This window comes from Periophthalmus magnuspinnatus, chromosome 16 (genome assembly GCF_009829125.3).
Source record: "Periophthalmus magnuspinnatus isolate fPerMag1 chromosome 16, fPerMag1.2.pri, whole genome shotgun sequence".
NCBI classification, from domain to species: domain Eukaryota; kingdom Metazoa; phylum Chordata; class Actinopteri; order Gobiiformes; family Gobiidae; genus Periophthalmus; species Periophthalmus magnuspinnatus.
Window position 1 is genome coordinate 9869495 of NC_047141.1, and position 60948 is coordinate 9930442.

The 60948-nt window shown below is 39.0% G+C and overlaps 1 protein-coding gene across 1 annotated transcript; it reads left to right on the forward strand.

Moving 5' to 3' along the window:
• Window positions 1-32820: 32820 nt before the first annotated feature.
• On the forward strand, window positions 32821-59623 carry LOC117384128 (soluble guanylate cyclase 88E-like). Its single transcript, XM_033981414.1, has 17 exons — window positions 32821-32955; window positions 33976-34124; window positions 36040-36172; window positions 36338-36512; window positions 38496-38587; window positions 38764-39021; window positions 39923-40067; window positions 41102-41227; window positions 43438-43558; window positions 46552-46681; window positions 48475-48621; window positions 49318-49464; window positions 51798-51954; window positions 55199-55308; window positions 55634-55723; window positions 57002-57117; window positions 59254-59623. Exons 1-17 carry the CDS (start codon window positions 32821-32823, stop codon window positions 59621-59623), a joined length of 2601 nt encoding a protein of 866 aa, XP_033837305.1.
• Window positions 59624-60948: the final 1325 nt, after the last annotated feature.

Sequence of the window (60948 nt, forward strand, 5' to 3'; positions counted from 1 at the left end):
CTAATTAGAAAGCATGTTATTGTCCGATAATCATGAAGTGCGCGTTAGCATGCCATTTCTTCGCTTTACCATCACAGCAATACTCCGCCCTGGTATTTAAAAGCCTTCAAAACACATCGCGGAGAATAATTAGGATGCTCAGAATGCATAAGGAATAACTTTGACGAATCAGGACCAAGCATTTAAAATGAACTAGGTCTGTTTTTGATGTTTTTAAGGTACAGCGATTTTTAGAAGTTTACTTACCCAAGAAACTCTCACTGACGCTGGGAATTTATTTTACAGGTGAGTCGAACCTCAGAGGTGACATATTGTACAATCAAAAAAACAGAGCACCCAGATAAAACCTACACATCTTAACATCTAACTTTGTGCGGTAGTATTGTCGGTTTTATGTTTAAGATTCAGTATTGTTTGCTGCGACGCTCTTGATGTGTGTACTATAGAACTGTCAAATTGTAACTATGTTATGGCAATGTATAATGTATAACTAAATGGCATACTTGTGTTATAGTAAATAAATCATGCCTTTTTTTCAACAACAAAACCACATGTCTTACAATAATTGGTTCTGAGTCAACTCCAACTCTTTTCTTTTGTTTAATATCACGTTTCATAATTGGTTTAGCCTCTACTACTGCCATAAGAGCTAAGCTAAAAAACTTCAGAATACTACACTTGCAAAACGAGTCCACAAACTCATGAGAATCTATGTTGTCTTCCTTCTACCATTACAGTTGAGCCCGACTCACCAGTGGGACAGCTTGGAGTATTTGTCTGAACCTTCTGCCTTTTACCAATCTCATTTAACAAGAGCTGTCCCAGGTTAATAATGTGTAATCTGGCTTCTGTCAAGTTATTGTGCTGTGATCCCAGATCTTGTGGCAATCTGGTGCACAGTGCATAGTAAATCTTCTTTTGTTTGGGATCAGAAGCGATGGGTTGAGACGCTGCCTCTCATTTGGCACCACCAAGACTAACTCCGGCCTTCTGTGATGAGAGGAGGCCTGTGTAATCTCTCAATTATCCCGGTATGATCTATAGTAAAAGAAAAATTGTAATCTCTCAACTGGACGAAAAGTTATATCTATCTGAAGAGAGGAGCTAACTACACTGAAACAAACACGCCTATTGTTAAGATATAAGATATTTTTTTGTCCAGTTGTCTGTGTAATCCCTCAGTCACCCAGGTCTGATTCATCGTCTTTTGCTTTTTGTCCAGTTGTCCAATTTGCATTCTTCTTTTCCTGTGCCAGAGAAGCTTCATCTGCTCTGATTTAAAGATGTAAAAATGTACCTCTGTTAAATAAAACGCAGTGTGATACTGCCAAGTGAAATGACCACCCTCTTTTATCTGAATGTGGATGTCAAATCATAGTGGAAGAAAAAGCTTGTGCCCTGACAATGACAAATGACGCGTTGGCTGTCCATGATGATCTAATAAAGGACGTGTAACATTTTCGTAATATGCAGAGTGTTTTGAATATTTCTTTCTGACCTGGTCTTTCAGATCCAGTCTCCCTCCTGAGTTGTTTATATGCCTTCCTTGTAGAGCACCTGCTTCCACACAATCAGAGCCCAAGAAGCACACATTTGCTCTCTTTTTCGTTATATTGGAGAAAAGCGGTTCTTATAAATGTTACAACTTCTTGGAACACGCTTGGAAACGGAGATATGCTTTTAGGAAAGAAAAACAAGATACATGAGTTCAGTTTGCCCTGATAAAGGCCAAAAGACGTTGGCATTTTAACCCTACTCGCCATGACCTTCTTGAGTGCCTCAGTTTTATGACTTTTCTGAAAGACTTTTCTGAAACTTATCCCTGCACTGAAGAGTACCGGAAGAACATGTAAGTATATATGCAAGTAGCACTCCTACCCGCTAAAATTCTACAAGATACAGTGGTCCCTCATTTATCGCAGGGGTTACGTTCTAAAAAATAACCCGTGATAGGTGAAATCCGTGAAGTAGTCAGCTTTATTTTTTACAATTATTTTATATGTTTAACGCTGTAAAACCCCTCACCACACACTTTAAACAAGAAAGAAACGTGAGAAAATGTTAATGTCTGTCTGAGAAAAGTGTATAAACTCTCTCAAAGTTCAAACCTTCGTAGATGCAGAACGTTTCATCGACATTGTGGGTTTTGTCGGGGAGAAAACTTGTAAACATACAGCACTTCAGAGTCACACTGCGGTCAAACATTTATGGAAATTTGTCTGAACACATTCTGTACTGTACAGGAGACACGGCACGGAGGAGACTGATGGACAATGGTCTACAATCCCTTAGCCAATCAGGACACAGAACACAAGTGAAACAGCGAGACCGCGAAAGGTGGACCGCGTTATAGTGAGGGACAACTGTACATGTTTGTGATGAAAAAAACAAAAACAAAAAAACATTGGATTAATACACTACATCTTTCATTCTAAGTAATATAACTCATGCACCTTCACTGGACTCATGAACAGCATCACAGCAGCACATTTGACAACCCTGTAACTGAGTATGTTAGTTTTTATGACATTATACAAGTTTCCAGTCCTGTATCCGCGGTAGTGTTTCATTGTATTGTTAAAATTATCGGCTACATGAAAAAAAGACCTACTCACTAATACAAATGATCAGGGTCAACATTTGTGTATTTTCCATTGGGGTATCTCTTTTTGAAAATATCATCCAACTATACAGAAACACCACCCCTTGGCCCCAATATTAACTGCAGAAAAGACTACGCACACGGACCTCGTTTACACATGAATTGCTGTTTTTTTGCACCGTGAATAGAGTCCAGGATGTGGTAGAACAATATTGTAGAAAAAGCCAAAAATACGACAGGCGCTGATCTAATTATCCGTAGAGGAACAGTGTGCTCCCGTGGTGACTACGGTAAACAGAGACGATCACTTGAGACATAAAACAACAAGGCCCCGCTGACAGAACATAGCGTCGCCATGGTGAGAAGAGGAGGAGAGGGTTTTCTGCTCATAAAAGACATCAACATTTTATCACAGAGTTTCAGGGACGACGTCAGCTTTCTCTAATTAAGTGCCAGGAACATCAACAAGCGACGTGGCAGCTCGAAAAATGGTTCAATAATTCGCGGTGTAGCTTGGGCTTTTCGGATCGCTGTCATCTGCAGAGAAAGAAGAGGCAACTGAATGTTCCACAAGCTTTTATTTATTTGATCAAAGGCGGCATAGCTGAACGTTCGCACTCGGGAGACAAGAGAATGAAAGATGAAGTTGGACCAAAAGGTAAAATAGTAGGAATAAACAGCTGAGGTTTTCATTCTCATGTGTGATAACCATTGACTGTACATATAAATGGACATAGCTAACCTGCTAGCTGCCACGTTCCAAACAGGAAGTGGTCATGGGCGCACTTCTGACTCCATCGACTTTGGCTCCAGTTCACTTTACATTAGAAAACTGTCATCCCTGTCTGCGTAAAAGCTGCTGTCAGGATTGGAATTTTGGTCTTAAAATGTTTGTATTAACCTGCTTTACATGGGCCTGGTGTTTTTATTTCACTATTTTGTCCATAAATCTAGATATGAACATTAATAAGAGACATATCAGGTGCCTTCTTTCCCCAAGGTCGCTCCCACTGGCATTAGCAACAGGTTTGATTGACAGCATTGCCCCCTGCCAAACCAGTGTTACCTTTAACAGATTCACTCGGGATTGGCTCTTTGGTTGCTATGATAGCCATGGTCGGAATTCCAAATATGGAACTCGGCTCCAAATTGGCCCCTATAACTGCTAGTTTTGATGAGCTTCATTTAACTGGAGCCAAATGCTATGGGTGACGTCACATTCACTTAATCCACTTCTCCATACAGTCTATGTTGATAACAGGGAGTTTAATTATGATTATGAGGTTGAACCTCAAAATCAGAAAGTGTTCCAGCTTGTTTCCCATTACTGGACTTGTTAAAGGCACTTAAACAAGTTTAACAAGTCTTAAAATTGTGAAAAACAGAACTACTTTATTTTAATTAGAATCAGAGGTTTTATTGCCATTGTCACTGAACAAAATTCACAAACTAGGAACTTGCTTTGGCAGTGAAGTGCAACATAAAACAATGAATAATAATTTGTAAGGCAACTCTCAGAGACCAGAGACTTTTGTGTTAACGGTAAAGCATGCTAATGTGCACTTCCTGCAACTAATGCTTTCCAAGTAGATGCAAACAGCATACAGCAGACTTTTTTAACCTCAAGAGCTTCTTATACAATATGTGCGTGTACTATGTAACATTTCTAGTGGGGAGGCTACCACCTGCTTGTCTCCATGGAGATGACATTGCCATCATTTATGATGGCATAAATGATAATAATCCTGCTTTTAATTACTGGTTAAAAATATCTTTAAAAACATGCATTCTGTAGGCAGGCCAGAGTTGCCTCTCTACATGTTTAACTTGGTCTAGTAGTGTGATATGCTTCACATAGATGAGTTTAAATCCATACTATGGAATATTCCAGGCAAAGCAACAACATCCTAGTGACAACAACTGACCATACTGCTAATTTTTCATTTTCAAAGGGACTCACTGCCCACTGGTCGCCAGCAGAGGGCATCAAACATCTAAATCAGTCAAAAGGAGGTATAACGTAACTTCCATGCAAATTCATATAATTATAGTCCACAGTAACTGGGCTCCCTCTTTCCCTATACCATCCTAATATTGGTGAACATAAATTCCATAAACCCCAGATTTCTCAAAAGCCAAAAAGAGAGAGCCACCATAAGGAGAACATGTTTTTCTTTGGCTACGTGTCTGTACAATTGCAAACACTGTCTGAATGTTGAGTGCTCCAGCTGGCCTGAGGAAGTACTGCACCCAGCCAGCAATCCTCTCCAACATGTGCACACAGAGCCAGTCAGACACAGCCGATGAACGCTCCAATGTTTGCGTACTACTAGAGTATGCTTGGGTTTTCTCTTTGTGCAACTTATGCTATAGATTTTTTTTTAATTTATATTTTGATGCTTTCAAGTTTTCAGGAATTGTTCCTTGTGAAATGTATTATGATGGATGAACCAAATGGAAAATAATGATGGGCAAGCTTGGTTACTATAAACTAAGTATTTGTGGTATCACTGTGTTTTGAATAGGACGGCAGCGATACTGAAATTAGAAGTCAACAAAACACTGGTATGTGTCAGTGGTTATTGCACTAGTCCATCTATGTAAAAGTCAGCAGTTTGATTCCCACTCACACCATTTTTCTGTCTTTGGGCAAGGCACTTCACCCACCTTATATCAAGTGTTGAAGTACACTGGTGTATGAATGAGAACATGTTTGTGAGAGCAAATGTGGGACCGTGGATGGATGGAGCCCGTAGCTACAATCGTGCATGTTTACAGCCTGCATGTCATGTAAGTTAATTAATCTAAATCATCTAAAACACGCAGCATAGGTAAAATCATCCAGCCAAGGTAGTTCTGACCAAACCAGCTCAAGATCTGGAGATGGGTCCCCGGTGCATGTTGCTTCTGACCGGTTGTCCCAGCTGACTTGACGAATGGGGCAAATGCAAAGGGCAAATTTTTCTTTTGGGGATAATAAAGTAACCTTAACCTGCTATATAATTATAATCTATCACAACTGTGGAACAAAACTACTTACTACTAATAGAAGAAGCAACTGTGCTGAGGCCCAATAGATGCCAACATCACCCTAAACATCGTCACAACAAACAAAGCCACTGTAAGGTATTTTCTACCAGTGCAGCACTACTCCAAACTGGTATCTTGATTTACTCATGCTAAGGTAAATACATGTGCCCAACTGTGGATATGGAATGCTTGGGCGATCACCAGGATGCTATGGAGACCAACGTGGGAAATTACAAGGACTGTGGACAAGAAGATAACACCTATGTTCTGGTCTTTTAATTAAAACCACTTCTTATCTGTAGCCACATCTCAGGAATGTGTGACCTCCACTTTGAGAGGGTCATAAAACAGTCACCTTGTTCGACGTTGCCCAGTTTCTTAATGAATGCTGATAAGAAGTCCCGTCTCACAAACACATACATTGGGAGACCCTATAAAAGCTGTCAACAGGCACATTTCAGGACTCTCCACCTATCATTTCTGGAGAGTCCGTTGCTTCATTGTTCACTTTACCTGTGTAGAACTTATTAAACCCTTCTGACTTTGTTTGTCTCTTTGTCCTCTTTGATGCTTACACCAGAAATGAACAATTCTTACACCACTGCTTATAACATAACATTTTTTTATTTGTGCCATTTGCGCCATGGCTGTATAATGCTGCAGTATCCTATGTGTATCGCTGATTTAAAACATGCAATTTTTAAATAAAGAATGGAGTAAGTACAGAAGCGGGCGTCAAAGTTAGAAAACAAAAGACTTTTAAAATAAAAGAAAAAATTGACTTTTCAAGTACCACCAAGTTTATAATATCCAAGATCTAAACTGGGGCTTATGTGCTTTAAAAGAACTACAGTCTTGCAAGTAGATGGTGAAACTGTAATAAAGAAATATACAGTTTTGCCTAAGACATAAAAATCCCTGAAGAGACGCTTACTTACCGACAGAACCAGCTGACGATGCATTCTCTCCAAGTATTTCACATTACCATATACATACATCCACTGGCTAATACCACTGTTCTAAATCTGGCACTGTGAATCTTCATCAGCGTGGATTAGTGCACTCCAGAGCTGTACAAACGGGCTGGGACGGTAGCATAACATCAATTAGTCATGTAAATGTCATCCGCGTTATTTAGACTGGGGTTTGAGTAAGCAGGTTTAAGTGAGAAGGAGATTAAAATGGAGGAACGGGGAATATCTTAAGAGTGGAAGATGAAATATTAAAAAGACAATCAGTGGCAGTAAGCGGGGGTATAAAAACACTTAGGGAGGAATGGGAGGGGAGAGATAGAAGGCCAAAACAGGAGGTGGTCAGCAATCTGCAAAGGTCAGGCAATCCCAGCAGCAGGGTGATTCACAGAGGGCTCCACAAAGTCAGGATTATGGATATTAATGTGAAATGGTCAGTTGTCTTTCATGGTCCAAGTTGTAGTTTCAGTACAGAAAATGTTCAATATGAAAATACAACTGATGCGTCAATCGTTTTTGTCTTTCTTTTTTTTATACTCCTCTAAGGAATTAAGGTTGTCGGGAAAAACTGATACCCAGATGCTAATTGCTACTATGGCTGTATATATTGAAAAAAACAAAACATAGGTCAAAGTTGGACCTCTTCTAGGGTTTGTGCAATACAGTTAAAAAGGGTCCAAAATGTCTGTCAATACGGCTTAATAAACATGTTGCTGTTAAAGGGCCTTTTCTCCATGTATTTGAGCAAAAGTTGTCTTGCCCCAGTACATATATATAGTGTAAGTAGTTCTTAAGGTCAGCTGTGTACTATCTGCATTAAATTAGAAAATTATTTATTGTTCGGTAATCAGGAAGTGTGGATTAGCATGCTAGTTGTTGGTAGCTTTACCATTTATAAACTTATTGCAGCGAATGATTAGGAACCTCGGATTGCATAAGGTAAGTGAGGTATAACTTTGTACTTCAATACTTTACAAAGATGTGAGTCTGGTCTCCGTTTTCAGATGGGCGTGATTGACAGGTGGATTAGCCAATCAGGGACGTGCATGGTATGTCCACTGGAAAAAAATATCACAAGGGACCGAAAAACATTGCAGATTTCTGGAGAATCAATAAGCGAAGCACTAAACTCTGAGGTGAGATAAATTAGGTTTAGTTATAAATTACAGGTGACCAATGTGCTCCTGCATTTCTCACGCATCACTAAAAAACAAATCTGATTGCACAATCAAATTTCGCCGGGCTTGAGACACAACGGAGGGCGCGGGGATGAGACTGGTATCCGTCTGTATAAAAAATACAGGGAGATATCATTCTGTATTTGCCACGTAAACCTTGGACCACTGCAAACTGTTTAAAATGAACTAGCTCTGTTTTTCACATTTTTCAAGTATAGGCCTATAATGTGCACTAGTCAGTTTTCTTTCATGCTTCAAGTTGTTGTTTTGATACAGGCAATGCTGATTTGTCTCTTTTTTTGTTCCTTTATCCTTTTATTTTGTTTCTACTCATTTTCATCAACACATCCCTCAGAATGGTTCAAGAAAAGTCTACACCCAAATAATAGTAAAGCGATTCTGAAACTATAGTCATTTGAACACGTCTCAATATTGAAAATAATAAAAAGGACAAAGTTGGACTTCTCAGAGAGTCTGCAAAACGCATCATTAGGCCTCGAAATGTCACTCTGGCTTAATTTGTATGCTTCATCGTTATCAGTGCTTTCATTTGAGGAAAAAGAACGACTTCCTTTTAGTCAAAAATGTATGATTGCGTTTTGTTTTAGTCAGCAAAAACATGACATTGGCAGAACTATGATGAAATATTTCAGTCGATGAAATGAACAATGGAAGGTGCTGTGCCCAAAGTCGAGTTCCACGCCTCTGTGCTTCAGGTAAAGTTTTATAACCAGCCATCCTTCATCGGCCCTCTCCATTTAACATCATCGCTCATCGTCCCGAAGTTCAATTAAGTTGTCATAAAATGTAATAATGTACCTTTTAATTAACGACTTATAGACAATGTCAGACAAATGAGCCGTTAAGATGACCGAGACTCGTATCAAATGCCTTACGGAAGCCCAAGCACCGACAGAATGAACTGCATTAATTATGTTGTTGACAAGGGTCGAGTTTGCGGGTTTGTAGACACGTCGGTTTGCTGTGTTTGGGAAAAGAGTTGATTTTACGCCAGGGATGATTTTAAAAACATTTCTTTTGCTGGAAGTTTTGGCTTGGAGAATGTCATTGGAACAAATTAAGCCCATTATACCACCTTGATTTCAATCTGTAACACCGATGTGCCTCAAGGTTTTGCCAGGTGCGCCTTCAGAAAAGTCAAATTTGAGTTAACAGATCCGCACATGGATTTCATTGAATAATTTACCATTTTGGAGTGCCTTGAAGAGGGGGTATTATGCAGAATTGCTTCTTTTTCTTAGCTTTATAATGTTGTTCCCTCATCAAAAACATGCCTGAACAGGTTTATATGTCATCCACGCATGTTGCAGTAATCAAGCAATCTCTCCCGGGCCCTATTCAAAACCCTGTTGTCTTCATTGTGTCATCATGGAAATTGCTGAACAGTCTACCATTGACATACATGAAGAATACCCCCAGAGTGATGTCACTGCAAAGTATCAATACCATATGTTTTTTTCTAAATTGGCACTGTTTTAGTGGGCGATGTTACATGAAATCTTTTCAACCAAAAAATGTGCCATGACTCACAAAAGGCTGAAGAACTACCAAAAGTGCTCGCGAAAGAGACAAAGCTGAACAAATAAATTTACAGAAAGTTTAATGAACGTATAAACTTTAGCGATCGACCATAGCTAATTAGAAAAACTGAACGGTCATAAAGTTTGAAATAATGTGTCTGGTTAGTCCAGTGTAATTGCTATGTCCATAACAAAATAAATGGCCTGAATGAAGAGGAGGATTTGAGCTGAGGAGTCTGATGATTCTGCTGTTACAGAGTACAGAGTGCAAAATATCTGAAATGACACGATGACTGAGGGAAGAGGAAGTGCATTAAAGGTGCTGTAGCTGACCTGATTTTTACTATCTTTGAACAAGACGAAAAACATTCCTCACTTCCCTAACACATTTCGAGCAGCCTAATTACTCATCGCAATGAGTTTAGAAGTGCATTCTACAATTTTCAAATGGTAGAATTTTTCCATTACGGTAATGCTTACAACAACTAGCATGCTAACTGCACACTTTCTGATTCTCGGAGGGTAAACTGCTTTATAATTAGATGCAGACAGCACACAGCAGTCTCATTTTGACCCTTACAGCTGCTTATATAGTAAACCTGTACTGGGGCAAAATGCTCAACTACAGAACAGCCCCTTTAATATTAAGGTATGATGAGAATATGGAAACATGTAACTGGCTGCCCGTATTAGACATGAGCAACGGGTAAACTATATACCTTAAAAATAAATTTACGAAAATGCCATGACCATAGACTGTGTACATAAATGGACATAGCTAACCTGCTAGCGTCTGCGTTCCAAATAGGAAGTGATCATGGGTGCGGCTTTATTGACTGGCTCCAATTAATTTTACATTGAAAAACTGTCACTCCTCTCTCTGTAACTACTGCAGTGAGCCTCGTCATTTTGATCTTAAAATATCCGTATTTAGCCTGCTCTACATGATCCTGATATTTTTATTTTACTTTTTTCCCGTAAATCAAGATATGAGTCTTAATATCAGACAAATCATGCACCTTTTTCCCAAGGTCACTTCCGCTAGTATTAGAAACAAGTATGATTGACAGCATTGCTAAGTGCTCCATACTAAACCAGCGGTGCAGGCAGGAAGGGGCGTTACCTCCATCAGCCTCACTCTGAAATTCCAAATATGGAACTCGGCCCCTATAACTGCTAGCCTCGATGAGCTTCATTTGACTGGAGCCGAACGCTATGGTCATTACAGAAACACTAACTCCCTATATAAAAATGTGACATTTACACTCAAAATTCTAGGCAAGCAATCATAAACTCTTGCACTATACACTGCAGTAATATCCTTAGGGAATGACTCTAGTCTCATGATCACATACCAGTCTGTATTACTTTTATCAACTGTGATTCCATCTCACACAAACCAAAATGGCCCCTCCTGCTCCATATGCCTCGCCATCTGCCGCTCCTCCGACCGCATTGTTCTCTTACAGTTACTCTTCACTTTCTCTGCCGCCAAGACCGCACGGCCTGCTGGGACATCATTTTAAAGATGGGACAAAAATGAAATGAACAAAAGTCCTATTTGAGATACATTTTCCCTTGACCCAGCATGGATCCTCCAGGCTGTAACAGAAGATGGGATTGTATTTCGAGAAATAAAAGATGCCTGGTGCGGTGGAGGTGTATAGCGTTTTGGAAAATAATGCGCCATTGGAGGACATCTCTCTCTAGAGGGGTCATAAAATCTGATGGTGCTATTTATTTAAAGGGGTGTATGTAGAATTTGCAACATAAGGGTGTTTTTACTTTGCCACTAGTTTGGTCGGCGTAAAAGAGAATTCGATTTGAGAGCGGGGCACTTGGGCTATTGTAAACACAACAGCCACATTCTGGATGAGTGGGACGACGTCAGGCCAACCTCTGAGTGCTTCGAATAAGATATATTTGTATGAATGGATCAGCGGTGGAAGAAGTACTTAATTTTGTTACTTAAGTAAAACTACAGATCCCTGAGCAAAAGAAATACTTAAATAAAGGTTAAAGTATCACTTAAAAAAACTACTTAAGCAAAAGGATTAAAATCTGTTTAAAAAATGTACTTAGAGTAAAAAGTAAAAGTATTTTGCGCAGATTTTGAGACCTAATACAGCTTCAAATGCAGTAATTTTGAAGATTTGTGCTGAATTTTGAACAGAAACAATTGAATTTTTTTCTTAGCTGCTTTTCTTTGTGTATTTTTGTTTGCTCAAACTGCGAAAATGTTAAAAATAAACCTCCCAGAAATTTCAGCAGGTCTCAGACAATAAAAAATACTTCTACTTTTCATTCCTTTTCAAAAATATAGTGGAGTATAAAGTACAGATATCTGCTCTCAAATGTACTGAAGTAAAAAGTGTCCACTTGGAAATCTACTTAAGCAAAGTACAGATACCTATAATTTATACTTTGTTACATTCCACCACTAGAATAGATGCAACAGAGCTGGTTGTTTGGTCAAATCCTGCGTCTTTTATACTTAATCTTACAAATCAGGTGGGATTCTTCACTTGCATATACATTATTTTAAATTATATAACGTGAAACATCAAGGTGACAAAAATAGAACAAGTCAGTTTCCTCAATATGGTACTTTTAAAGACACTGTACCTGATTTTTACTGCCTAAAAAAATGTGAAAAACCAAACTAGTTTATTTTTAATGACTTGCAGTGACCTAAAGTTATTTCTCACTGTTCCCAACACATTCCTATCATTCTAATTATTCACTGTGATGAATTTATAAGTGCTTTTCACAACTTTCTGAGACCAGAGTGGAGTTTTGCCATCACTATAAAGCTAAAAAGCACTATTATGCCAACAGTGCACTTGGTAAATGGTCATATTTTTATGTAACGCTTTCCCAAATCCAGGCACTCAAAGAACTTTACATCAAAGAATCACTCACCAATGTACGCAGATACTGGAGGCAAGTTGGGTTAAGTGTCTTGCCCAAGGACACAATGACAGTATTCATCTGTTGGAGCGGGTTTCGAACGGCCAACCTTCAGATTAGTGGACAAACGCTGTACCAACTGAGCTACTGTCACCTCAAGTCCTGATTCTTGGACCTTAGGAGCTGCTTTTACAGTATATCTATACCACAAAGAAAGAAAAAAATGAGTACTTTTACTTTCTCATTCTTGCCATCAATTAGATTTACAAAGCGACTTCTTTAAAAAATCAACAAATAAGGCCATCTTTTGAACACCCGTTTGAAATGAGCTGATCTCAAAGTTTCATAACAAATCCCATCTCTAGTGACTGCTAACCTCTGCTCCGCTAGCCTCCCTTTGATATGCCGTAATTCATGTTAATAGAATGCAGAGTGTGGGGCTGAGCTCATTTGCAGACTTCCTCAGGGACTTTCGGGACTCTCGATACCTTGACTGCCCCCCCGGAGGCCTCAGACATGACAGATAGGGGACAGAGTATGGGGAGAGGACGGAAGACACTCCAGGGAGAAGGGCGCAGGGTGAGTGTTCAGAGTCGGAGCTAGGGGACTCATTGGCTCACTGTTAGCATCTGGAGGAGAGTTAAGAGACTGTATTAGCAAGTTCCACCTTTCTCTTTGCGGGTTATCAGGTTTAGAAACATGTTTGTAATGTTCTTGCTACTTTTTGGGGGAGTTTTTTTTTGTAGGGCAAATAATGTGTGCATGGACAGCTGTGGCTCCAATCTCCAATGTGTGCGTGTTGGTTTTGTTTCCTTCAGTAACACACTTCTCCCACCTCGTGTTAGTCAAAATTTTGGTGAAGATGTGCAGCAGCTGAAGCTTCACGGATGAGGACGTGCTCACTTAAAGCAGTCGCAGGCAGATGTTTGAGGAGGAAATATGTAGGATTATCGAAACAAACTCCAGGTATAGTTTGAGTGTGGAAACTACAGTGTGACAAAACAATCCAGAGGAGTGTTACTCAAACTGTAGTACATGTACCACTGATGTTACGCGAGAATCTTCAGGTCGTACTTGGACAGCTCTTCAGTTTGTGGGTTCTCCTTTGTATAATTTCTTGTTTAGAACTACTAGTCAAAATTATGCAGTCTGCTTTTAGACCTGGTTCAGTCCTAGATTATAAGACCTGGAATAGTACTGTAATATACTTGAATAGCAGTACTGGTGGTATTCAGAAAGCCAAATCTTTTTTTTCGTGGTGCTTAGTGTGAAAAGTTAGAGAAACACCGATCAAGAGTACGCGCCCTACAACCACTTACGCATATTCTGACAGAAAAAGCAGCCTGATTTTCCAATTGCTGTCTTTATATGAATAATTAACTTAAAAATTGTAAGGAAATATGTGTAGTACTTTAAACCTATGGAGATACATTATATAACTCATCAACGCTATCTATATCGCCGTGTTTACAGACCAGGCTAATTTGCAACACGCATGTCCTTGGGCAGTTAACCACATTATGAATATTTAAAATGACACTATGCTGCTGTGGTATTATGGTGGTATTTGTGGCCTAAAATCCACGTGTTTATCTGTCACTCATGGTAATGCCAGTGCAGCTGTGTGGAGGAGACAGGATTATTGTGGCGCTATTATAGAAAGAATCATACAATGGTCTATTCAAACGCCATGCAGGACTGACAGGGCTGGCCAGTCAAAGGCAGGGGAAGGACACAGCTCCAGCGGCTCAGTAAATAAGAGGGTTTGTGTAAATACCCACAATCCTCTGGAACAAGAGCACCCGGACAGACAGTGCGCTGCCCCCTGGTGGTCTATTCTGGCTCCTGCTGATTTTGTTAAATAGAATTATGGTGAGAACGACATGTCCTTGAAAGGCGATTGGCTCAAGAGATCTGCGTTAACACTGGTTTCAGAATGTTTATTGTAAAGCATTGTTATGTTTTTGTTATTTTTTTATGTTATGTTGCATTAGCATGGGAGATCTAGCAGTGTAGCTTTAGGATTGATGTCTATATATACATATATATATACTGCAAAAAGGTAATATAGAAATGATTGTAGGATATTAGCTGGCCCATTGTTATGAAGACTGGTGGATCAAAAGAATGCACACAAATGAACTAAAACATTTGCAGGGTTTATTAACAAAAAGACAAAAGCTGGATGCTGGGAGGCTGACGTAGTCTGCGGGTGTGGTCCAAAAACTGACAATCTGCTGAGTCTTTGGCCATGTCCCAATTTGCAAAATGCACTATTCAAAGTACCCTTCGATGTACCATTTGAAGTACCGTTCGAAGTGCTATTCAAAGTGCCGTTCGAAGTGCCATCTGAAGTACCTGCAAAAGGTACTCCTCCGTGTAGCTGCCTTCGTGCCGAAATGGGACACGTACGTCAACCGCTGTCTGTGTGCTTGCGGAAAATTTGGCCCCATTAAATAAGTGCCCATTCTCCCCCTCTCAGGTGGATAAATTCCGCCGTCTGCTCGTCGCTCCCTAAAGACAAAAGAGTATTCTTAAATAAGGATGAATATTAAAAATTACCATAGCTACACTAATATACAAGTGTAAGGGATAATTTCGCTCTCCATTTGGTCAGTTACACAGTGATTACTGTAAACCCAAATGAACAGGACTTCACTGAGGGTGAGTCGCCTCATACGGATCTTTACTCAGATTTTAACAGTTTCGTGTCACACTGTTGTAGGTGACGTAAACCAGTACTTACATTTGAACGTGTATTGCGTACCGTACTCCGTTTTCATCTCTTTTTTGCGTAGGCGCAGTGCATGATGGGATATAGTGGCGTGCACCGTTTGAACGCTGCATTTAAGGGTACTTTGGTGAATTGGGACACGGCCTTGTACTGCAGAGGTTGTCTCTTGATCGGCAATGGGCTGCAGGTGAGTCGTGGATGAAAACATCGGTGAGGGTGGTGTCAGACTCTCCGCCAAGCTACAGACAGACAGAGAAGGGAGGAGGGAGAACATAGGAATCCTGACATCCATAAATTAATTATTAGAGGTTTGTTTCTAAGCAAAAAGAGGAATCAACAAAACTCCTTTTCCAAAGAATTCTTACACAGAGATAAACAAATATACCAGTTGGTTGACAGTAGATATTTGCAGATATTTGCACCAGCATATCGACTACTGGCCTGAAATCTCTAGCAGAGGCTGATATTTTGTTTGGCTCAACCAGCTGCCTAAATATGCATAAAGAAGATATGCATAAAACTTTATTTGCACACTTAAGTCCAAAGAGGGTACTGCAAAAATGTGACTGCAGCGCTCTCCTATCCAGATTGTAGTAAAACAAAGCCGTGGATGAGTCTGTACTAAATTTGAATGATATCGTTTGAAATAGCTTCGGGAAAACGGGATTATTTGAATATATTTCATAACTATTTAATTATACTTTTGACACGCAATGATTTTAGATTTTATTGGACAAGCACTGCTTACCTTGATTGCCCTGACTGCACTTCACTGTGTCAAAGTAGGTTGGTCATCACTATCTATCAGAACAGCACAACACTGTAAAACTGGATACATTGATGTCACTAATAATCTGGTGATAAACATTAATAATCACACCTGCACCTGCTTTTAATTATTTAAATGGACCTATGCAGTTATTTGTTTTGTTTTTGTTTGTATTGCTCTCTTTAACAGGGCACTCATGAAAAAGAAAGAGTCTGGTATTCTCATTCGGCTCTCTCTGTATAAATAAAGATAAATGAAATGAAATTAAACATTGTACAGCGCTAATATTTGATAGAGCTATCTTATGTTATGCTATTTTAGGTCCAAACATTGGAAACCAGGTATTTCCCAAATGAATGTAAGCGTGTTAATGAGATTTGTTGCAGTGGGACAATAATAGGAGGCTGTTGGGAGACAAACCAATAATGTGCATATTCTGTTATAAAACAAAGCAGCCATGACTCATTTCTCCTCTGCTCATTTACAACAGACAGAAGCAATATAACAGTGCTATTTATAGGGTCAAATTCAATATTCACTTCACCGCGGTTTCATCAGGGCATCATTGTTCATTCTAAATCAGTTAATATGACTTTGATTCACTTAAACGACTCATGTTTAGTTTATTAAAGTTTAAAGTTTGCTACAGTGTCAAAGCAGGCTGCACACAAAGTTAAAGCTGCACTATTTAACTTTTCTTGTGGATGGTTGACGTATTGGGGGTGTTACTGATTTGGAAGGTTCCTCAGTATGGCATTAAACGTCCTACATTATGTGAAATGGACTCTTTTGAGCTTTAAGTCGTGTTGGAATGTTCTTACCTCATCAAAAACATACCCGGAGTTGTGTTTTGTTTCATTCACACATGTTTGAGTAACACTGTCTTCATCTTAAAAGCTCAAAATGCTCTGTTCCACCTTGTGATGTCAGAAAGCAGTTTTCAAGTTAGCGGCTACATTTTAGCTTTTGCTCAGTGGAGATTGGCAATTCCAGGGGTGAAAGTGTCCAAATGATTCTAGTGAAGGTGTGGAGCATTTCCTGCATTTCCACATGGCATCACACGGTGGAAGAACTCAGCTTAAACATACAGGGTTTGTGGGTTAAATGTGTGAATGAGACAAAACACAACTCTAGGCATATTTTTGATGAGGAAACAACATCATAACATAGATCAGATAATAGAGTAATATGGGCCCTTTAAACATACCTTATCTCCATGAAAACAAACTTTCCACAGATCTGACCAAGTTTCAGGTCAGATCTGTGGAGAGGCAAGCTCACACACAGTAACAACACATGTTTTTTATAGTATTTTTGGAAATACAAAGGTAATTAATTAAATGCAAAATGGATAGGGTTCATACCATCAAGTGATGTTTTGCGGCAAGGCAAAAAAAAAATCTATCTATCAACAGTGTTCATTTCAAGAGTGAGATTTGAACCGCCAACCTTCAAATCAGACGATCAACATTCAACGAACTAAGCTACTGTCGCTCATGCCCTATCCTCGAATTTACACCTGTAGCTACAAGGATACAAAACTTATACAAAGCTGCATATGGGTCAGTTTACACTTCACTTTTCTATGGCTTATATATTACATTTTGGTTGGATGAAGTGGGTTTATTGCTGAAAAATTAAAAGGCTAATTTGAACAAAGCATAGCATATTTATGGATACATGTATAACAGTGCTGGTTTAGATTGTCTGACCATTTAAAAATGATTCCTGCGTGTATGCTGTGCTGTTTTTGTTTCTGCTTTGGTGCAAATTGGAGGTTACGACTCTTATGGTATGCTATCTGGATCCAAACAAAGCCAGTGAGTAAACCACAACTCATGGAGACAGGCTAAATATAGATACATAACACCCCTTACAAGCAAATAATAAAAAGACATTGTAGTCCATTCTTTACCACAGAGGATAGTATTACCAACAACATCGACCACTGCATGAATTCTGCTGTTTGTGTCTGCACATTGTGTCAGTACTTGACAAATGTGGCTGAAATTGAAAGTGAAGTTCATCCATTATGTGAGAGTAAACACTACTTCGGCCCTGATCTAAGGCTCTCTTAAACTGTAGTGTGGATGATTTATAACAGCAGAGTCTTCCGTCATACTCCAACCACACACATACCCCAGCCCGCTCCAAATTACAGCTTTCTGATGCAATCACCCCCCTCGCTGTGGGGCCGGAGCTGCTTTTTATTCCACCGCCATTTGTTTTCTCAGTGGAGCGTCCAAGCAAAGACTCAATGACCTTGATTTGAAAGTACTCTTGGATACGGAAGATCACGCACATCCTTGTAAGGGCCAGTAAATCCACTCTGTATCGGGTCGGTACACTACAGGTTGGTTAAGGGTGGCTTGGTTTGGTTCAAAATTCTTAAAATGTTTTTGTAGAGAGGGAGCGGTGTAATAATGTGTAAATGGTTCAAAAATGGTAATGGTTCGCAAATAGAACTTGCTGATCTAGGTATCAAACACATGCAGCACTTTGAATGCCTCATAGCAAACTGAGTCATTTTTTTTACACAACTTGAGTTTCTTACACTCTTCAGACCCTGCTGCATCTGTAGGTGTCATTGGCTCTGCCCCAGTCATCGTATTGACAAAGGCAGTTTTTTTTTTTTTTTTTTTTTTTTATGAAAACCTTGAAAAATGACTTAAGCAATTGTGACATAAGGCTAACAACTTCTGTATCAAAATCTAAATGATATTAGTTAACATGTGCTCCTACGTGTCATGGATATACAGTGTAGTAACAGTATGATTTTAGCCTTTAGTGGCTAGGTATATCCGGTCCGCAAAGGAGGCAAGGGAATAATAAATAAATTATAAATTATAAAGTTCTTCCAGGGCACTCCTGAACTATGTTCTAAATCTGTGGCTCGTTCAAGACAGTTGGGCTTGTTCATATTGCTCACATGCTTGTTCATGTCGTACCACGTGACCACTCCAGCAATGAGCTTAGCTAGAGCAGACATAGAGCAGAGCCAAAGCTAACAATTAAAAAGTGTTTTTTAAGATAACAGACGGATTTTGAACTTAGAAAAAGTTTATGATCCGAAAATAGTAAAAAATCACCACTAAATTTGACCTTTGTGAACACTGTAAGTGCCCTGTCAGCCGAACACGAGCAGTTTGTGATTATATTGGGCAGAAGGGATTTTTTTCGCCACTAATCCAACATGTGATAACTCTAAACTAGCAATACCCTATCCAGTTATTTGAATAGGCCCATGGCTGCTCCTGAGAGGTTGCGCCCTCTGAGGCTCTGATTGAAGGATCAAATGCATGTCACTGTAGTCACATCGTTCAATCCAATGTCTTAAACTACAAGGTCAACTGGTTCCTTTGAGGAACATCCACCAGAGTCATATACTTAAAATGATTATGCATTATCTGTAATGTAGCACCAGAGGGAATAACCATGGGGAAAAAAACAATCTTAGCTAATAATGAACATGGAGAACATGCTAATGTAAGCATGCAGTCATAATGGACACGATTTGACAGCAGAAATGCTTTGAATGAGTCTGGAGATGATTTATGGACTTAACGGTGCAAGGTTTCTACATGTGACGTAACAATATTGGAAAAATTCAAACCATGTATTTTCTGAGGCTCAGAGGCAAGGGACTTCTTACAGACAATTACTAAAACTAACATGAATGAAGTGAAATACAATTCCAGGTATGATTTGGATGAGGAAATAATGTTGTGACATGGTTAAAAGCTAAAAAAAAAAAAGTCAATTTGGCATAAAATGTGTTTTTTAAGAAATTGTCACTGTTTCCAAATGTATGCTCCTCTAACTGCAGCACTCACACCATTCCCTCATGCACTTTTTGAGAAAAATGCTGCTCTTGGTATTTTCTTTATCTTTACTGACCCACGTCTGTTCCAAACAACAGAAGCTCCGGGCAACAACAAGCCATACAGACCCTTCAGAGAGCTACAAAGAAAACAATGGCTGAGTAAGAATAAGGACCTAAGAATGTGATGTTCAGAGGAGTGCAAGTGTCTGTCACAAACAAACGAAAGAAACCCAGGACCTACTTTATGTTGCTGTGGCATTGCCTGGTCATTGTAAAATTGCATATGAGAGAAACATTCACCAGGGAGCTGCTTCACTCTCCCCTGAAGAATGTGAAAGTAGTCTTCACACGGACTTGGTGAGTACGAGCTCCGCCTGCACATCTCTGCTCCAGGTCTGCTTTTGCACCAAGTCTGATGTCTTATCTATCCACCAACTTTTCAACTGATGTTCGCTTGCTTTTTACTTTGCAACATAAGTTCAACACACATCTTAGCCACAATAAGTTTGAAATACACTGGGTTATAAAAGTTTTTATGCTTTAAAGCGCAGGTATTTTACTCTTGGGGTATTAACTGCTAATACATAACATATTTAGATCACCATGTTACCTTTTATTGTTTTTTGTTTTGTTCGTTTATTTGTTGTTGATGCTCTGAGTCTCCTCTTCCTTTGCTCTCTATGCTAAGTCACTCCTTCAGAGCGCTATCGCAATTAAAATAAATTACTGGACACTCCAGCAGGTCTGCAAGTTGTTGTGTACAGTTTTGTGTAATGCTTTTGTATATTTATGGAAAATTGTCATGTTGTCTGGGGACTGGACAGAATCTTACAGCTAACCATAAGCAGGGTTTGAACAGGGCCTGGGAGAGATCGCTAAATTACTGAAACATGCATGAATGATATCTAAAATCTCTTCAAGCTTTTTTTTGATGAGGGAACATTATGACATGGTAACTAAAACGACTGAATTTACATAATACCCCCTGTTTAAGGTGACAAATTGACTTTAAAGAGCTTTTTAACATGTTTTAATGGCTTTCAATTTTTCTCTCGCCATTAAACTGTAAAGAACTAGGGTCATCCATCCAGAAAGTTAGTTTGTTCTGTCACTAAATAGCAACATAAACAACATTCTCACTTTTTTTGTCATTAGCCTGTTCCAGTCCATCTCTTTGCTCTTTTCTGCTGCTGTAATAATGAAACGTCTGTCTGGTGTAAATAACACTATGGAAGTGTGAAGTCTGTCCGGAGCAGCAGCTGTCGTCTCTGCTGTTCACAAACACATTCTGCCAAAAAGTCTTTGTCAGAAAGTCATTTAGCAGCTTTGTGTTTGTTACATTGACCATAAAAAGATTGGTTATTATCAATAAAAGAACTCATTTGAGGTGAAAGTAAATGCTTGAAGATTGTAACTAAGGCCAGTGAAAGTAGAAAAATAAGCAATTTGTTTAGCTTTCTACCATGTTATAACATTGTTCCCTCATCAAAAACACGCCTGAAGAGGTTTTAGATGTCATTTATGCATGTTTCAGTAATTTAGCAATCTGTCCTCCTTACAATTAGCTATAAGATTCTGCCCAATGGTCATCCCACAAACCTACGGCATCCATGCTCCCACACAACAATTCTCCATAAATATACAAAAGCATGATACAAAACTGTACAACTTCACCAAGCAGATGCGATGTGTAGTAGTTTCATGAGTGGGATCCACATTGATTGTGATTAATGTGTTGTTTTTGATGAGTATAGCATTTCCAAAACAATAAAAGGTAACACGGTGATCACAATTTTATGTTAGCATTTGGTTCCCCATAAGTAAAATAAAAGCATGATTTAATTTAGCCAGTAACATAGCTTAAAGGACACATAATATGGAAAATGTACTTTTTAGCTTTTAACTTTTGCCTCCAAGCCTCAGAAAATACGTTTGTATTTTCCGTGTTTTGTTGCGTCACAGGTAGAAACCCTGGTCAGTTCAAGTCCATAAATCATCAGCCGACTCATCATTCGTTACAACTACATGCTTAAATTTGCATATTGGCCATGTTCGTTATTAGCTAAATATGTAAAAAAACAACAACATTGGAACGTTCAGAAGAAGGAAGGACCCCTGCTTGAAGGACACTCAAGTATTTTTAGGCAGTTTTAAAAGCGACAGCCTCAGCATGTAGCATGTTAACAGAGGGCCCACATTACTTCCTGGTTTGCAGATGATAAAAACAGTTTCAGATACAATACATAGTGGTCTATCTCTAACTAAAAATTGTGGTCAAAACAAAAACAATTGGGCACAGCCCCTTTAAAACATGGTTAATAGCAAAAAAAACGTCAGTTAAGCACAATTCTGGATCTGTTAAGTACTTCTCGTACACCATCACGTTTTGGCGCTATGGGTCTATCTTTACGCGGTCTTAAGACTTTGGTAAATCTTTTGCTTAGTCATAGCTTCCACATTGGTTCCATTCGTCCTTGTCAGCGCGTGGTTATATGACCTTTCAGAGCGCCTACACCTCTCTCCTCTCTCTCTGCTGAGGGTGGAAGAATCCGTACACAAAACCACGTTAGCGCTGTCACAAGCCCTGCTCAAATTGGATTAGTGTCACCCATGATAAGGTGCAGGGGCCAAATCGGAAAGAGGAGAAAATTGGAAGAAAGGAAACGGCTATTTCACCAACACTTCTCTGCCACCTCCCTCACCACCTCCTTCATCGCTGCCTCTCCTCCACAATAATTTCATTTCAAACCCTAGCAGCTGAATGCATAAACGGGCTGCCATAGCGTTATAGAGCCGGCGCGAGTTAATGGAATATTTATATGCGTGGTGCGGATACCTCAACGTTCCCATTCTCCAGCAAACAGTGTGAACCTTCTCTACCTTTCTCCCATCGCTGCTGCGGGATTGCCTTTGTTAGGATGTGACACTATTTTTACACCTCCGAGAGCGACGCGTTTTCGGCAAGGGCTGAGAGTTGAAAGGGAATCGTGGAGTAACAGAGAGAAAGTTGCTATCCGTCACGGTGCCACATTCAAATCAATGCAAAGCAGCCTACAGCCCCAGCACGTTTGAAAATAAGTGTCAGATTGGATTCAGAGGGAGGACAGCTGGCTGAGTTAGCATATCATAAGCTAAACCTAGATTTTTGACGCAACAATGTCCGCGACACCGTGACTTTATTTATGCCTTTAGAATTTCATTTACGGAATTCCCTGGGACATTGCATGGTAATATTCAGCACAAAAGGCATGCAATAACTCTATTTGAAAATATTTGAATACCACAATAGGCTGGGGCAAAATAAGAGGTTTAACGGCGCTGTAGCCTTAGATATTTGAAAAACACAGTAGTTCATTTGAAAGTGTTAGTAGTGGTCCAAATTCCTTACTCATATAGCTAATGCGTTCCGAGCGCCACAGTAATTCACCTCAATCAGTTTTAAAGTGTTTTTCACAACTTTCAGAGACAACACCTTAAAAAAAAACACTAACATGCCATTGTTGCACTTCCTGTTTTGCAGAGAATAAAAAAAATGCTCCATAATAACATGCAGACAGCAGACAACAGACAACAAACAAGTGTTCTTATTTTTCCCCTGTTGCTGTTTTAATCTGTACTGGGGCAAAACAGATGTATCTGCATGAAAAAATGTGTACAGCTCCTTTAAGCAGGTTTTTAACAAACTCTTTTGATCACACGATGTAACTTCTATAACAAAATCTTTAAAACACGCTTTGTACTGCTTGCCTCTCCAAAAAAAACCTCACCTCTTCTTGATAGATAAATGCAGAGAACCATAGTGAGAACATTCTAGGCAGATCAATAACATCCCTATGAAAATAAGTACGTGGTGTTCCCTCCTTTAGAAAAGTCACATTTTGTAGCTTTGCAAGCACAGAATGAAACTTACATGTACATTTCCTGTATTTTCTCCTTGGCTGATCTACCTACTTACTACATGACTGTAACTGTCCCTTGATACACTGGCCTCTCAAAGAATCACCTTTGGAGTCCTTGATACTAATTCACTTTCTCATTATTGATCACTGATGTTTCTATCTGCGTGGGTCAAATACCACAAATCATCTTTAAACTATGGAATCTGAAACATTTTCTGTGTCCTTAACTGTACATTATGTAACTTTCTACACAACATTGTCCATGGAGACAGATAAGTTTATGCTGTCGCTTTATGTCTCTCCGAAAGTGCAATTTCGGTGGAGTAGCCTACTGTTTTAGTTATCTGTTTGTATGAGAAATGGCACTGTTCATTTATTATTTGTGTGAATGCACAATAATTATAATCTAAAACGTGCAAACTTCACCAGCTCATGTTCCAGGTAAAACATGTATCTTAATGCTACACTAGAGCTCGAACAATGTTTCCGCTTGTATCCAGGGAAAATAAAAAGTTTCCCAAATCTGGAAATGCGGGATTTGGTGCAGCAAGATTTAATTTGATCTGACTTGTATCTGACTTGCCTTGTGGTAGAACCTAGGACTTATTTTTAGCCAGAATACATCGCTTACGTGCACATTATGATTCCCCTTTGATAAGCTAATTTACATCTCCTTCATGTACTGCATTTAAATAATCAAAGCCCTGCATACCAAAAAGTAGGACAAAAAGTTACAAAAGTATTGAGCAAGTGGAGAAGATCCGGATGCTGACAGGTGAGAGTGAGCTGGGATCCAGAGGTGGGTTTGGGTGGGCTATAAATACAGCCGCCGGGGCCCTTGGGTGCTGCATAAGCCACAATAATGCGCCCTGACGTCATTAGCATTCAGCTAGCATCTCGCTTCCAGCCCAGCTCCCGTTGTGTCTACAGTAAAACCAATAACATCGCAGGTATCCAGGGATCCTGCTGTTAGGATAGAGCTTCCTGTGCATTAGAATGGGGGAGAGGGGGGATGGGGGAGGCCAGACTGACTTCTATTAAGTATTCAAGCGCTGGGTCACAGCGGTTATAGAGGCATATATTTTCATTCGCCGCAGCCCCAGAATCATCCCCATAGCTTTTGTGTAGTCACAGTCCTGCTACGCTGATCGGATTTGCAATTTCATCCGGTGACTCTGCAGCTAGTAAACAATAAAATGCACTTTATGCTCCCAGGCCGGCTCCAGGAAGGTCTGTCTGGCTCAGGTCATGTCCAGATGTACAGTATATAGTACAGATTTTTGTATATACTGTATTTCACTTCAGATTAATGTTATCATGAAACTAAAATTTCAAACTCAATTTAAGGAATAAACTCGATACTCATGCCAATTATGATACCACAATGATAAATTAATGAATTTATCATGATTTTCAATGTTAAATCATATTACTTTTATATTACAATGTGTGTTATTCATGTGATCCCTCAGTTGTGCAGGTAGGCTCCATAGTGGTCCATGGGCGTATACTAGTCTGTTAGTCCAATGAGGTTCATCTGGTCTTCCATTAATTCAATTTAATAGATTCCCCTCAAGAAACAACACACAAAGCAGATTTCTGACCACTGCAAAAGAACAAACTACATTTTGGACTGGGACAGAGCAAATGTCAGTGGGACAAAGGACAACAAACATCGTTGCTGGATTAAGGAGGCAATTGAAATACAGAAACACGCCCAGGGACTTTAAACTGGAACGAAGGGGCCTTTTTACTCTCACACACCTGGGATACTGTCCTGAAGAAGTCGGACTACAAAACCTGTTTAAATCAGCTGACGGGAAACGTCACAGCAACATCATGTGACCACTCTGAGGAAGAGCGCTAGTGAGCAGTCCAAACTGTGTGGTCCTCAGTGTTGGGAATAACGGAGTTAAACTATAACGGCGTTACTAACTGCGTTACTGTTTCAGTAACGGAGTAATCTAATTACTTTTCCCAGCATCCTAACGCCGTTACCGTTATTGACAATAAAATGTGGCGCGTTACTTTTAATTGAGTTCACTCTGCTCCTCTCAGCCAAGGAGCTGCAGCGCTGTTGTGTTTCTGTGGTGAAAAAGGAGGCTGGGCTGAGATAAAATGCGTAATGCATGATGGGAAATGATGTCCTGTCCACACGTGCATTGACAGCTGATTGGGTCCGAGTTGTGTTTTGATCAGAAACGTGACTGTGTTCTCTCCAAAGAGGAACAGGCTCAGATCAGAGGTGATTAATATTTGAATAATGGACAGAGAATCACAGTGTGTGGCCAGAGAAGCTTAAAGGTTTTGTATTATTTTATTACAGGTTTACATTTGAATGCCTTAGTTTTACAAAACATGGTAATGAATCTTTTCAGTATTATACTGAAAGCACTTTATTGTTATTGTTTATTTTAATGAAGAAAATACTTGAAGTACAGTCGTCTGAAATTGTGTGACATGTTGATTTATTTGCACTTCAAAGCACTTCAAATGAAATGTTATATATATATATATATATATATATATATATATATATATATATATATATATATATAATTTTTTTGATACATTCTATAATTTACTTGGAGACAAATGCAATATAATTGCAATCTGTTAAAGTGAAATAAATGTTAAAGGTTCACATCTGTTGTGTTTTTATTGTTTTAACATAATAAGTAATGCGGAGTTACTTTGCCTAGTAACTAGTTACTTCTCCCAAAAAGTAACTGAGTTACTAACTCAGTTACTTTTCGGGAGAAGTAACTTGTAACTATAACTAATTACATTTTTGAAGTAAGATGCCCAACACTGGTGGTCTTATACTTATTCTGATACAACTCTTTATTTTATCATTCTGAAGTTATTCCAGAGAGATTCATTTCTGTCCTGTAAAAATAAGCACTTTACTAGTACTTTAGTATCAGTATTTGCTTAAATGAGTATCTAGTTTCAATACTAGTTTTAATATGTATTTATATCTGAGTTCTGATACTTTTAACAACCTTACTTCAGATATAACCGTAGGCAGGCCTATAATGTGCAATACTAATTCTGACAAGCGTGATCAATTAAATAGTAAAATTTTCTCATGTATATAGCACTTTTTTACCAGCAAGGAACTCAAAGTGCTTTATATACATTCATGCACTGTACGAAGACACTGTGGGTAAGGCAGATTAACTAGTGTCTTGCCCAAGGACACACGACAGTATTCGTCTTTTGGGAGATAGGGTTGAACCGCCAACTTGTGTGTCTATGGATCTAATCACCCGATTAGCACTAGGGTAACTGTTTGACTTAAGAACTTTTCACTTTGTCCTTTACTGAGATCTTTGGGCCTATAATTGGGACCATCATCTTGAAAGTGAGTAGAGTAAAGATATCCATTACCAAACAGATTCATGTGAAGTTAAAACATTATTTATTAGTACAAGAGGTGGGTAGTATATTTACTTAAGGAACTTTTTAAAGAAACAGTTAAGTACTTCTTGGAGTAGTTTTCAGACTGAATCTTTTCACTCCAACTTGAGTAAAAGTTTTGGTTATTCTTCCTAATGTGAGTAAAGGTTTATGGTGACAATATTAAATGATTTGAACATTTGTGTTTCTTGCACCAACCTTAAAAGCAGAATGTGGAAGAATAAATGAAGCCCTGCATTACAGACTACAAACTTTACCCCGGCCTTGTGCAACTTTACTGAAAAAGCTACATCCCTATTGTGAAGCGTGTACCTTAAATTCGGTACACCTTGTAAAACTCAAACACTTTTTGACTGGCACATTCTAAATAAAGCATATACATATCAGTATACAAAACTTGTGAATATGTGAAGACTTCCATCTCGGCGTGCAAAACAAGGCTTTGCGCTGACGTGTCCTGCTTCTCAATGCTTACTGCTTGAACCAAAACCATATATACGCAATGATATCTCGACAGTTGAATAAACCTGGGTATGAACGGTTCTTCCCGGTGACCCATCTCCCCAGAAGATTCTATCAAGTCTTCCGTCGGGCTGGCTGCGACTGATAACTTACTCCGCCAAGATAACAAGCAGCAAAAACAGGGCCATATACGACACAAAGTGAAAGAGATAGCACCTGTGTATAGCCATAGCAAAACATCTATCCATTTAAATGTGTGTGCGGTGTCAAACAAAGGCGACCGTGTCTTTCTTGATTGCTTTTAGGACTTGGAAAATTGGTGGTTTTCAGATCGTAAAAGGTGATGATCTCATACTTCCAGATGGGGGTTAAGACAGATTTTCCTATTGATTACATTGTACTTTGTCATGAAATATCTAGAGTAAATCCACAAATGTTGAACCTGATCATTTGTATAAGTGACTAGATCCAAGAAGTCACTGAATTTGATGATGCCATAATCTCAGATGGTGGGCAAAGGTTGATGTAACTCTATAGTTGATTCTGTTGTTTTTTGACAGAAATATCCAACATAGAAATACTTAAACTTGCCACCTTATTTGTTAGGGCTTGAATCCACAAACCTGCAATATTAATCTCATGCCTTAAACCTACTATCTGTAAGTTTATTTAGTTTATTTTTATTTATTTTTTTATACTAGAAGGCAGACGCAAACCTGTTCCCACTCCCCTAACCTGGCCTTTGTTCGAGCTCACCTGTGCTCTCTGGTCTTCTACTGTCAGGACAAAGTTGGCACACTATCAGACCGCAGTAACACAGATAGCATCAAGTGCTGAAGTGCGAGAATGCTACAGGGGTGGGGCGGCCGGTCTAATTACAGACGGTAGCTTTAACCCTTTAAGGACTGAGCACACTATAGACCAGTATAACTCACCTAGACTTTTATTCTGTTTTTAGCCATAAAAATCATGTTAAAGGAAGTATCAGAATGTACTGTTTTACATATCCATCTGTATTTTTCCTTTGACGCATTGAATAACTGACTGGGAAAATCCTCGTGGCACCTGAGCTCTGATTTGTCATCTTTGAGGGACAACGGAAGCACATTGCCGTAATGACAGTAACATATTTGAATAGCCCCATGCCTCTGCTTTGAATCGCCGTTTGAATTTAAATGAGAGCACAATTGGTTGCGGAGTTACGGTAATGGAAAGTACGCAACATCGCTCTATCGGCGAAGACAGCATCCGATGCAATAGGGTTTCCAAGTCCTTTCAACAATCATGTCTTTGGTGTTGAATACTGGCACCACTTTCTGAGGTAATCGCAAAAAATTAAATGTATGTGTAGGCCTACTGATGGAGAAGATGTTGAACTTTGTCACAGTTTTTATTTCATGAGCCTATGTCCAATAATTATAGCCATATTAACCATGAATCAAGTAAAAACAAATCTGCAACCTGACCTGTCTCTGGGTCAATTCTGAACTATAAACGCTCTGTAATGTTGCAATGGCATATGACTCAGCATGGACATCTTCTGAGATTTAAAAAGCAGGGCTACAAAATTGGCCAGCAGGAAAGATGACTAATGCAGTCTTAAAATAATGTGCGCTAGGAGGTGTGCGTGTTGTAGGGTTAGCGGTGGCATCTTCCCACATTGTTATCTGGCCGTAGTTGAGACCTCCAGTGGGAGCGAGGGGCTAAGGGTGCAAGGCAGGCCCCATTATACAGTTGCACACAGGGGTCGGTAAATGGGAGCTCGCTGGAGAGATATTGGGAAATGGAAGGGACAGGAGGGGGAATGAACACAGAACAGGTCATTATGGCTCAGAGGGCTGCCGGAGCTAGGCTGTCACTGCACCTTCAAGTGTGGATTTGGATTAAGGTTAGCAGAGGACAAAGAAATCTATCTCTGAATTTTTGGGAGTGGAGAAGTATTTTATGAAATATTCAAAATAAACAATAGTTCATAAAACCCCAGTAGTAAGAATTTGGACAGTGGCTTGTCAGTCAGATCTAATAAGACTCACTGTAACTTGTGTTGTCAAAATACTGAAATTTCAAACTCGATTTCTATACTAAGGAATAGACTCGATACCGATTCCAATACCATGATGGTAGTTAAAAACACTCTTTCTTTAGACAATAGAAAGTGATTTTCAACATTAAATTGTATTACTTTCTTTTACATTGCCTTACATCTGTGTAATCTCTCAGTTGTCAAGGTTGGTTTCATAGTGGTCCATGTGCATACGCCAGTCTGTGTGGTCTTATACTTTTGATATAGCTTCATGATACAGATACAGATGTCGTAATGCTGGTCCAGGTGGGACCAAAAGGTGCAGAACTCGGAGCAAGTTTACAGTGTTTATTTACAATATGTGAATTAACAGATAAGTATCGATTAGACTGGCGAGGGGCGAGGAGCAGGGTGCGAGCCAGAGTCCGGGAATGCGTCGTGGAGAGCAGGGACAGGGACAGGGAGTAACCAGTACCGGAGCAGGAGACAGGAACAGGGACGAAGCCAGGGGCAACGGAGGCAGGGAGCGGAAACCAGAGCGGGAAGCGGGGTGCAAGCCGGGGTCCAGGACGAGACAAGGTGGTGGAGACTAAACAGACAATACCGGAGCAGGAACACGGGGTCAGGAACAGAGCCAGAGGCAGAGGAGCTGGGACGGTCCAGGGACCAGGAATCTGAGGGCAGCAAAAATCCAGTCAGCATCAAAAAGGTAACAAGCAAGTACAAAAACAGAGCAGGAATAGTCACGTTTGACATGCGGACGATCTGGCACCAAGTTTCTGGTCCTGGCTCCTCTTATCCACGGCAGGTAGCGATGATTGCGCTGATGGAATGCAGGTGCGCGAGGGAGGAGCCAGGAACTCCGCCCAGCTCCAGGTTCAGGCAGGTGAGGGAGGGGGAGAAGCACACAGGGAAACAACACAGGAGACAGAAATACGTGCATCATGACAACAGATCATTTTAAAGCTATTCAGCTATTCATTTCTGTCCTGTGAATGTAACGTTTTTGTGTCAATACTTGCTCAAATAAGTGTCTAGTTTCAATACTAGTTTGAGTATCAATTAGTGTCTGATTTTCGATACTTTAGACAGCCGTACTGTAACTCTTACAGTATAGGTGAACTATTTTTCTCTTTAACACGCTTGTTTCCATTGATATGTTATGCTCCTTTATCTCGATAATCTTCTGGAAGATGAGATTTAACTGAACTTAACATTTATTCAATTACATACTCATTTGAAGATACACTACAAACATGCATTCTCACAGCGGAATATTCACATTTTTTGACTAAAAAGCAAAAGCATCATATAGAAAAACGCAGATGTTATCATTCTCAAATTAATTCCTTGACAAACGATGCCTAAAGCCCAGTGCACACCAACGCGAGAAGCCGGTGGAAGGTATGTCTCTGTCGGGAGTGTGTTAGTTTGATCTTGACAGCATCAGCCCTACTTCTGTCTCACGGGAGAAGTTACGGATTGTGTAATCTTTGTCAAAGGAGTGCTCTGATTGGTCATGAGTTTCAGTATCAGTATCAATTTGAGAAACACAACTCCCTTTTTTTCACATTTCCTGGCTGATTATGTGTATTTTAAGCACAACTCATTCAAGTCGACTTTGCGTTTGCTTTTGTAATTGTTGAACAGTGGGGAATAGAGTAGCTCTTGTGCAATAAAATCCATGTTTTATGCCTCGTGGGGGTTTCCTTGGATGCTGAGGTTATGCATCATGGGCAGAACTTACTTACTTATGGTTGCGGATGATCACATTTCAAAACATGGTGATCTAAATATGTAATGTTTTACCAGTGAATTATTAATACTCCATGCAAGTGTAATATGGACTTGGGACTAACATATCTCACCTTTTGCTGCACACAGTTTGATGTTTTATGTTTTATTCTCGGTCAGTTTTTCTGTTTAATCAAATCAGTTTACTAATAAAGCCATGCGAGGTAACTACTGTTGCTATATCAAGCAGTTTGATTTGCATAATTGTTCAACTCTCACAATATGATCATTTAGATGGATTTTTTTCTGCGCGCAGCTCCAGCTAACCTCAGAGGTCACATTTTAAATAACCGAACACGGCCCGTTGATATTTTTTTCCAATCGAGGAGTAATTTAGAGAGGATGATGTTTTGCACTCAGCTACCCTGCCTTTGTACAGGAGCCACACTAAAGGCCAAAGTGCCATAGAGAAACACAAGGGATCATCTTTCATGTCTCTTCTCACAAAGGCCACTGTCACACACACAGCGAAATATGTATTTTATCTGCAAACTCATACCTCCCTCACAGAACAGATGGGAAACCGGCGAGATGTGTTGTAACAGTACCCCCTAGTGGCAACATGAGGGTAAAGTCAGTCTATTAACAAATGTTTAGATTATGTGTATTACATTAAAGGTGCTGTACTTCGATTTTACTGGCTTAAAAATGTGAAAAACAGAAGAAGTTTATTTTAAACAGTTTGCAATGGCCCCAAGTCAGTCCTCAGTTACCTTATGCATTCTGAGCATCCTAACTATTCACCATAATGAGTTTATAATCACTTTTCACAAGTTTCATAGACCAGAGCAGAGTTTGACTGTCACAGTAAAGCTAACAACAACTAGCATGATAATGTGCACTTTCTGTTTAACAGAAAAATACAATTTTGAACAAATACATGGGAAAAAAATCAGGTACAAGGCCTTCAAAACAATATTGTGTAATTGTTGTCACGGTTATAGAGGTCACAGTTATTATTTGTCTAGACGTACCATTGATTTGAGGTATAATATCTTTTCCTCCTTCCTCCTGTGTGTGTGTGTGTGTGTGTGTGCGCGCGCGGGGGTGTGTGTGTGTGTGTGTGTGTGTGTGTGTGTGTGTGGTATCAACAGCAATTAATTTAGTTTATGCCTAGATTCAATCTGCCTACTTTTACATTCTCTGTACTGTGTAATTATTCATTTGAGGTAGTAATCAGAGTAACTATAGCATTTCAGACTGCTAAAAAAGGATTACTGTTAATCAATATTTACAGAAAGGTATTAAAAGGAAAAAACATGTGTGTCAAATTTAAACTGCAAACTTGTAGTACAAACATGGCCCTGTAAGTGTTGGGCCATGTAACAGTAATCCTTTTTTAGCCGTCTGAAAGGAAAAACACTCATGTGGAGGACATGCTCTCCAGATAGATGGATTTGTCCTTATCACCAAATCAACAAGGAAGTTTTATTTTATTAATTTTTTAATTTAATTTAATTTTTTTTAACTTTAGTTGGAACCTACTCTGTGGGATGAGAGTTACTTTTAGTTACGCCATAACATTATCAGGATTACTACATCATAAAACACAAAATCCCCGCAGACTTCATACATTGTCTTTTGGGAGCTTGTGTTTGCTACCTGTCACAAACATGCTGCACTGGGGTTATTTCTGTCACCTGTTGATGTGACAGTGGAGAATGGGGGGCGATGAAGAGTGGAGGGCACAGAGGGCAGCCCTGTCACGTGCACCTGTTAGCTCTCACCACGGACCAGGTCTGAGAGACTTTCATCACTGCACCGAGCTACGGACAACTCACAACCAAGGACTGCAGGTAAGGGCACTGCTCTGGCTGCATAGGGGCAAGTTGAGTCAGTTTTTGAGTAATTGTTTGGGTAAATTTTGTAGTGTTTGATTTTGTTGTGAATTGGGTTGTTAATTGAATTTTAATTTAGACTGAGGTAAATTTAAGTTATTTCTTACTGTCACTGATATGCTTTGATGCTTTTCATGGGGAGGTCAAGAGTCAATCCTCTGTCAGCAAAAGCATGTGGTTTGAAGGTCAACATTTGACTGAAAATTCAAAATTATGATTACTATTTCGGTTATGTTTTTAGCTCAAAAAGACAATTCTCTAATGAATGCCATTCATGTTTAGGAAATTTACTTTTTTTATTTTTGATATGAACAAATCAAGTTATGTATGGTGGGTGCGGCACGTTCTCATGGAGTGGAGAATTGTACATTTTGATTTTTGGTCATCACAAAGAGGTCTACTTGTTCCATAGATGTGGCTGGTGTCTGAGAAGCTGACTTGAGGTTTCATGAGGTTGTGCGCGCACAGGTAAGTGGCTTATTATGCATAGTCATATACATAAAACTTACAATCTTTTAAAATTCTTTAAAATTCAATTTTAAAATTAATTTCTATAACATTACGGTAGCTGTTTGCTAAGTTTTTTGGAAAGTTTACTCATGGCTAATCAGCTATGTGGTAACTCATGACCACAATAATTTTATTTGAAATCTGTTTCTGAAACTTTTAAACCACTAAGTTATAATAGCATTTTGTTGAATCTTGCATTTTAGATGTTCTTTTTGAACTTGAACAACCGAGTTATGAATATAAGTTACCACTTATGTCTTTGAACTCATAGACTAAAAGTCTATGAGTAAAATTAATGGAAAATTGACTTTCTGGACTTCAAAGTGGACAGGGCTGTTGAGCTCCATTACTAGATGATTGGTGTATTTAGTTAGCTTAGTAATTTTGGTGTTACATTATATTTGTAATCAAGTAAAAACTTTTTTTATTTATCTTGACCAGCTGAATTGAAGTTAAATTGGGCATCAGTGTGGGGGGACCCCTCTGAAGATGTACGGCCTGTATCTGGAAGCAGTGAATGACTACATTAATGAGTCCTACGGAGAGGACGTGTGGAGGCTGATTGAGAACCGAGCCGAGATCCCTCACCTCAAGTTTGTACGGCACCAGATGTACAAGTAAGACGTCCAATATCCACTGTCAGAAAGCACTTAAGATGCAGAACAGGTCAATCCATTAAAGGGAAAACCGCTCGGGTTTTTATCAATTCTGCATTGATTATAGCATGTTAAGAGGATGCATAATGAGCAGATTTGCATTTATCACAGTCAGGGACAGTCTTTTAAAAATATGTATAATTACTGATTTGTGCAACTACAGTATTTACTGAAAGTTGATCACCAGGAATTGTACATTATCTATTTCAAATATTCATTACTATTAGGCATAAGAATTTTGTAACTCATGGCACAATATAGAGAGAAAGTTATGGTAAGTAGTTGAAACCAGACGTTTACCTACACTATATAAAAAGTCATGATTTTTTATTTTTATTTTTTTTTATCACTGTCTGACATCTAATGTGTTTTAAGTCTATTAGGATTACCAACATTATTTCTATTTGCTAAATGTCAGAATAACAAGAGAAGGATTTTTTAAGACATTTTTTTCTTTACTTTCTTCATTTCATTAGTACCATTGCTTTTAAACTGTATGACTTGGGTCAAACATTTTGGATATCCTTCCACAAGCTTCTCACAGTAGTTGGCAGGAATTTTGGCCCATTCCTCTTGACAGAACTGGTGTAACTGAGCCAAGTTTGTAGGCCGCCTTGCCACATGCTTGTTCAGGTCTGCCCATCAATTTTCAATAGGATTGTGATCAAAGCTTTGCGATGGCCATGCCAAAACTTTGACTTTGTTATTCTTAAGCCACTTTGTGAGTGTGTTTGATAGTACGCTTCGAGTCATTGTCCAATTAGAAGACCACAGGATATATCTCCAAAAATTAAGATCTTTGTCTCTGTGTGCAATTTGCAAACCTAATCTGGCTTTTTTATGTTTCTTTTGGAGTAATGGTTTCTTCCTGCAGAGTGCCCTTTCACCCCATGTCGGTACAGTACTTGTTTCACTGTGGATAATGACACACTCTTACCAGCTTCAGCCAGCATGTTCACAAGGTCTTTTGGCTTGTTCATCTTTGGGACACATCACCTGTCTCTTTCCTGAGTGTTATGATGGTGTTATGCGTTATTCCCATGGGATTTATATTTGTATATAATGATTCCCATGGTGTTTATACTATATAATTGTTTGAACAGATGAATGCGGCATCTTCAGGCATCTGGAAATTGCAGCTAAGGATGATCCAGATTTGTGCAAGTCCACTATTCATTTCCTGATATCTTGGCTGATTTCTTTTGACTTTCCCATGATGTTACACAAAGAAGTAGTGTGTTTAAGGTGTGCCTTCAAATACATGCACAAGTGTGTCTCTAATTAACTCAAATATCAATAAACCTAACCAGAAGAACCAGAAACTTCCCAAGATATCATCATCTAAGTTTTCCCAAATTGTTTAAGTGCCTAGTAATCTTACAGTACGTACTTTGAAGAAAGAAATGAAAATGTTGTGTTTTTATTGCTCAAAAATATCTTTAAAAACGTGTATTCTTATTTGAGCTGGGTGCCTCTCCACAGATCTGACCTTTATCTTGCACTGGTAGTGTCTTTTGTTTGTCTCCATGGATATAGATACATTTAATGCCATATTGTGGAACATTCCAGGCAATATTATCTCCATGGATACAAGAAGGTAGCGGACGCTTCACTGGAAAAGTTGATTTAGTAATCAAGATGATGACAATTTATTTTTGGATACAAAAAAACATGTATGAAAAGAGCCAATGCATTTTTTTTTTTTTCTTAGATGGATTCCTGGCACACCACTTGCAAGCATATTTTTAACACATTTATATGTGTTAAAAATATGTAACATGTACTATATTGCTACTATATGTGCCAAGAGATGCAGGTGTTTTTGTTGTTTTTTTTCTGCCCAAGATTTTAATAAGTTGTATGTGATTTTTATCAGTGATAACCTGATATTGCGGTTGGCGAAGGCCGCAGGAGAGGTGCTGGGGAAGACACACGATGAGCTCATGTACGCCTTTGGAGTGTACATGGTCAAGAGGATCGGCAACTACGGATATGAACGCATCCTCAAGGTAAACACACTCATGAAACTATGGGGCAGGCTGTAGATTTGAATAAAGGATATATTCAAGAATCAGAAGGTTTTATATGTACTCTATACTGTAAATCTCTTGCAATACATGCATTTTCTTGTATTACTTTGTACTTTGTTGTCTCTTCCTTCGTGTAATGTCCAGGTGTTGGGGAGGAATGTGCGAGACTTTATCAATGAGCTGGATAACCTGCATGAGTACTTCCGCTTCTCCTTCCCCAAAGTTCAGCCGCCCAGCTTCTGTGTGGAGGAGGAGTGTGAGACCAGCCTCACGCTGCACTACCGAAGTACCCGCAAGGGCTTCACACAGTTCGTCAAAGGTACCTTCAACTGGTGGTTATCTCCTGGCTATTGAATGGGGAAAAGTCCTCAAAATGTTGCCTATAAACATGAAGATTAAACTTTTAAATAGGATAATTCTCCAACTAGCTACTCCTGGCCATGTATTGGCTTAAAATATAAGGAGGGTACTTCATCCCCAGGAGCACTGGAGGATGGGTCCCACAAATTCCCACACGGGGACAATAAAGTATATGATGCATTATAGTTAAAAGCAATAATTAACACCTTAATTCTGTTGCAGCTATTATAAAACATGGAAAGTGGAAAAACATGTTCAATGATAACAACAGCTACCATGTTCTTCCTGGTTCTCAGAAAATAAAATGCACACACAGCAGACTTACTTTGACCTCAGGAGCTGCTTTTGCTCAAATACTGGGAAAGGAATCGGCTTTTAAGTCAAATTATAAACCTAAATATGTAAAACAGTAATTATAGCACACAGTTGTTTGGGATTTCCAATCCCTAAAAAAATGATTATGTTTTCTGTCTCCAATATGGGAAAAAAAAATGTATCTTTTTATACTGTCCCCAGATGTGTGAAAGGTGTCTCTTTCAGTTTTAGAGATTAGAATAACGTCAAACTAACGTAATGCCAGAGACTTCTTACCTGCCACAACTCTTTTCAATATTATACTCAATATCTGTGTAATCCCTCAGTCATCCAGGATCGATCCATAGTAAAATCCAAAGTTAAATCTGTCAGCTGGACAAATCGTTGTAGGAGTGAAGACGTTTTTCTGCTCATCCAAGTCGCTTCTTTAGATCTGGTCAGATTTTGTATGGTGCAACAATGGGAATTGTGCAATGAATGTAATGTGCAATAATGGAAACTGTGAAGTGAGTGGAATGTGCAGTATTTTGGATGGTGCAATAATGGGAACTGTGCGTGAGTGTAATGTGCAATGAGTGGAATGTGCAATATGTGGGATGTGCAATGAGTGGAATGTGCAACTATGGGGCTGTTTAGTTTCTTCAATATATCAGTCATTGCACTCTTCACTACACCAAATGGAGTAGGCCACATTACTTTGTTTATGGCTCAGGGTTTTGTCCTGTGGGTGAACTAGTTTGTTTTAAAGTGTTTGTAGGTTTGTAAGTTTGTAAGTTTTTTCTCGGCTTGTGGCTATCCAAAATGGGCTTTCAATATATCTAAGAGAGCTAAAAACCAGCACAACAGAGAATCGGAACCTAGAAGGAAAGGCGTAACCATTCCTTACACAGCTGGTGTGTTTGAAAAACTTAACAGAATTTTCAGACAGTTTGTGATTCTGATCTATTTCAAACCTACAAACACTTTAAGACAGAAACTGGTTCACCCAAAGGACAAAACCCTGAGCCATAAACAAAGTAATGTAGCCTACAGTGTAGTGAAGAGTGCAGTGAGCGTTACACTGGAGAAACTAAACAGCCACTTCATAAGAGGATGTACCAACACCGCTGTGAGAGCTTCTCTAGCTTCCAGTCCGTTGTATATCTCCATCTCAAAACGACTAATGACTAAGATAGTGAAGTTCAGATCTGAGCCAGAGAAATGGTTTGAGAGGGGAGTTAAAGAAGCTACTTTTGTTAGGAAAGAGACTCCTTCAGGAATGGGGGCCTTAGGCATGACCTATTGCCAATTTATAATTCCATGCTCAGACCCAAAGCAAACAAAGGAAACAAAGAGAACAATAGAGCGAGCCGGTAGGGCCATTAAAGGTTGAATGTAGGCCATTAAGGCTGAAACTGTAAACAATAGCTGTTTACAGTTTGAGTGTAGTTAGCTCCTCCTTTCAGATAGATAAAAGGTAGTGACCAGAACTGAAGAAGCGGCTTGGATGAGCAGCGAAACATCTTGACTCCTACAACATTTTGTCCATTTTAACTTTGGCTTTTATTATTAGACTAAATAAATTGTATTTTTTTTTTTAATTTAAACTATGCAGCCATGTAAATGCTAATCAGAATATCTTTTCTAGGTCAGCTGTCTCAAGTTGGCCGACAGTTCTACAACACAGACATAGAAGTAGAGATCCTCTCCAAAGAGGAAACAGAGAAAATGACCTATGTGGTATGTACTTAGCACAGTGTGATCTATTCAGAAATGTCACTTATGACAACTAATGTATGTGTATTATTATATATTTATATATGTGTGTGTGGGTGTATATATATATATATATATATATATATATATATATATATATATATATATATATATATATACTGCATTATTCTTATGTTCAGGTGTATAAGATGAACTTTGACAACGCTGCCTTCAAACACCGGATGCCTCAGCAGAAGACAGCTCCGAGCTACGAGAAGCTGCCCATGAAGAGGGGCATCTTCTTTGACATGTTCCCCTTCAGCGTGATCTTCAGGAGGGACATGACCATGTATCGCATTGGGGACGGCCTCAAGGAGGTCTTTTCTGACCTGCAGGGCAAAAAGGTCAACGAGGAGTTCACCCTAGTCAGACCCATGCTCGAGTTCAGCTGGGACAATGTAAGTTAGTCAGAAGCAGTAACTGTGGGAATGACTATAGTCACTAAGTTACTATAGGGGCTCTAGAGTTACTGTTAAAGATGTACTTCATTACTTTTCTGGTGGCAGGTCTGTCACATGTTTGTCTTCATGGAGATGTTATTGTTTGCCTGGAATCTTTCACAGTATTTTGACATGTTTCCATTGCACTGTACTGCTTTCCTCAGAATTGTCATGTGATGTCGTGGTGATCTGTCTGGTCAGCTGATTTAAACAGATTTTCGAGCACCCAACTGTAAATCAGGATGAGGGGGCGTACCAACTTTCTCACACTTGGGAAACAGTTCTGAAGAAGTTTGACTGCAGATAGCGCTGTCATCCTGCTGCTCCAGCTAGGAAGACAGCACCAAAATCTGATTTAATCAGATCACCAAACACATGACACTTCAGAGGGAGCCAGCTGAAACATGACACAAAAATGAATTATTTTAAGAAAGATACCTTAAATGCCATACTGTTGACAATTCCAGGCAAAACTATTACACAGTGGAGATAAGTAGGTAACGGAGCCCCCTCCAGAGAAGTTACATGCAACTTTGACAACATTCTTAACATATTCAGGTCACATGTGGTAGGATGAAAGAAGTCGAAGAAGATAGTATGGAAATTTGACATTTGTAATTATTATCATGTTTCTGTATTATTAAGAAATACTAACCATTTTTCCCATTAATAAACTCACTGGGTTAGGCTTACATTACAATGAAATTAAGTAGATGTGTCTTTTTCCCATGAATAATAGTGTAACAACCATGAAAACGCCTTTATTTACCATGCTATTTCCATCCTATATCCATCTATAACTGTGCTGTATTCCTATCAAATATAATGTAATGAAAAATGTTCTCTTTTATGCTTATAGATCTACACTCATCTAAATAATGTGTTTGAGCTGTTGTCCAAAGCTGTGGTAGAGAGTAAACAGAAGGTGAACATCCCCAAACTGAGTAAAGAGGAGCCAGAGGAGAAGGAGGAGAACGAGAAGGCCAAAAGGGAGGAAGAGAGAGGTACTGGTCACATATCATTTACCACTGTATTTGTAGATGAGATGGTTTATGGACTGGATCAAATGGACAGGTGCATGAGCTCAGGTTACAAGCTGACTGGGGAAATGTTTTATATTGCTGTGTATGTAATCGCTCAATCACTCTATCTGTTATTTGTTAAGTCCTTTGAACTAATCCAGTGTGAACTGTCACCTGACTCATGTTAACCAGGATGTGTTGGTTTCAGTATAGTTAGCGTCTCCCGTCAGAGAGCTCTTTAAGCTAGTCCCTTACCAGAGCTGTGCCAGAACTGAAAAAGCTTTCTGGATGAGTGTCTAAACGTCTTCACTCTAAAAACTTTGTCTAGTTGACAGAATTCAATCAACCTAAACATCTAAAGGGTCATCAGGCACATCAGCTTCACCCCCTTGCTCCAACTGAACAGGTTGGAAATCCTTATATTTAAAGGAAGTGTATGTAATCTGTAATCTCACAGTTTTTTGGGTTTTTTTGTGTATAGTCATCTGAACCTGGGTGGTCAGTGCCTTAACCTGCAGATAGAGGACACAAATAAGTTTTTCTCATTCTCAGTATATGCACAGGCCATACCTCATGTGAAAGCTCAGAGCCTCCAGAATTCAGTCACTGAGCTGCACAGGCTGCACTAGCACTGATTCACGATTGGCTGCAGGTGCTGGGGATTAGGTAGTGACAATTCAGATCAGAAAGAGTCCTTTTCCAGTCAAACCAACTGGATTTTGAAACTTTCTGATTGGATAATCGTCTTGAAAACCCAAACACCAAATTATGATATAAACAGCTTGTCTATCATGTCCAGTGTTTACGTAATCAAGAATAAAGAAGAATAAATCAACATTACAGTTGTTACAGTATGATCTATATTTGACTGACATGTTTACCTTATATCTGGAGACATGGTAGAGTCATGTTTGTGGAATTTCAAATCAAAATATTACAGTTGCTTTAAATAATATGGTGACGGCCATATAGCATAAATAAAGTGCAGATGTTTTTTAGCTCTGTGTGCTCTGCAGATTCCAAGGCAGTGGAGGAGATGAAGGGCACAGACCAGGAGTACAGCAGTGCTCTGACCCAGTACAACAGCTCTGCTAACTCTGGAGGAGAGGACATCGAGCTGCTGGCCTTCCAGACAGTCACCGGTCAGAGCTTAAAAAGAGACATATTGTTCTTTTTTGGGGGGGGGGTGTTTAGTATTAAACTATAACATATTTAGTTCATTGTTTTAAATTGTAAGGCTCAAAAATGGTCTAAAACAGCTTATATTATAGAAATGGGACCAGTGACTTTGTGCTAAAAAAGCCTCTCATAGTTGCGTTTCTTACTTGTAAGCAGTAGATTTTCATTCAAGTGGTTTAGCTGTTAAGAAATGGCTATGTGACATTTTCTAAAGCTATAATCACAAGATAGTATAGGGAAGTGGGTGGGGATAGGGGGTCAGTGAAAACTGAATTTTGATTTTTGTATAATATATTCTCTTTAACTAAACTGTACTCTAGTCTAGACTATTGTTGAATGGGGTACATAACGGTTGTGAAATTTGAGTTAGAACCAGATTTGCATAAAAAAAATGGATGCATAACATTTGTCTCTTACTACACCAACACACTACAGGCGAACTACATCATTATGCTATATATTTTATTTTTTACTCTTAAACATCTATATTATGTGTCAAATATGAGCTTGACATTCACAAAAAACTTTTAACTGTTGATAAACATGAGAAAATCGATCAGTGCAGAGAAGCGTCCAGACCAACTGACTTTAGTGTAATATTTACTATATGGTGATTGTGGCAGGTATGATATTTTACATGCTTTAATCTAAAAATAAATGTTATGAAATTTTACAAAAACTATTTAACTTAAAATCCTGCTGAAACAAAAGCTACAACTGGACAGTACTCCTCCTCTGTGTCTCCCTTAGGGTACGATGTGCCCTAGGGTTCTACATTAATGCCGGCCCTCTTCAATCTTTACATGCTTCCCCGGCCACAGTCAAAGCTCTGCAGGACTGTCTCAGCGATGTGCTGACTTGAATGAGCACAAACTTCCTGAATTTTAATAAGGCCCCACGTACATGCCCGCCGTAATTTTACTGTTCAACAAAGAACCAAATAACGTTTACGCTGCTCTAAGCTGTAGAGATGCTGGGAATATGTATTGGAATATGTATTGGAAGACAGTGGTGAGATAGGAAAAGGTGCCTCCGCTCCTTTACGAATAGCCGTGTTGGTACCACATCATAGAATGGGTGGATAGTGACCTTTCTGTGCTGGACAGGTATATGAAAACAGAATGCCCTGGGTTCCGCATCACAGAAGACAAGGACCTAGATATTTTAATGGAAGATGCATAGATTTGACAAAATTGTCAATGAAGTGGACACAACTTCCACTGTAAATGCTAATAGTGTTAGTGATCCTCTTAGAGACAATCATACTTCCACTTCTTAAAAGACAACAAGAAGAACAGGATAGAAAATGTCCATTGAATGTATCTGGCAGGGTCAATGAGGCAAAACCTAGAAAGGCAGTTGATCACATAACCACTGAAGACAGCAAAGACAGCCATGTTTCTGGAATTCCACAAACTTGTCAGTGAACGAGGAGCAGACAACGCTCATAATGAAGAAAGATAAAAAATGTCAGTGTAGAGACATCTGAATCTAAGAGTGAGCCTCCAACCTCTAAAAAGAGGAGCTGAAACAGGAGGATGAAGCAAACTTTAAGATTACAGGCTAGCCTCATCCAGCTAAGAGCTACAATGGCCAATGAGGAGGAACCAGCAAATGTGTCAACTTCTGAACCTGAAGAGAAGCCAAGTGTTACATTATGTTGTGACATCCCTGATGAGCCAGAGTGGTCTTACAGTGTGATATATATATATGATCTTACAGTGTGATATATACAGTATATATATATATATATATATATATATATATATATATATATATATATATATATATATATATATATATATATATATATATATATATATATATATATATATATATACACATACAATATATATATACTGTATATATATATACTATATATATATATATATATATATATATATATATATATATATATATATATATATATATATATATATATATATATATATATATATATATATTTATATATATTTTATTTTTTTTACTTTTGTGAACACCATACAGTTAATCACAATTTATTGTTATTCAAGCATGCAATTAATCGTAATAAAAAAAATGTATCACTGCTCAACTCTAAAATATAGTCAAGCTAGCAGCTAGCATGATTGACGCAGATTCAGTTGATGAATGATGAATTTATTTCACTGACTTCTTTATTTTGTGTGATTAGGTAAGTGCAGTGAGACCATCTTTGAGGACATGCGGGAGCCTCCAAAGAAGCCTCTGCACCTGAAGGGACAAATGAAGTATGTCCCCCAGTGGGACTCTCTCATCTTCCTGGGGACACCCATGTAAGGACACCACTTTAACATGCACAGTAGTATCCCAGACATGAAGCTAGCCCCCACAGCACTTTCCAATGTGGGAAATTATGTGTACCTTCCCTCACCTTAAAGGACAAACATTATGCAATCTTGTAGCTTTAATTCAATTTTAAACATGGTTTTATTCACCTTGGGATTTTTTTCACATTTTCTAACTTAAAATAATGTCTGCATTTGGAAAGCAAACTTTACAAACTACACTAATGAAACATATAGGTGTTGGAGCTCCCTCTGCTGTCAGCCACAGGGATGACAAATGAGAAAATAAAAAAAATAAACCCTTAGGCAACATGGATGCTATGCTAATAGAGCTATGCATTCATTGTACACACAGCTGTATTCACATAACAGTAAATTTTGCATAATATGTATCCTATTACACAAAAGTATACAATCTCTATCAAAATGCCACACGTATAAGAAATTTCAAGATTAATTTTATTCAATGGGGCAGCAGTGATGTTAGGTTAGATTCTTCCACACAGCAGTTTTTTGTTAGCTAGCTCCCAGCAAGCCAGCTAGCACTCTGGAGCAGTTTGTAAGTGATGTTGCTGGCTTTTCTGCTGACCTCTCTGTCACTGTCACACCACACTATCATCCACCACCTGACCATGACTCTTTGGTACTCGCCCTTACAGCTTCTCACGCACCTCCCTCGCCAGACATTTTTACCACAATAAAGTGTGTCTCCCTTTCCATCGTCGCCTTTACATCCAGTGTGGCTCCTGTTGAAAATACACAGTCAATTTCACCACTGACAACGATATTCCATCACTCTGGTCTGACCACATCTCGTGCCATCCTAGGTACTGGCACAACGACATTCGCACACATCATTTATGCATCGGTCACACAACCCACTACAACCTCCTTCCAGCCTTGACTTCCACCAAGGACTTCACAACAAAAGCATCTTAAGACAGCCCTTCCCAATACACGGTCAATCAAAAATAAAAGCCTGCTTCTGCATGAGTTTATAATGGACAATGAACTGGTTCTACTCTGTCTCCTGGCACAAACCACAGCATTACACTGCACCTCACCACCCGGACAACCTTTACATTAACAACCCCCGCTCTGACCGGCAAGGAGGAGGCCTCACTGTCATCTACCATAATAAACTTAGTCTCTGCTCCACCTCCATCCCCGTTACTTCTTCATTTGAATGCTTAGTTTTCTGACTCCTTAGTTCACTTCCTTTTGCCATCATCTTCCACTCCCCCAAAATCTATCCGTCATTCCTCTCAGACTTTACTGACTTTTACACACAGCTTTCTTCCATCTTCCCATTCATTCATGTCATTGGTGATTTTAACATCCACATTGACTGCCCACATTTGAAATCTACAGCAGATTTCCTGGACATTTTTAACTGCCTCAATCTCACCCAACATGTCAGCTCACCCACACACACCCATGGACACATTCTCGATCCTGTCTGTTCCTCAGACTCAGTCCCTGTCCACACCCTCGCACTAACTGACCTCTCCATCTCTGATCATCTGGCTGTCACCTTGGACATACTAATTCCCACCATAACTCCCAAACTAACCTGTTCAATAAGCTTCCACGATCTCAAATCTCTCTGTCCTACCTCTCTCACTTCCTCTGTATCAACCTTTCTATCAAGCTCCTCCTTCTCTACAAACCCAACCACCTCAGAATTTGTTGACCACTACAACTACTCCCTCTCCTCCTGCCTTGATCTACTTGTCCCCATAAAAGAACAACAACAAAAAAAACAGTCTCTTTCGCCACATCTGCCTCATGGGACACCCCAGAACTCAACTGTCTCAAAAGGAATCGCAGTCCGCTCGAGCAACCCCATAGCAAATAAGATCTACTTTCTTTCTCTCAGATTAGACTCTTTGGACCCAGGACACAGGGTCAAAAGTCTTGGATATGTGTGTCTCAGTTAACATTAGGTGCTTACTAACTGTAGGTGGTCAGTTCAAATCTTGCTTGATGATCTGTTGTTGACATTTCATCCACTGATTTAATTATTTATGGATTTACTGATATTTACAGATTTTTACTGACTTTTATTTGTTTATCTATTTCTGTGTTTGTTTGTTTTATAGGGACAATGCATATTAATGATCTGTAATTACAGCGTACATATGCCATTACTGCAAAGATGCTAATTTCAGTTGTATAAAATTATATTAAATACTCATGAAGTTAATGAAGCACTGTATAAATGTATAAATTTTAATTCAATTTAACATCAGTCTCCTCACAGGTCTTAAAGGGCCCATATTACACTATTTTCTAACCTATGTTATAATGTTGTTTCCTCATCAAAAACATTCCTGGAATTGTTTCATTCACACATGTTTAACACACAAACCTTGGATATTTACTTGGACTCCTCCAATTGAGGCAGGAGTTCAAGTAAATACAAGTAAAGACCCGGGCCTGGATGAGCAGAAGAAAATGGATGAATGGATGAACCCTGTATATTTAGGCTCAGTTCTTCTCTCAAGCAGAAAACACTCTACCTTGTGTCATGCAGTAATACAGGAAGTGCTCTACTGTGTTTTTAAATTCCATACACCTTCACTAGAATCATTTGGATAATTACAGCCCTGGAATTGCAAATCTCTATTGAACAAATGGTAAAAGGTAGGAAGCAATGCATTTTGAGCTTTGGAGATGTAAACAGACTAATAATAAAAGATTACTCAAACATGTGTGAATGAAACAAAACACAAATCCAGGTATATTTTGATGATATTCTAACATGCTTGAAGCTCACGAGAATCAGTTGTGTGTAATATAGGACCTTTAACAAAATTGCTGCGTTAACCAACAGAAAGTTTTCAAATCAAATAACGAAACCGTCATTGGTCAGTAACAGACAAGCAGATTAACCAACATTGCCAGGAAACAACCTAATGGATAACTGTCCCAGAACGTCCTTCTTGTTCAGCTTTTTCCATGTTTTCTTTGTGTTTTAGTATTGAGACGGTGGAGGACATGATAAAGATGGGCGTTTATGTGAATGACCTGAACCTGCACGACTCCAGCAGAGAGCTCATTCTGGCCGGAACTCAGCAGTCGGCCGAGCTGCAGCTGGCTCTTGATCAGGTAAACACTAATAGGGCTGTGGCTCCATTATAATGCATTATACAGACTGTTCCAAGTACTAATGGATACCTTAGCCAGGGAATTTCACATTTTATAACTTCAAAATAATGTTAATGACTGTGGGGAAAATGGAAAATTGTTAAATTGTTAGGAAACATGATAAAGATGCACAGGAAGTGTGTTATCTGCTGTTAAGAGTGGAGACTGCAATGAAACTAGTATCAGAACAAGATACTCATTTGAGCAGGTATCGATACTAGTCACATTCACAGGACAGAAAGGAAAGATACTACTACACTACGATTTGACATTGAAAGTGTGATGAAAGGAGGCACTATACCATACCTGCTAGCACTGATGGTTGAAGAAATACAGCATAGTGAAGGCAATTTGAGTGATTAAACCCAGAATACACGCTACTGCAATACTTTACTAAAATAGGAGTCTGGTCACCTAGTGCATCTCCCCGAGTTCAGATGGGCATGATTGACAGGTGGATTAGCCAGTCAGGGACACGATGCATGATCTGTCCATATCAAAACAAATATTGCCGCTTACAGTAAAAAAGAAAGTTAAAAAAAATCACAGAGGCCTGATTTCTAATTTTTACTCTGTTTTTGTTTTAAATGATGGGTGACCAATGAGCTGCTTTGTTTCACCTGCATAACTTAAATAAACAGATCTGATTACATGTTTGGAGTTTAGCTCGGGACGCAATTGCAACCAGACTAATGTCCCTTTGTATTAAAAAAATCCAGTTATATGATTCTGGACTAGTTAAACAATGTAAGCAGCACATTGAACCAAACGATACCTTAGCTAAAAACTGACATTTTTTCTATCCTTAGAAATTAGGACTGAGCTGCTTTCACTTGTTTCCATGCATCTACAGAAGCTAGGATATCCGTTTCTTTTTACATTGGGATCATTGTGGATAAGTAATTTGATAGGAGTTAATTGAATACGGGATTAAAACTATGCTAAACTGATCCACACCATCCCACACCGACTTGTACCTGATGTTTTAAAGTATATATACATATATTGAGCAAAAATTATGTTGTCCCAGTACATATATATTCTATAAGCAGCTCTTGAGGTCAAATTAAGTCCACTGTGTGCTGTCTGCATCTCATTATAAACCGTTTTATTGCCCGATAATCAGGAAGTGCACTGATAGCGTGCTACTTGCTGTTAAATTTACCATGATGCTGTTAAATGTGCTTATAAACTTACTGTGGAGAATAATTAGGATGCCCGGAATTCATAAGATCAGTGAGGAATAACTTTGGACCACTGCAAACCATTTAAAAAGAACAAATTCTGTTTTTCAAGTTTTTCTGACAGTAAATATCCGATACAGTACCTTTAAATAACAAGTACAAGTCAAGTGTCTGGGGTATACACAGTGCAGCAGTGTAAGCTCTATATAAAATAGTGCATCCAGGCGAGGCCAAGGTAAAAGTAGTTTTTTTTCAGCCAAGCAGCAGAGATTAGGAGGATTAGACCCGCCATTCAGGCACTGTTCAGCCTTAACCTCAGTGTACCTGTAAATGTCTGTATTTTATTTCTCTTAGGAGCAAGGGAGAAGAGCTGCCAAAAAGTGTACACAAGAAAAAGTAGCACTGTATAGAAATGATAGAACTTAAGTTAAAGTAAAAAGTATTAATGACAAATATAAGTCTTAGTATTGTAGTGTACTATATGTTGAACCACCACACACTAAACGCATTCAAGTATCCACTCAAAATACAAAATCGTATTAATCTCTTTTCCCTCGCTGCCCGATTTAGGAGCAGCAAAAGTACGCCCAGCTGCAAGAGATTATCAAGAAGCTGGACGAGGAGAAGAAAAGGGGCGACTCCCTGCTGTACGCCATGATCCCCAAAGCTGTGGCCGACCGCCTGCGGAAGGGCATCACAGCGCTGGAGACATGCCAGGTACCATCCCTCTGCACGGGCACCATGGAGTCTTGATTGGGTATGGGGGTTCACGTGGGTTGTTAGGGTGCCTTGTGTGTGTATGGATATGGACTCTGCTGTTGGAGGAGGGCTCACTGACGTCTAATCAGAGGTACGCCAGCTTGAGTCCTAAACATTATCAATTTTCGACCAATCGGGACCTATCGGGACGTTCAAACTAATACTCCAAACTGATTGGTCGAAGCTTCACAACAGTAGAACAAGCTGAAAAATCAAACCTTTGTTAAATCCAGTTGACAGCAAAGCACAAATGTTTCCCATCCACAAATGCACAAAGCTCTTCCCTCTGCATCTTTTTCAAAAGCAAAAAACAGGCTGAAGTATGTTTGTCAGTTTCGACATGTTTGTTTCAGTTAGTTTTGGAGCTTCATCTTTGTTTTTCGCCCAAACCATAATGCAGAGTGTGAGTGGACCAGTCTTTGGCTCACCAGTAGCCCATTTGTGAAGTCAAAAATATCGCTAGAATTCATCTTGCTGCAAAAGATTAGACTAGAGGAACACCCCTGGCTGATGTTCTGACCTTCACGCAGCACTATCTATGTATCTATCTATCAATCTGTCTATCAAGCTCTCTATCCCACACCCTGGTTGGAACACGCAGCTGTAATCAATTCACTTTCACTCTGAGCCCTTTCCTCTTCGGTCCTTCCCCAGGTGTTCCCGGACGTGACCATCTTGTTCAGCGACGTGGTCAAGTTCAATGAGATCTGCATCCACATCACGCCTATGCAGGTGGTGGACATGCTCAACGAGATCTACATCGTCTTTGACACCCTGAGCGAAAAACACAACGTATACAAGGTCAGGCTTCTAACAGCTAAACATACCGCTACAGCCACAAAGCACCAGACAAACACTTCTATGCATATTTATGGACCCACAAAGATGCTAGCTGATAGTGGAAAATTACATATCGCCTAAGACTCCCCTGGGACCCGGTAAGAACAGGAATAAAGCAGGCAGTAATGGAGCATGGGACAGATAAAATTGCGGCAATATAAAAACGACATGGAAAATAATGCATTGTAAAAAGCCTATATGTAAAAAGGGTTGTGTAAAAGATAGTTTTATGGGTTTAAAATATGCACACAGTGACAAGTATATTCATAGCAAAATGCTAACAGATGCAGAATACCTTTGTTACTGGCCAAGTCCTGCAGTGTTTAAATGCAGATGTTATGATATCTGCCAAGGTTATAACAGTAGTGTTTTGTTTAAAAAAATGTTTATGTGATGGTGTTTAGCATTTTGGAGCAAACTACAGTATTCATTTTTGGTTGGAAGATTGGGACCAATGTTCAGACTGGTTTAAAAGGGAAAACAGATTGTGGTAAAGTTACAGAAGACAATAACATCTATATTGCAGCAGTATGCCAGTTTATTTTTATGTCAATGCAGATGTAGCTAAAGATGGCTGGATTAAGTAGAATGAATATTATCATTCATTGCACCCATGTTAACTTTTCGGAAAAATGACATTGTGTGCCCATTTCTCATAAGACTTAAAGCATTAGGCAAACTTTTCCAAATAATACACATTAGTTGGCCAAGGACAAAAATGATATCTTCCCTGTTAAAGGTTAATCTGCAAACAAATAATCAATAACATACACACCTAGATAGTAATTTGACATGTTGTTAACTACAAATCGCAATATTGCTTTTAAACTAATATAAATAGGTCCAGTGACTTCCTGTTTGAAATTGCAGAACTAATAAGCCCCACTACTTCATAACAGAATTTCACTACAGCAGCAGCAGATTTTTTATTTTTTTTTATATAATCACAAGTAAGTACAGAACTGGGGGCAGAGATAGGGGTTAGGTCAACCTGAAATTTTCTGAGCACTCAAAACTCCAATGAAGGACAAAACAAGACTACTAACATTCATAAATCAAAATACAACAAAATTAATGATGAAGGAAAACAGTTGTAACATGGTTCAAAGCTTATAAAAATCAAGTTTACATCATCTGTATTTATTAACTTAATTATTATACTATTAGATATATTATTATGTTTAGAAGGGCGGGTTTGGTGCTCCTTCCATCAATAGACAGTACATTCAGAGACACTCCTTACTGATCTCAGCTCCCCCTTGTGAGAAGTATGTGACAAAATGAAGGGAAAAACACCCTTGACACCAACTCATACTTAAAAGTTGCAGTAAGTTAAGGCAGGTAGCTCACTTGGAAAAAAACATTTGTTCAGTAACTCGCCGGTAAGTCTCTGCTAATGCAAATTGTGTATTGTCTGTGTACACTGATGTGTGTGTGTGCTTTTGTAAAAGTGTGAATGGGTGCTTAATTCAAAGTGCTTTTTCTGTCTAGTATAGAAAGTACAATAAAAAGTTTAACCTTTTCTACGGTCCTTTAAATTTTAAAGTGTTATCCAGAGGAGCATATGCAGTAATACCTGCACTATATTCTAGTGCCTGAAGTCCAAGACATTTGCTCTGGTTAGACTAAATGCAAAGAAGATAGAAACTAAATGCACAGTATGTGATGTGTGAATGAAAGACATTTTTGAATCTATATTACCAGTCAAAAGTTTGGACCCACCCTCTCATTTAATGTTTTTCTTTTCTTTATGTTAACTACTTTGTACATTTTAGTTACATACATGTCAAATATATGATGCAAGATGACTAAATATGTTTTTATATTTTATATTCAAATCGTCAAAGTATCTTACCTTTCCTTTGTTGACAGTGCTGCAAACTCTTGTCCTTCTCTCAATGAGCTTCTTGATGAAGTCTCTTGAAATGGTTTTCACTTCACAGGTGTGACTTGTCAGGGTCAAGAAATGCCAAAAGTTTTTGTTTACTACATTCCACGTGTTCATTCATAGTTTGGATGCCTTCAGTGAGAATCTATAATGTAAAATGGAAATCAAGAAGTAAAGTAAATGAAAAAGCATGTCCAAACTTTTGACTGATAGTGTAAACGGTGCACCACGAACAGTACGGTGGCATGTTTTTCTAAAGATGTTTGAGCAATATGATGCTAGATAAAATTAGAGCAATAGTGTGAAGCATTCCAGACAAAATAACAGTGTAGATTAGCAAGTACCAGCCCCAACAGAAAAGGTACACAGTGGATCTTTAAGAATCTAACCTAGTATCCATGCTTAGGTTGAGACAATCCGTGATGCCTACATGGTGGTGGCGGGCGTTCCCAATAAGACCACGTTCCACGCCCACCACATCTGTGACATGGCTCTGGACATGCTCAGCTCCATCGACCATCTCAAGGACCCCTCCACCGGGGACAACATCCAGATCCGAGTGGGTACGTACTTCTCTAGTGCTTTATACCCAACTAGACATGGAAATTTATTTCTTCTTTTATATAAAAAAAAAAAAAAAAACTCTTGATATATTAGGCTGAATTTCACACCAAGGAGATTTCTACTCCGAACTGGTCTGACATTTTGGTGCCATGCTACAAACAACTCTCAGCATGTATCTTTCGTCTGTGAAAATAATGCATCGCAGATAAAAGCTTCACTTTAGCCTCACTTAAATCCACACATAAGTGCCTTCCTCTTTGACCAATCGCTTTAATAATCCAGTTTGTTCTGTCCATTTATGTGATGCCATGTGCTCATGACGCATTCAGGACTATAGTTTATCGATAATTATGATGGTCCAACGTCCTTTTAACTAGTCTATTTATAAAAGTCCACTCCATGCAGTTTTGCCACTGACGTCTCCTGCTCTTGAAGAAAGGTATTGGTACATTTAGTCACTGTTGCCCTGACTCAGTGGTGGGTCTGGGAAGGCTGAATTGGTGAGATAAGCCTTTAAACCAAGGATGTCCAAACTTTTTTCAAAGAGGGACAGATTGAAGAAGACTGAAGATTGGTGGTCAATATAATGGATCATTCAGATGCACCCATTTTACACCCATACCTTTAATTGTGTGGGCAGCACGGTGGCTGAGTGGCAACACTCATGCCTCACAGCAAGAATATTTGGTTCGATCCCCAGGTCGCCCAGGCCTTTCTGTGTGGAGTTTTGCATGTTTCTCCCCATGTCTGGATGGGTTTCCTCCGGGTACTCCGGTTTTCCCCATCAACCAAAACATGAACGCCCTTCGAGACAACTGTTGTTGTGATTTTGGGCGTTACAAAAATAAAATGAATTGAATTGAATACATCTTGGAACATAAATTTTAGGTATCTATCAAAATGGAAATAAAAAGTACTTAAATTTGTAAAAAGTACTGCGTGCGATGAATTGAGTCAGTTCAGTAGAAGGTCTGGGGGCTAATAAAAATTGTTTCTGGGCCGCATTTGAACCCTGGGCCATAGTTTGGATACCTCTGCTTTTATTTTTTTAAATTTTTTTGCCAGACATGTCACCTGCGGCGATATTTAGTTGCTATGTAAACACAAACAAAGTCAGCCCAAAGTATAAGTATTACCTAAGTTTGATTTTAAACTGTCTCTGTTATAAGTCCATAAAAATAAGGTATGAAAAGACCCTTGATAGATCCAGTTTGCCGCTGACTGCCCCGATGTCCAGATAATTGTGCTAACTACCCAGCGTGACCTCCGCTTAACCATGTGTGACCCTGATTGGCTAATCCACCTGACAATCACACTCATCTGAACCTGGGGAGATTCACCAGTGTCTCACATCTTCATAAAGTGTTGGAGAAGTGTGTATACTGGATCCCAGGCAACCAATTATTGGTATTGACAGAAAAATCCCACTTTGGACCACCTCTATATTCCAGTGTGTATTGGTCCACGGTCAGGTCAACTCCATATCACTGCGTCCAAACTGACCGGCTTTAGAATCCCGATCCCTGTGCTCCGAACACTTTATCCACTCGCTCCCACTGTAAGGTTAAAGTCTGTGATGTAATCCACTTCTCCTCCAGGTGAGAGCGGAAATTATGAAACCTCTTCAACAGAGCCATAAAATATACAAGGCCAAAGCCGTGGCTCATTTTTAGTGCGAGTTAAGCCCAGCAGTTAGGAGTGGGTAAGTGCAGTTGGTTCTCATAAAAGAGACATTGTCAGAGGCTTAGGTGCCTGTATTTGAAGGATTTTCGGCTCAGAGCTATTTAGTTCTATGCCAAGACACAATAGGCTGTAATACAATGAAGTGTGTTAAGGTTAAGTAAGAAATGGGGTTGTACTCGGTAGTCTTGCTGCAAAGACGTTTAAATCACCGTCATAATAAAACAGAATAGAATTTGAACATAATAGTTAATCAGATTTAGAGGTCCCAAATGAAGCCCCAATCATCTTATTAAAGTACTAACTAAATTACAGTTATGATAGTTATATTTGTAATCAATAAAGTACTTCATGAATGGATAGACAGATTTTTCCACAAAGATCCCCTTCATAATACACTCTTTACAAGGAAAAAAGTATACACAATAACTTAAAAGACACATAGCAAAAGAAAAGTGGCGTCTTTAGTTTTGGTCAGATTACTCGTGGACACTGCCTTATCTATCTAAAGGGAAGAGCTAACTTCACTGAAACACACATATTGTTTATTGTTTCTGTTTCTAGGTTAGGTCTATTGAACTACACTAAGTGTGAACTGTGCCTGAGTCGTGTTTTGGATAATCGTTCATGCCCCTAATGGCTGCTCTCACACCTATTACCACACTGGCTAGCACTGTTTTTTTCCTTGTTTTAATTTAAGTCTGAAGATGAAGTTATAAATAGGAGATAAATGATGTCTAAGTCCCCATTTCCTGTTCAAAGATGAATTATCTTTCCTAACCATGATTGTCTTAACAGAGTTAACACACAAATAGGTGTATAAAGTCATTTTCACACATGTGAGTGGCTCTGTGGAGCATCCACAGTGCACACTAGATTTAGTTCTGTTTACTCTACTTTTGGATTGGCTTTGTTCACACACACTGCGCTTCTTACACCCCAGACAAGCACCATGAGTAATGTGAGTGTCCATCAGCTGATCACTGAACTTATTTCCATGACATTATGTTTCAAGTGGACAGAGCCCCGTGAATACACTTGCTCACTTCCCCTACACGCAGCAGTCTTTTCTTTCACCTGTGGGTAAATACACCATGAGGACTGCACGCACTGGTCACGGAGGAGAAGAAGGTTTTTGAACGACACACAGACAGACCCAGGCTCATCTGTGGAGACAGAGGCTGGAGGAGAAACCACTCTATAGAGCTCACAAAAGTACATTTAAAAAACTGCATGTTGCATATAATGACGCACTTTGTATTTTACTGAAAGTTCCTCAGTGGTGTGCTACTTTAGATTAATGTTCCCACATTGAACACTGTAACCAGAAACTTTGCACAGAATTATGAAGTGCCTTGAAGTGAAATTAGTGTTTTAATAATGCCTGAGCAGAGCAGATACACCTCTGGACTCTGGAGGCCCTGGAGGATGTACTTATATGGACTGTAGAATTTGAATACGGTTTGTTGTTATCATTTGTGGTCTGTTTTTAAAAATTTCAATATAGACCCCCTGGAATCTGAAATAAAGCTTGACTAGAGTGCTGTTGGTGGTTTGTCATAGGGATCCACTCGGGGATGGTGGTGGCTGGTGTGGTGGGGCTGAAGATGCCGCGTTACTGCCTGTTTGGAGATACAGTCAACACAGCCTCGCGGATGGAGAGCAATGGAGTGGTGATTACACTCCACTGCACCATATAAAGCCCCCCGCTAACACTTTCATCATTAGCATAGAATAAGATGTGCCGCTAGTGCCTTTTGCTTAATGCTACATGCTAATCACATCATTTGTTTTTCATTACATTCAGTAATAGAAGTTTAATGTTTTGTTCACAGTCCATTCTCAGCTAATTGAAATGGACATGGTTTTCCCAGATTCAATTTATCCAGAATGCAAAGCCATGGAAGCCTAGCCCTTTAGTGAATAATAAACGGGGTGATTTGGTGTGGTTTTTGATGAGTTAGCCTGAGTTGCTGTTTTGGATTTGTGTGTGAACAGGGCATGCAGATCCACATCAGTCAGACCACCAAAGACCACCTGGAGCACGAGCCGTACATTATCGAGGAGAGGGGTAAAATATTTGTCAAGGTGAGCGGTCACATTAAAGGTGCTGTACCTGATTTTTACTGCCTTAAAACGTGAAAAACACAACTACTATCTTAAATGGTTGCAGTGGTCCTTGCTATTCCCCCGCTTACCTTATTCACTCTAATGAGTCTAAGCGAGTTTTGGCCTCACGGTAATGCTAACAACAACTAACATGCTAACGTTTTCCTCCCATAATAGTTTAATTTGGCCTGTTAAAGTTTCATTTGCACTTTCATAGTCTAATTTACCCCATCATAGTCTAAATGTAAATTTCCTCATATGCGTAATTTAATGTAATATGCCGTAGTTTCATATAGACCCTCATTACATAATATAACCCGTCTCTATTTCCCTAAACCGTAATCTACCCTGCAACCATTTAATTAGTCCTGCTGAGGTCTATTTTGCAGCACCATAGTTTATCTGATCTATGTAAACATAAACTTATTGATAGTTGTAATTAATCCTGTTTAGGTCTATTATAGCCCACAACAGTCTATATTATCTCAATATAACTCAATATAATAATTATATATATAATATAATTCAATTCAATTTTCTTTATATAGCACATTTAAATACAACTTAAGCTACCCAAAGTGCTTCAGACAGTCTACAAAGTCTACAAAAAAAACAAAAAAACAAATATACAGTTGTCCCTCACTATATAGCGGTTCACCTTTCGCGGTTTCACTGTTTTGTGGCTTTTTTAAGTGCAAATTTACATGCTTTTTTTTAGAGCGTATGAAGTACATTGTGTTCTGCGTCCTGACTGGCTAAGGGGCTATAGACCATTGTCCATCGGTCTCCTCCGTGCCGTGTCTCCTGTACAGTACAGAATACGTTCAGTCAAATTGACATAAATGTTTGATCACAGTGTGACTCTGAAGTGCTGTATGTTTGCAAGTTTTCTCCCCGACAAAACCCAGAATGTCGATGAAACGTTCTGCACCGACAAAGGCGCCTACGAAGGCTTGAACTTTGAGAGTGTTTAAACAAGAGAGAAATGTGAGAAAATGTGAATGCCTTTGTGAGAAAAAGTGTATAAAGTGTGTGGTGAGGGGTAAAAACTAAAGTTGACCCCCGCGATAAATGAGGGACCACTGTATAGATAATACAATACATACGCAAAGAACAATAAAACAGTAAAACAGCAATAAAACACTAAGATATCATGTCTAGCTAGAATTAAATACCAGGGAGAAGAGGTGGGTTTTCAGTCTAGTCTTAAAATGTGTTGAAGACTGGGACGATCAATTGTTTTGTATGCTACGACAGGGCAAAGGCTACATGAAGACATACTGGCTGAAGGGGAAGAAGGACCTGTCATTTAAGACGCCTGCCGAGCTCCGCTACAGCAGTGAGCAGAAGGAGGAGGACCTGAGCTCCACCGGGTGAGTCATACAAGCAGACAGTAGTCTACAAGTGCTGCTAGCAAATAACCAACAGGTTGTGTTCTGTGCCCGGGGGACTGGGGTAGACTCATGGCACCCCCTGGTGGTGTTTATGGAGCAGTGCTTATTGTGCCCTCAGCCCCAGACCATTTACTACTGAGTAAAGATGTGACTTTTAAGTTGAATTGGCGCGCAGTACAAATCAGTCAGTTTAAAGTACGTTAAAGAAGTTTTGCTCAACATATTTTTTCTTTAAAGTAGAGAAGAGCACTTTGTAACTTTTCTAGTGGTAGATCCAAAGTACGGCATTAAAGTGATCCATCTTTCATCTATTCAATTACATTTATTTTGCTAAACAAACATCATACCAAATGCCAATATTTATGTTCTAACTACAGCTGCAAGATTAAAATAAACAAAATCGAAATTGCAATTAATACATGCAACCTCTCAGTCCACAAACAAGACATTGAACAAGGACATAAGAATAAAAAAAAAACCCAAGGTAAAAATGATAAGGCAACAGGTTTAGCTAAAAACAGTGGCATTTAAATTATACTATATTGAAAAAAAACATGCCTGAATTTCCCAGTCTATTTGTATATAAAGCCCAATGCCACACATCTATAAAACATGAGACACCAGCAGTGGAGACGGCCAACCTGCAGCGTGGACTTAAAGCTGTCCTCGGCCTGAAGCATCTTGGATTAAATGTTAGCTGTCAACAACAGGCCCCATTCTAGAGGCACTCCACACTGTCAGCATCGCTCCGACAATGGTTTGCACTGCCAACGCGTCCATCCCATCAAGGAGAGGGCCCTCGGATGCCCTTAAGTCCCATCCCATTTAGACAGCACTGTTTGTTTCTGCCGGCTGACAGCTGATGTCCACAGCCCGTCCTGATGAGTGTGCTGCTAACAGAGCCAAGGAGAAAAGGGGTGCAAACATTGATGAGTTCACAAATAAGAAGTTTGTTTTCTGGAAGGTTATAATAGACTTTGGCAGGGTTAGTCACTGCTATGAATAAATCGGCTACTCTTCATAATAAGTATGCAATTTTAACCATGTTTTTCAGCAAAATATGCCTTGCTCCAGGACAGATATATGTCAGTTGCATGTTGTCTCCATCTATTTAGAAATATAGTAATAAGGAAAATTCAAATCTGTCAACTGGACAAAAAGTTGTTTTTCCAGCAATCTGACCAGAACTGAAGAAGCGGCTTGGACGAGCAGCGAAATGTCTTCACTCCAACAACTTTTTGTCCAGTTGACAGAATTTTTCTTTTACTATGGATCAGACCTGGACGACTGAAGGATTACACAGACATCTGTTATGGCTAAAGAAAGCCATAACACATCTATTTAGAAAGCATTTTATTCTTCAATATTCAGGAAGTGCACAATAGCGTTGTTAGTGAGTAGTAGTAAATGTTGTTAACTGTCATGGCAAAACTCCACACTGGTCTCTGAGAGAGAATTGAAATGCACTTTTAAGACTTCAGAATGGACAAATAGTATATTGAGATTGATTGATGCCTAGTAACTACTTAATCAATACCCTAATTTTATTTAATTCATTAAATAGTTACCAAATCTGAAGCGTTCTTAATGAACTGTTAATCAGCTATTTGTGTGGTTAAATTAACTATAGTGAAGGCGTTGTTATTATTAAGTGTAACCATTTATTCCACTGTAAGACAGTATAGAGTAGAAATGATTATTTTTGTACACAGTATAGACTTTTGTTGGAATATGTCTACATGTATCATAATATGCAGATTGGTAGCTAAAGAAAAGTTTAATCTCTACAACACTGAAAAGTAATAACTCATCAAAGCACTAACAAATAACACCAAATGCAGTGTTTCCCATCACATAAATTGTACAATTAATAGTTTTTGCTTTGAGTATTACCATAGACATATCAAAGTTATTGTATCGTTTTCAAAAGGAACAAATGGAGCCAAAAATATTTTTAAAAAATCGAATAGTCTGAGAAGAATTGTGGCAAATAATTACTTGGAAATCGACTTTACCATAACGCAGGCGGAAATGTCGTCACTTTAAGCCGGCGAGTTTAGTCGTAGTAAACTGAAATCACTATTGTGTGGTGTGTGTGTGTGTGTATTGTGCTAGCTCTACCAGCACCAATGCCAAGCGCATGGCCTCTAACATTCACATCACCAGCAGTGAGGAGCAAGCAGAAGGCAAGCCCAGCCCCAGCGACATGCCCATGGATGCGCTCTCACCACCAGAGGGCGCCAACGAGCAGCGCACCTTGTCCGCCGAACCCCCAGAGAAGGAGAAGGGAGCCAAAAAGACTAAAAACAACAAGGGGGGAAAGCAGGAAGCGCCAGAGGGTAACGCTGCGACCGAGACAACGCCCCCTGCTGACGGCTTGGAGATTCCCGGGCCGTTGATCAACAACAAGAGGAATAGTTTTAGGGAGTACACCAAGCTGCCCACAAACCTGCCCATGCGTAGCACCTCCTGTGTGATTCTGTGAGCAGTGCAATCACTTTTAACCACAGTGCGATACCCACACTGCAGGGGCATGGCAGGGAACGAGTAACACTTCAAAATAACTTAAACATTTTGTGTCTACGGCAACACATAGGTGTCCAAGATTGTTTAAACTGTAGTAGGCAAATTTAAAAAGACACACCAATGTTCCTCTGGAATTTTGGCGAGACTTATTTTATTTTTTATTAATATATATATATTAATTGTATTATTTTTATTTTTATTCAATCTAATTGAATCAAATCTTATCTATCATAAAAGCTTTCACTTAGACACAACAACATTGTCCAATCTGCATCTAAAGATTATTATTTCATTTAATAGACTTGCTTCCATAGACTTATATGGAACTCTGTAACTTATTCAAAATGCATTTGTCTCCCATAGGAACATATAAAGCTCACCTCTAAAAGCAGAACACACATACACCAAGCTTTTCAAATCTTAACTTATACAAGTTTTAAAAAAGCTGAATTTGAATTTTTGATACAATTTTTAGATCAAATGAAAATATCACATGAATGAAAACTTGCAGTTCTTTTTTTCTTACACTTTCTAGTTTATTAGTAAAATAGAGAGGAAGTTTCAAATTGATATCTGCAGTGTTTCACCTAAAATATGCCTTGTTTTGGTGGTGGTTAGCTTCAATTTTCTGATTTGAAAATAGGATATTTTAAATGGACTCCACAAATTATAAATATCCTTTCCTGCAGTGACAAACTGTACAGAAAGCATTGCCTACTGCAGCTCTAACTGCAATACAGACACCCAAATATCTCCTATGTGTTATATAACATTTTTTCTATATCTGCTGTGTAGAAAAAGGAAGTGTCACTTCTGCTTAACTCAAGCTCATAAGTTACATGCACAAACAATGCTTTTTTTTTTTTTTTCTTCTGTTAAACATATTTCATATGTACAGGTTTGTCTTGACATAACATTACAGTCTTGGGAAAATGGAAGTAAGTCATCACACTTACAGGGCTTATTTCAACGTTAATAAAATGTATGTATGTATGCTTCTTTGAATTCACTGACTGTTTTCATGATAGCTTGTACTTAAATGATTGAAATACCATAGATCTCTGCTACTTTGAGCCTTTGGTGGTATGTTCACATGAAGTTCTGTTGTCTGTATTTACTGATTTCTGTATTATAGCATTCATTTATATAAAAGTGTATGTACAGCATTTTGATGGTGTTTTTTTTTTTTTTTTTTTTTTTTTTTTTAACTAAAATGCATAAGAAGGTTGGAATTAAAAGGACTGTATGTAAAGGTAGCTACTACAATCACAACGGAACCTGGGG

What these genes read in the sequence shown, in the direction of transcription:
- LOC117384128 (XM_033981414.1), top strand. Translation starts at nt 32,821, where the DNA reads ATGGGGGGCGATGAAGAGTGGAGGGCACAGAGGGCAGCCCTGTCACGT. An exon ending in AAAAACACAACGTATACAAG is followed by an intron (nt 49,465 to 51,797) that starts GTCAGGCTTCTA and finishes ATCCATGCTTAG; the next exon opens with GTTGAGACAATCCGTGATGC. An exon ending in GAGGACCTGAGCTCCACCGG is followed by an intron (nt 57,118 to 59,253) that starts GTGAGTCATACA and finishes GTATTGTGCTAG; the next exon opens with CTCTACCAGCACCAATGCCA.